This window comes from Sphaeramia orbicularis, chromosome 5 (assembly GCF_902148855.1).
Source record: "Sphaeramia orbicularis chromosome 5, fSphaOr1.1, whole genome shotgun sequence".
NCBI classification, from domain to species: domain Eukaryota; kingdom Metazoa; phylum Chordata; class Actinopteri; order Kurtiformes; family Apogonidae; genus Sphaeramia; species Sphaeramia orbicularis.
Window position 1 is genome coordinate 45633141 of NC_043961.1, and position 72089 is coordinate 45705229.

The 72089-nt window shown below is 40.1% G+C and overlaps 1 protein-coding gene across 1 annotated transcript; it reads left to right on the forward strand.

The window, feature by feature from the left end:
- The first annotated feature begins 21983 nt into the window (after window positions 1-21983).
- On the forward strand, window positions 21984-27933 carry mych (myelocytomatosis oncogene homolog). Its single transcript, XM_030135360.1, has 3 exons — window positions 21984-22212; window positions 23666-24221; window positions 25091-27933. Exons 2-3 carry the CDS (start codon window positions 23681-23683, stop codon window positions 25699-25701), a joined length of 1152 nt encoding a protein of 383 aa, XP_029991220.1. The 5' UTR covers window positions 21984-22212; window positions 23666-23680; the 3' UTR covers window positions 25702-27933.
- The last annotated feature ends 44156 nt before the right edge of the window (window positions 27934-72089 follow it).

Genomic DNA, 72089 nt, shown 5'->3' on the forward strand with positions numbered 1-72089 from the left:
GAGAGGGAACGTGAAGTTGGTTCCGTTCTCGGAACCAGTTCCGAGTTCTGAAAACAGAACTGGTTCCATTAACAGAACCAGTTCTGTTTTCGGGTTTTCAGAACCAGTTCTGTTTACAGAACCAGTTCCATTTAAGGATGCAGTTCCGTTAAAGGATCTAGTTCCGTTTAAGGATCCAGTTCCATTCAAGGATCTCGGAACCAGTTCCGTTTATGGATCTCAGAACCGGTTCCGTCTACGGAACCCTTTCTGTTTAAGGATCATGGAACTAAACCGTGCTCTGGCCTCCAAGCACCACTTAGCACCCTCAAAGCCCCGGCTCCTGTGGGGCTTGGAGCTGCTCTAACCTGCAGTGAACCAGGAGACCAAGCCGCACCTCCATGGACCTCGGACCTAGTTCTGAATAATGCTCTCCATCAGGTCCAACCCATAAATTAATACACATGTGCACTCTTCTGCTGTTTATATTTTCTTTAATGTTCGTGAATGTCCTTTCAGGGGCCGTTTACACGGCGTAGGATTCAGTCGACCCCGGGAAGATTTCATCACGGATTAGCCTTCTGTTAACTTGGAAACGGCGCGTAGAGTGCCTGAATCCAGAAACTTTTGATACCAGGGTCCAGGGTGGAATGTTATCGATACGCTCCGCATTTCAGCTCCGTGTTAACGGGAATCGGAGCGTTCCGGGGTTAAACATTACGTCACAGCATGCGCGCGCAGCTAATAACCGCCAGTTAACCCACTCCAGGCCAGTTGGTGGCGGTAATGTGCCTCCAAGATGGTTTGCCAGCCTCTATGACACAAACCTGCAGAAAAAGAAGGAACAACCACAACAACAATGGCCGGTTTCAGAACAACATACGTGCTGCTAACTGTGCTCAGCTCGTCTGTCCAGACAAAGAAGTCCTGCGTCTTTGTACGACCACTCGCCATTGTTGTTTGTAAATAGTGTTGTCCACCTCTTCTTCTTCTTCTCCTCATTTAAAGGCTGTCTAAACCGGAAATCGTTTGTGCGCAGGCGTGTGTTTTACCGCCACTGTTTCACTACAGCTCTACATCGCCAGCTACTGGTCTGGCATGGCCACTACAGCGTATTCAGCCGTCCTCGCGGACTCATGTTAACGCAGATCGTTATCATAGCGGCTTCGTCTTAACGCGGAATGATTTTATAACGCAAAGGAGAAATCTTTGCGGAGTGTTGCCGTGTAAACGTACCCTTAGTTTACTTCATTAATGCCAACCCAAACTTCCACATTGCCATGTTGTGCCCTGCAGGAAGCCGGCTCCTGCGGCTTGCAGACCGTAGCGCTAAGCCACTGTGACCCTGTACATCAAGCCGCAGAATGGACCTCCAACCTCCAGGCTTTTCATCAACTACCAGCTACGTTTAACTTAAACAGACCTCGGAAGTCCAGTTCCGTGCTGGTTATGAATAAGCTTTCTTGGATCTGCTTATTCAGAACCAGTTCCGTGTATGGAACCAGTTCCGTTTAAGGAACCAATTCCATTTAAGGATCTCGGAACCTGTTCTGTTTAAGGATCTCGGAACCAGCTCTGTTTAAGGATCATGGAACTAGTTTCGTTTACAGAACTCAGAACCAAGCCGTGCTCCGACCTCCAAGACCCGCTTCGCCCGCATCAAGCCCTCCAAGCCCGGCTTCTGTGGGGCTTGGAGGTGCTCCAAAACGTGGTGAACCGGGAGACCAAGCCGCACCTCCCTGGACCTTGGACGTCTTTCCAAATAATGCTCTCCTTCAGGTCTGAGACATAAAGTAATACACATTTGTACTCTTCTGCCGTTTATATTTTCTTTAATGCTGGCAAATGTCATTTATGACTTCCTTAATGTCAACCCCAATTCCCACATCGCCACATCGTGCCCTGCAGGATGCCATGCTACGGGCTCAGAGCACTGGCTTCTGCGGCTTGCAGAGCGGTGTGCTAAGCCGCTGTGACCCGAGGCGTGGATCCAGTTCCGAGAGCAGTTTTCGTTTACAGAACTCAGAACCAAGCTGGGCTCGAAGCTCCACTTTGACCATGAAAAGATGACAAACTGCATTTTACACCAATTATTTGCATTTGGTTAAGAATATATTAAATATTTTTGACCAGTAGATGATTTTGAACTGTGGTGCTCTGGGTCTTTATGGGTTGAATAGAGTTATTGTGTCATACTGTCATATTTTCCTTGAACAGTTGGTATGATTATAGAACTTTATGACATGTTTTAAATTGTATGCATGCATATTGTATTTTTTTTTTTCAAACTTTTTTTTATTTGGTTTTGCAGGTGTATACAAATGTCTCAGAAAAATTACAGAGATAATTATACATTTTACATTTTTCTTAAGAAAAACAAAAGACCAAGATAGTGATTACTGAAATATTAGTGTATACCCAAACAGCTCTTATAATACTAGAACCACAATAAAATAAATAAACAAATAAAATAAAATAAATAGAACAAATGAATAAGTAAACAAACAAAGGTAGGACTAGGACAGAATGAGCAACAAAAACAAACAAACAAAAAAGAAACACCATCACATCAGTCAGGTATTAATAGACTAAAATCAGCACATCGCAGGTCTGAGCAGTGACACATAATTCTCCTCACATCAGCAGTAGCATAAACAAAGACAATCTTTGTGTCAATCAGGGGTGAGTGAAAGATCTGTCTTCTTGACCAATCGAAGAAATGGGTCCCATAGTTTTCCAAATTTACTGGAGCAGCCAATTAAAGCGAGTCTGATTTTTTCCAGTTTAAGAAAATAAAGAGTGTCTCTAATCCAATGGGTATGATGGGGAGGTGTTGTTGATTTCCAATTAATTACAATTAATCTTCTAGCTAATAGAGTAGCAAAAGCAACTACTACCCTTTGAACTTAGAGAGGTAAGGGGGAGAAACTCCAAATAATGCGCACAGGGCATTTGGCTTTATTTTCTCCCCAACTACCTCTGACAAAGTATTGAAGATTTCAGTCCAATAATTGTACAGAGAAGGACAATGCCAGAGCATGTGCATTAAGTTTGCAGGAGATTGTTGACACCTATCACAGGTTGGAGATACACCATCATAAATCTTAGCCAATCGCTCCTTAGTATAATATGTACGGTGTACAATTTTGCACTGAATAAGACAATGTCTTGCACAAATAGAAGACTTATGTACCCGTCTTAAAATCTCTGCCCAGACTTCACCTGACAGTGCCACCTCCAGGTCCTCCTCCCAAAGCGATTTTATAAAGCCTAAGGGCTCTGGGCGTAAAAGATTAATTTGATTATAAATATACGAGATAGAGCCTTTAAAAGGAGGGATTGGTGTCAGGAAGCCATCCAAGGCTGAGTCAGGGGGAAGATATGGAAAGCTAGGAAATGTGTTATGAACAAAGCTGCGGACTTGTAAATATCTAAAGAAATGATGTTTTGGGAGTGAGAATTTATCTGAAAGTTGCTGAAAGGAGGCAAAGATGTTATCAATATATAGGTCTTTAAAGTTACAAATACCAAACTTTGTCCACTTTAAGAAAACACTGTCTATGAGGGAAGGGGCAAAAGCATGGTTAGCTGCTAGTGGTGCATAAATTGAAAATGTCTGTAGGCCAAAGTGGCGCCTAAACTGGATCCAGATTCTAAGTGAGGACTTAACAATCACATTTTTGGTATAAGGAGATGTGGAGGAGTGGATAGGGGAGTGCACTAAGGCTTTCAGAGAGACTGGATTAGCTGAACCTGCCTCTATGACCAGCCAAGCTGGGGGGGGGGGATCAATACTCTCGTATTGGAGCCAGTATTTAAGAATTCTAATATTGGTGGCCCAATAATAGAACCTAAAATTTGGCAGGGCCATTCCACCAGGTGGCTTTGGTCTTTGCAAGTACTGTTTATGCAGCCTGGGAACCTTCTTATTCCAAATAAATTCAGAAGTCAGGCTATCTAGTCTACAGAAAAAAGATCTGGGAAGGAAGAGTGGTATACACTGGAACAAGTAGGAGAGTCTTGGAAGTATATTCATTTTGACAGAATTGACACGTGCAACCAAAGACAAATTAAGCAGAGACCACCGTTCAAAGTCTTTCTGGATTTGGGTAAATAGGGGGCCAAAATTAGCTTTGTAAAGGTCGTCAAACTTATGAGTAATATGGATTCCAAGATATTCAAAATTATAATGTGCAACTTTAAAGGGGAAGTTTTCCAGAGGATACAGCTTAGCAGCGGAGTTAATGGGAAATATTTCACTTTTGTTTAAGTTTAATTTATATCCAGATATTTGACCAAATGAGAGCAGGGTGGCAAGAGCAGCAGGAATTGAGACAGGTAAGTTTGAAACATATAAAAGGAGGTCGTCTGCGTAAAGGGAAACTTTCAACTGTGTATCGTATCTAATTATACCTGTAATAAGGGGGTTAGTCTGAAGGGCTATCGAAAGAGGCTCAATAGCGATTGGAAATAACACGGGGCTCAAAGGGCAGCCCTGTCTAGTAGAGCAATAAAGGCGGAAATAATCTGACTGAATATTGTTTGTCCTGACCGAGGCTTGTGGAGCTGAATAAAGCAACTTAATCCATGAAATAAAATTATTCTTGAAACCAAATTTTTCCAAGGCATAAAAGAGGTAATCCCACTCAACCCTATCAAATGCTTTTTCTGCATCTAATGATATTATAGCTTCATGGGTGTTTGAAGAGGAGGGATTATAAAGTACATTGAACAAACGTCTAAGGTTATAGAAAGAGTGTCTGTTTTGAATGAACCCTGTTTGGTTCAAGGAAATGATAGAGGGGAGAAAAGATTCCAGGCGTAGTGCTAACAGTTTGGATCGTAATTTAAAATCAACATTCAGCAGACTTATCAGATGATACGAGGTGCAAGCTAACGGGTCCTTGCCTTTTTTTAGGAGAAGGGAAATGGAGGCTTGATTGAGAGTTTGGGGAAGACAGCCTTTTTCAAATGATTCATTGAACATATCCATTAGCAAAGGGGCAAGTTTGTGCCAAAACTTTTTGAAAAATTCTGAGGGAAAGCCATCTGGCCCAGGACTTTTACCATTTTGCAGAGAGGATGCAGCTGTATTAAGCTCAGCAATTGTGATTGGCCTCTCTAACTCTTCCGCAGCTAATTGGTCAAGTGAGGGAATGTCCAAATTTGCAAAAAAAATTGGCAAAATCAGGAGTGGAATCTTGATCAGAAGAATAGAGAGACATGTAGAATTCTTTGAACACATTATTAATTTCTAAGGGTTCAGTGGTATTATGTGAGTCAGTTTGGATTTGTGAGATAACATGGGATGTTGATGCCTTACGTAACTGATGTGATAACAACTTGCTAGCCTTATCTCCATGTTCATAGAACTGGGATCTTGTTTGCAGAAGAAGTTCAGTAGTACGTTGTGTCGTCAAAGCATCAAACTCTGCTTGTAGACAGAGGCGCTCTTTATATAGCTCAGGAGTTCTGTAGATAGCGTACAATCTATCAAGTTCATTTAAACACTGTGTCAGTTTAGTTAATTTGTCTCTTCTAAGTTTCTTCTCGTATCCAGTGTAGGAGATTATTTCCCCCCGATGTACGCCTTTAAGGCCTCCCATAGGACTGAGGCAGACACATCAGGTGTTTTATTTAAGCTCACAAATAAATCAATTTGTTGCGAGACAAAGTTTACAAAGTTCTCATTTGAAAGTAGACGTACATTAAGACGCCAAGGGCCATGCATAGCGTTAAAGTCCTTAAAGCATATATCCATAGAAATAGGGGCGTGATCAGAAATAACAATAGCGTCATATTTACAAGTAGATATCGATGAGAGCAGTCTATTGTCGACCAAAAAATAGTCAATGCGAGTAAAAGTGGGATGGACATGAGAAAAGAATGAATATTCCCTCTTGGAAGGGTTTAAAAAGCGCCAGATGTCAGTGACAGCAAATTCCTCTATAAAGGGTTGAATTACCCCAGCTGACTTAGATGGAGCGCACACTTTAGAGGAGGAACGGTCCAGCTGAGGGTCGACCCAGCACTTAAAGTCATGCATATTGTATATTAAAAGGTCGTTAAAAAAGAAATCTGTCAGTCTTTCTCTGCAATTTCTATGATTTAAAGAAACTGGAATATGAAATAATATTACAGATGCAGTGGCATCTACTCCTTCTAACCTTTTTGTTTCTGGAGTAAGTATGGTTACATCATAGTCCTAGTTGATTCTGATGTCAAAACCAGTTTTGGTAACAAAATTCAGAACCAAGCTGTGTAGTGCGCTAAGCCGCTGTGACTCGGGACACCAAGCTGCAGTACGGATCTCCAAGTTCCAGGCTCTCCATCAGCTCCCAGCTACATTTAACTTAAACAGACCTCTGATCCAGTTCCAAGTAAGGCTCCACCAGCTCCCAGCTATGTTTAATAGCAGGGGTTGTGCTGGGCCCACAGCCGGTTCTGTGCGGCTACAACCGGGGCTCTGTGAGTCCATTCATTTGCAGCTTAGGGTCTGAAAAAAAGCTGTCGAACATCACCAAAATTCATGTTGACATCTCTTATGCTGGGATAGGCTCCTGCATCCTTTCCTGGATAAAGTGGTTCAGAAGGTGAGTGAGTGAGTGAGTGTCTTTACCTGTATTTCCATAGCAGGGATTAAAGTTCTCCGTCACCACGACGGATTTCCGTCAAATGGAAAAACTGAGGGGGGGGGGGGGGGGGGGGGGGGGGGAGGAGTCATATTGAAGTAACTTCCCCACGTGTTTCTCGGAGTCCAGTCAGCACCGCAATCCTGTCCTGGGTCTGCCTGTCTGTCCTGGGTGTTTAACACAGGCACGCCACGCACAGGGGGCTGATAGGTTTAACAGTGATGATAATAAGATGACTTCTTTATTTTTACGTTGGGAGGGGAGATTGATGACTATTTATGTTTGGAAGGAAACGCTGCTCATTATGTGCCTCAGAAACACATGGACAAGTTCAGCTTTACCGAAGTTCAGCCTCCAGATGCTAACTTTAGTTTAGTGCTAACAAGTAGCTTTCATTATGAAAGAACCACAGCGAAAAGGGAAGAAGACAGAACTGATCTACATGGACCTTCATGTTTGGGTTCATAGCTTATCTCCTCTTGCCGGTATATGACTAGTGTGTGTGTTTGTGTGTATGTGCCCTTCCCGTGCGTGTGGCTGTGCGTGCCGCGGCCTTACGCGGTAATGCACCCAACTGCATAAGTGCTTTATTTTGACCCATTTAGCATCTTATTTCTATCTGTGTGGTACAGTACGAAGATAACATTGAATGAATGAGTAACACCCTTGGTATTTGCAAAGCCACTGTATTTTAAATACCCTCAGAGAGTATCTGTAACGGATTATAATTTCTGTTTCAGTTGACGTAATTTCTTCCAGTCAAAGGAGAACATGATATTGGTGGGAGGGGGTTGTGGATGCAGGTTTGACGACGTACAGATTATTTTGGCTAGCATATACAACATCATGGACACGTTTGTAGAGGAAGGTGCTGAAGTGGTAACTATTGAGAGATGCGTGAAAAATAGATGGAGGTGGGCATGGCTTGATGCGAAGGGAGATGATGGAACTCCAATTAGATCATGGTGCAAAAAAATGAAGCAGCCTGGTGTGTGCATGTGCGTAGTTTGCCACAAGAAAATTCTGTATGGTTCCAATGGTAAAAAAGTCCTGATCTGCCATCAATCTGAAACTTTTTCACTCATTTTTTGCAGTAAGGTTTTCTTCTAGTTATTATTTTCACTTGCTTCAAAAGTTTTCATACCCTTTAAAATTAACCAGAGAGCACCAAAATTGACCTGAAGCTTTGAAAATTTTCTGGGGGAGAACCCCCAGACCCCCCACCAATACCACTCATGACATTTTTTCTATCCATGTTACTAATCTTCTACACCTGTACACTCTCCCATTCAGTGTGTTTTACAGTATTGCCAAATTTGACTATATAAACTTGTACGCAATAGTAGTATTGTATTGCATCATTTTTAATAGTGGCCAATGATTTTGACCTGAACAAAATTTTCAGTCAGATGAAAATTTTTTTGCTTTAATCCCTGTTCTATAGGCACCTTGCTCCCACATATGTGCAATTCAGCACCATGGACAGCGCATGAGTCATTCCTTATATTTGGTTCCGTAAATGTTCCATTTTCGGTTCTCATAACCAGTTCTGTTTACGGAACCGGTTCTGTTTACAGAACCACTTCTGTTGAAGGATCTTGGAACCAGTCTTGTTTAAAAAAACTGTTTTTGTTTTTTTTTTGAGAAAAAAAGGGTTTGTTGTTGGCAGGTCAGCTAGGGACATGCATTTCTTCATCCCAGATTCAGTGATGTGATGTAAAAGTACTAGTTAAAAAAAAAGGGAAAAAAAGGGAAAACACTTAAACGCCCCTTTAAATTAATTAGAAAAGTGTCACATCTCTGTCTGTCTGCTCCCTCTCACCTGGTCAGTCACACCCATGTCATTAGGGGAGCGTGAAGTTGGTTCAGTTTACGGATCCAGTTCTGTTTATGGATCCAGTTCCGTTTAAGGATACAGTTCCGTTTATGGAACCAGTTCCATTTACGGAACCAGTTTCATTTAAGGATCTCTGAACCAGTTTCATGTACGGAACCAGTTCCATTTAAGGATCATGGAACTAGTTTGGCTTCTGTAGGGCTTGGAGCTGCTCCAAACCTCAGTGAACCGGGAGACCAAGCCGCACCTCCACAGACCTCGGATCTAGTTCTGAGTAATGCCCTCCATCAGGTCCGACCCATAAATTAATATACATGTGCACTCTTCTGCTGTTCATATTTTCTGTAATGCTGGCGAATGTCATTTTGTTTGACTTCATTAATGCCAACCCAAACTCCCACATCGCCGCGTCGTGCAATGTGGGAGTTGGGGTTGGCATTAATGAAGTCAAATAAAATAAACAGCAGAGGCTTGGACCTGATGGAGGACATTACTCAGATCTAGATCCGAGGTCTGTGGAGGTGCAGCTTGGTCTCCCACTTCACTGCGGTTTAGAACACCTCCCAGCCCCACAGGAGCCGGGGCATTGAGGGCGGTAAGTGGGGCTTGGAGGTCTGACCACGGTTTGGTTCTTAGTTCTCTAAACCAAACTAGTTCCATGATCCTTAAATGGAACTGGTTCCTTAAACGGAACTGGTTCCGAGATCCTTAAATGGAACTGGTTCCATAAATGGAACTGGTTGTGAGAACCGAAAATGGAACTGGTACCGTAAATGGAATTGGATCCTTAAACAGAACTGGATCCATAAACAGAACTGGATCCGTAAACTGAACCAACTTCACGCTCCCTTAATGAGATGGGTGTGACTGACCAGGTGAGAGCAGACAGACAGAGATGTGACACTTTTCTAATTATTTAAAGGGGCGTTTAATTGTTTTCCCTTTTTTTTTTCTTTTTTTTTAACTAGTACTATTACATCACATCACTGAATCTGGGATGAAGAAATGCATGTCCCTAGCTGACCTGCCAACAACAAACCCTTATTTTCTCAAAAAAAAAAAAACAAAAAAAAAACAACAGTCATGAAGGATTTGGGTAACTTATCATGCAAATTTTTGTGTTTCTACTTTGTTCTTGTCCACATTGACAATAATGTGGTTGCCTGGCAGTAAGGAGAGACCTCTGACTGCCAAAAACACACCAGTCTGTTGTACATCAGAGATTCATGCAGGCTTTGTGCTTGTGCATCGAATTCCAGGCGTCCAGACCTGTCGACACATGAGGCCAGGGCAGCTGCCATCTCAGTTGCTATGGTTACACTCTGCGTGTGTTGCCATACGGGGGTCAGACTCATTCGTTTTCTCTAGAAGTGGGTGTGTGTGTTGGATGGGGTGTTTCTGAGAAATAACCACATGTGTCCTCTTACAGAGAAGTCAGGGTGGGTGCAAGCAGGAGGAAGTGGATTGTGTGTGAGGGGTTAAGTGATCGTTTGTGTGTGTGTGTGCGGATGTGTGATCAGATTTACTATGTCGCACTATACCATCAGCTTTCTTATCAATGAGCTTGTGCAGATGTGTGTGTCTGTGTATAATCAGTTGCCTGCTGTGTCAGGACAGATAAGTGAATCCCAACTGGCAATCAATGAAAACAGCAATACAGTGTTCATCCTCCAGTGTGCTATCAGTAGTTAACATACTGCAGTCCTCACACACACACACACACACACACACACACACACACACACACACACAACTGATTTTCTCTCTGTTTAAACAACGGTGGCTTACAGTTGCACTGAGAATGTTTTCCTGCTGCAGGAGGATGAAAATCAAGCAATTAGCTCATGATGCCATTATTATAGTCTTCCTGTTTCCAGATACTTTTGTATAAACTGTAACTTGATGTAAGTCAGTGGTTGGTTTTGCCTCAGGCTCTAAAATTTTTTTCAGATATCAAAGCATAGCTAACGAAAGTGTGAAATCAAAGGAATCAACTTAATATATTAATTCAGTGTGTTTGCTGAACAGTGTTGTACAGTGTCTTTTGGAATAAACTGAAACCAAAGTGCATTAACCTATTGCCTTAAAGGTATTGCCACTTTCCCAGTGCTAGCATCAACTTGACTTGTCTTGGCTTGGCAGGGTTTGGCTCAGTTTGGCCCCCAGCATTTTGACTTTCTGCACTGTAGGTATACTACCTCAATGCAGCTGGTCAGAGCAACACAGTGTGAATTCTTGTCACGTGGTCTTCAGCTATGAGTGAGCAAAGAATGGCAGAGGATAAAAATTAAAACAGCAATAATTTCCATAATAAAACATCATATTAAGATTTTTTCATGTGGGAGCGTAACTGTTTACTCTTAAAATCTGTGGTCAATTTATGAAAATAGGGTTAACTTGAAATTTTGCTCTACAGAGAAAATTTCCCACTTGCTTGGGTTTGTGCCTTATGTTGCAACATGATGACATATAAAGGTATCCATACTATAGTGAAAACTCTGTAGTATCCTACCAAAAGACCATTTTTGTTAGGTACTAATCACTGCATACCAGGAATCCAACAAGATCTGCAAATTTGGAGATCAGCGCCAAGGAGCTGTTCTGTCTTCATGCTGAGGAATATTGCATGTTTACATTCTGTCAAATCTTGCATGTTCTGTCTTTAACAATATTTGTGTGTCTGAATGAAGCCAGGAAGACCATTCACAGAAACATCTAAAATGACAGACAGGCTTTTTACAGTTAAATGAAAAAGTGGAGCCAAACTATCATGGTTATAGGAGCTGTCATTATTGCTTCTGTGAGGGGCCACAAAGTACAACCGCTGACAGAATCTCAACAGTGATCAGTAATTAAAGCTGTCAATCTGTGATGTTACATATCCCACCTCTGTCATTGAATGAATCCCCTTCTGTGTCAGCACATTTGCCCACTAGATGTAAAGACAGTGAACACATTGCAGTGCGTATGACTTGCGTCCAAAAATCTGAAGATATTTTCTTCATTTTAGGAAACATTTTAGGAAACTGGGCCCACAGTGCACACAGCAGGAACACACACTGCCCAAAGAATGTGCAGCAGGATGCTTTTTTACATGTTCCTGGCAAAGTTGTGGTTGTTTCCTTTGAGGACTACCACATACACTCACCACATGAAGGCTGTTTATCCCAGGAGGAATGCTGCTCAGCCGCCTGCCTCTTTTCCTCGTCCTTTTCTTCTGCAGCAGCTGACTGAGGTTAGACTGCGCTCATTTTCATTAAAATCCTTGAAGGAATAACTCCACCCAAAACCACTTAAGCCATTTAAATCCTGTCTGCTGGTGGTCTGCTTCAAATTTTCAGTGGTGTTTGGTGTTTGTGTCATATTCCTCTCTTTCCTGGCTGTGACGCCAGACCCAGATATTTCTTCTACCACTGCATAAAATGTCTTTCAAAAAGAACACAGTGAATGCATTCACTGTGCTGAAATCTAAACTTTTCCCCCCTTATTTCTCTTGTTTAAAACAATGGGTGGGTATCAGGGGTGAAGCACTGGAGGGGTTCAGGTCATACTTGGGTGATCGAACCTTCTGTGTCAGCCTTGGTGACTCAGTGTCCTCCTCTGCCCACCTCTCATGTGGGGTCTCACAGGGCTCAGTCTTAGGCCCTCTTCTTTTCTCTCTCTACCTTCCTTCCACTTGGGTCCATACTTAGGAAGCATGGCATTGCCTTCCACTGCTATGCAGATGACAGTCAGATATATGTCCCTCTCAAAAAGACAATTTTCCATATGTAGGGTATTAAGACAGAAAGTCCTGTAAATCCTTAGTCATCAGAAAATAACAAGATAGGCTAGTTGGTGTTGTTAAGCAGGGAGGTGGTTTCAGAAGTTATGGTAGAACAGGAAAGTTTGTGGACCAGGGTTGGAGTCTATTTTTGTGTATGTGTATTTAGGCTCCTCTCTCTTTGTCTTTCTTATTTTAGTCCTTCCAAATTCTTTTTCCATAACTCTAACTCTGAGAGTTTTTTTTTTAATGTTTACCATGTTGGTTTTATTACCTTGGCATTACTTAGACCTGCTTTGCAAAAACCTATGGTTGGAACTCAAAATGGGTCACAGAGAGTAAAACACCTAACAGTAATAGGATGGATGAAGTCATTTTCTGACGAAAAAGTAAAAACATATAAAATCATGAAGATAATGTAAAACTAAAACATGGAACAAAATAAAAAATAATAAATAAGAGCTGGTAACAAAAAACAAAATGTAACAAAATGTAAAAGATGAAACAGGACAAAAACCGTGTAAAGGTAAAAGATACAATAAGATGAAATGATGTAAAAGTAAATGAAGCAACAGATTTAACAGGGGTAACAACAAAAAGAATGATAGCTGGACAGATCATCTTTCAGACTACCCTGTTCATCAAAAGGTAAACTGTGGGACCCTGTGCTAAGTTGGAAGTGAGATGAGTATCTGAATACATGAACATTTCTGCCACATTACTTGAATTTTAGCCACCAAAATATTTTCAGTTTATCCTTGAGTTAAATGAACATTACCCAAACATTAACAAATTCTGTCAAACCATTCCTAAGATATGGTGTTTTCAACATATTGCAGATAATGGAGGGATACAAGTCATTCCTCATTGAGTTAGGAAAAACTCCAGATTTTGTAAAGCCCAGTTCAGATCAGAGCTTTGAAATGAGATGATTACTGCAGTTCCTTCTATTTGTGTCAGATATACTATTCATTTTGGAGTATCTCATCCCTATATATTTTTTCAGCTTTACTTTTCTCTCCTCTTATGATGAAAACTATCACTTTAGTTACAGTTACAGTTAATCTCCTCTCTCATCTTTTTCAGTTCTGTATTATAGGGGGTTCTTAAGTCTTTGTTTCTTAGCTTTATTGAAAAAAACCTTGTATAATTAAATGCATCCCTTCCTGCAGCACTAAGGCCATGTCCACACAAAACTGCATCTTTTCCTATCCAATTTTTTTCTTCGTCGTTTTCAAAAAAGTGCTCCGTAAACACAGTCATTTCAGGAAATGTCTGCGTTCACACAAAACCACTGAAAACGACTGAAAATGATGTAGTACAAATGCCAGGCCTGTGTGTGGCATTGTAATGCTCTTGCAACAAATGGAGAAGACATAAAGCATGCACATAAAGCTTGCACACTGTATACAAACCATAGACTACACAAGAACAACAACAACTCTCCATGGCAGATCCAAGAGCATGTAGTGAATATTGTTAGCTATGGTTGTTTGTTGCTCATTGTAACAAAAGAGTAGCTGAAGATTTTGATTCAATATTTCCAATAAGCTCAATAGCCATTGTAGCACAAGCACTACTCTGTAGTCTGCCATTTTGTTGTTGTTGTTGTGAAGTGGTGTCTTGCTTCCAGGGTGAAAGGTTAGATAGGTGGGGCTTTGACATCATCATTTTAGAAAAGTTGTGGTTTGGTCGTACAGACGAAGACGCACAACTGGCGTTTTCAAATTGATGCACTCTGGGACCTGGTTTCAAAAAGTTGTGGTTTCAGTGACTGAAAACACTGGTTTTGTGTGGACGAAAGGACTATCCAATACAAAACTTTTGCAAATACGACCGAAACCATCTTCGTATGGACAGGGCCTAACATTTAGATGAACTGTGTGTGTATCTGTCATTAAATACTTTGGTGAGCTCCTGTGGTGAAGCTGTGAGAGGTGTGATTTTGGAGGATGGAGAGAAAATGAGGAAGAGCCACTTCACCTCTGTGAACTAGGTCTTTAACAAAGTCATATTTCTCCAAAAGAATCTGACTGCGGTTGGACAAATTACTCCACCAGAGACTGTTAGCAGATGACAGCTCAGTGTCACTGCTTCAGGCAGTTACTTGACAGAGCATTTTTTTTTTTTTTAAATTTCAGTCAGCCATCTCACACCAGAATATTTATAGCAGTAACAAGGCACATTTAGGGCATTTTCATTATGTATACCCAAGTCCTTATCCAAGTATGTTGGACCCCAATGTCCACTTAATTTTATCAATGTGAATGCAAACGTTATGTGTGCAAGTACCATACCCAGGTCCAGCTGAGAAGGTAGTCCTGGGTATGGACTGCGTGGACTCCAGTATGGTATGTTGCAGTGTGAAAGCGATCCATGCCCAAGAACGGATGTGACCTAATCACCACTCCAGCAACGAAAGTGACTTAATCACCATGAGACCATAGACGGGGCTCCTGTTGTCTCTTGAAAAAGCCTCGTATCCGCGTGGCACAGGCTCGCCTTACTAACCAAACCACTCTGTGATATATCAGGGACAATGAAGGTCACTCTTCTTTACTTTGCCTGCATACCCTGCAGGTATTTCACTTGTAGTTATAGGGGATTGCTGAATAAATATGCTTGATGCTGGAACTTGGCATAGAATATGACAATGGATCCTTGTTACCATGGCTTTATTGCTTGCATCTGCAGATGGGACTAAGGACAGCACAATTGATACCCTACAGAAATTAATTCTACTGTTGCAGCAATTGGCACAAACCTCATGGGGGCATAGTGGTTAGCACGTCTGCCTCACAGCTGGAAAAGTCTGGGTTCAGTTTTCAGTTGGATTCAAAAAAATTAACACAAAGTATCACTGCTTGCCTGTATATCAAGTCAAATGTGACTTAAATACTACATTAAAATAAAAGCTAGTCTAAGTGAAGTTTTTTTTTTTTTTTTTTTTTAAGTGAGCCCCAAGTGTAAAATGCATCTCAAGCCAAGTCACAAGACACAGGTCCCTAACAGGAGAGGAATAGAATAGAATAGAATAGAATAGAATAGAATAGAATAGAATAGAATAGAATAGAATAGAATAGAATGCTCTTTATTGTCATTATACATTATACATTGTACAACGAAATTGGGGGAGCTTCTTCATATCAGTGCAACAAATATTAAAAGGGCTTAGAAAGGAAGGGCTTAGATGCATCTTCACTGTATCAAAAATATACAGTACCTGTATATTGAAGTATATATGTACTTGGGAAATCAAAAATGAGATAATCACTTGAATATCCTAATCTGACTCAAGGAGTTTCACACCCAAGGAATTAAAAATGGAAAAGTAAAAGATTCATCACATTCCTGTTTAACTCCTAGAATAGAATAGAATAGAATAGAATAGAATAGAATAGAATAGAATAGAAGTAGGTTATTTACACTGGCTGTCTTAGGCTGTATTGTCTACAAACATGGACATTTTAGAGGGCCAGCATGGGGAAACTAATTTAACAATAATTTTAGGTCACTTTTTAACTTTTAAAAGTATAAATACTATAGCCTCTTTAAAACTGAAATAATCAGTGGAGTTAAAGGATGATGATGGTTATCTGACTATATAGCTGAAGAGAGGCCCCTGAAACATGCAGAGCATGGGTAGCTATCTCCACACCACACAACACACCTGCACAAACTTGAAATTAGAAAATTAAGAAACTATAGTAAACTATGGCCTGAGGGAAAGGATCCCTTGAAGGCTGCTCACAAGACTTAACTCTGGAGTTTGAACTGTGGCTTAAATTCGGCAGAACAGTTCTTGCAAAGCAATTAGGAGTAGTTGCATGGAGACTATACAAAGTATTTTACAAACTGCCAGAATGAGATGCAGCAGCCAAACTTGGTGTTCCTCGGGCTGAGATGTGTAACTGTCGTCTCAAACAACACAAAACATAGATGGAAGCTGTAGGGATGATGATAGAACGTGAATGTACCACACAGGGAAAGAATGTGGTCGAAGCTGCCCTCATGTTTACTAAAAATACCTGATCATATATAATGATATGCTCAATACACAGTGCTGTGCCGAGTCTTAGGCCATTAGGGTTGTTATTTTCCCAAAGTTAAAATGACCAAACATGCCATTCTACAATGCAATCATATATGGGAAATATGTACACCATTAAAAAGATTCAAGAAAAAAGCCTCTACAGACCAAAGTGTCAAGCATATCATAGTTGTATTAGTAGTTTCAGCAATCTCCTTAGATGTTTTCTTTGCTTGATACTGATGCATGTCAATAATTTGACCCTTCTGAAACAGATGGACATCTTCTATACAACCACAGGAGGTGTCTTCTGACACAGTTGTTTAAGGAATGAGAAACTACTCAGTGCATAAGTTAGGGTTAAGGAACTTGTTGCCAGCTGCAACATGACCACCCATGCAGTAATTATCCAATGGGAGGAATTTACCCATTTGCTTAGTTAAATCCAGGTAGTGACTTGTTTTTGGCCTGGCGTACATGCTGATGCAGTGAATATTCTGGATTGACCAATCCACATTCATCATGACTTCAGCCCATTTGGAACATTGGCGTAAGGTGGCTCAAGAAATAGTATCTGGTAGTGGTCCCTGCCAAGTTGACACTGATCCAGCTAATACCAGCAGTGGAAAAGGAGCATTAGATCTGATTTCATGTCTTTTAAATACTTTGCAAATATCTCCAGTAATTTTCCTATTGTATCTTATCAAAGAGACAAAAGAATACATTTGTAATCAATTACAACCCCGCAAAACCATAAAAAAAAGTGAACTGTTTTGCACAGGACTGTACATCAGGAACAAGTACAGAAAGTGCTTTTAAAAAGAGTAAAATAACAGCACCAAAACTGGCAGGCAGCTAATGAAAGGACATGAAACATAAAATGTTCTATATGTCACAGATTTCACTTTTGTAAAAAACCTACTCGAGACCAGTGTTGTATAAAGTACTGGAAGTCAAGCTTGAGTAGAAGTACAGGTACCCTACCAAAAAATGACATTGGTAGAAGTCCAAGTCACCAACTGAAATACTACTCAAGTTAAAGTCTTTAAGTATCTAGTATTTATTGTACTTAAATATATCAAGTAATCTACAATTAAATGTACTCAGGTAATGAAAGCAAAAGTACAAGTAGATGTTAATAACAACCAGTGGTGTAGTCTGGTTTATTCTAGTGGGTATACTCAGATTTTTCCCCTCCCAGCGTCGTACACCCCTGTCCTAGAGCAACAGCTACCCTGCAGCACCCCTCCCAGAGCAGCAGCTGCTCCAAAACAGCCCCATACAAGAACCACCACGCTCATTAACTCATAAAGTATGCATCCACACATAATTGAGATCATGAAAGACTGGTTATGTATTATCTAAATGTAGATGTATTGTAAGCAACATAAGATGTATAACAGTCATTAACAGCTGGACAAGACCAATAAGTTTCAAATAAAGAAGTATGCTCCTCAGATGTAGACACCCTTTTCTCTGTAAGGATGCCAGTTGATTTTGTTGCACTGTAGATAGCACAACCTGGAGGTAAACAAAAACATCAGTAATTAACATTATAATACAAGTGGTCCTTTTTGTGTCCATATTAGCATTAAAACCTGCTGAACAGGGCCAAAACCTGTTAACCCATAAAGACCCAGCGCTACTTTTATGTCAGTTCTCAAATGACATTTTCTCTATATCTAACCTTTCCTAAGTGATTTATCACCATTCATTTATAATATTATCTTCTGTATTTTGTATTTTATCAGTGTAAATCAGGTATTTTCCAATATTTGATTTACTGATCATGTAGATTTCATAAAAGTTCAGATTAAAGTTGGTTATTATATCAAAAACAGAGAAAACTGAAGAAAAATTGACTTTTTCAGTAAAATATATCATTAACTGAACATAAACCAAGTGTCTCCATCCAGTATCATGGTTTTACTAGTGAATCAATGTTGTAGAAGATGACAGTGTTTCCACAGTAACTTCGGAGCCTCTGAACGTCCAAATGGGTCATATCTGATGACCATGAAAAGATGAATAATTGTATTTTACACCAATTATTTACATGTATTGATAGGATTAATGTGTCAACAGTTATTAATCAGTAGATCAGTAGATGGTTTGGTTGGTGATGGATGTTTGGGTCTTTATAGGTTAATGAACTTTTTATAATATTCAGCCATGGCGAAGAAAATAGACAAATGGAGGCAAAAATTCCACTCTTTCAATAGCTCGAATTATGTGACTATATCTAACCTATCAGTTAGTCATTTAATGGTGTACATGGTGTCTTAATTAATGGCCCTTTAAGATGACAATGAATTGATTTCATTTTTTTGATTACCAATTTTATGAATGAATTATACTAACATTTGAATATAGCATTAACTTTGTACATTTAAATTGTTTCTATCAGTTTTAAATGATGTCTAGTATTTAGCTAACTTTCTGTTTCTCCACTCTAAGGATGCCTGCTTTTAAATTCCCTCGTCTGACTCTCCTCAAGGCTGGTCAGGTCCAATTCTCATCTACACACACACACACACACACACACACACACACACACACACACACACACACACATACAGAGCTGCAGCAGCCGTACCTCCTTCATTTCAACCAAACCACCAGTTAGCTAGATTTAGATATAATTCAATGTGCCTATCGCTTGCTGTTCCAATTGTGGTTACTGTACGAAGTAGTGTCAGCAGGCTCCCCTTCCCTACCATCAGGTAAAGCTGCTGTGCATGGCCTTATATTGGATTCTTTAGTAAAGAAAGCGCAGATACAGGAAACAAATGTGTAAAACACTGTTGGACCAATTCAAGTAGTTGACTCAAGCCCACCATACACATTCACTGATTCCTTATTAGTTAACATCGGGTCCATGTCACACCTGACAGAAGCCCCTATGGTCCAAAAGTTTCTGCTTTGTAACAGAGCAGGCACATTTATGAACAGGAAAGTGGAAGTATGACATAAAACTGTTCTGATACCTATCTTTGCGCAATTTTCAGTGGTTATACCGAAATTTGGGACCTATTCTACTGGCGTATACCTGCGTATCACATAGACTACACCACTGGTAACAACCAAAGGCAGTCAGAATTTGGAATATTGTGCTGCTGCTCACAACAACAGCTTGGCGACAGGTTGAGTGTGGACTGTCATTTGCACTTGAGCATTACGTGATTAGGCCCGATGACAAATCAGTTTCCTGACTTTGTTGCAGTTACCAGTAATCTCAGTGGTAAAAACACCAAATTTCCTTTGATTTACTTTTTGTAATGCATAACGATACTGTGCATTAAAAATGTATAGGAGCAGAAGTATGCAATGTAGATAGGAAAAGTAGTGAAGTAAACAGATTGAAATATAATCAGTTAAGTACAAATTCTCCCAAAACATACTTGAGTAGTGAAGTATTAGTACTTCCTTACTATACAACACTGCTCATCTGAGACTCATCTGAAACATGTAATGAAACCAGAAAATTTAGTTTTCTGGAAAGTTAAACCATTAAAACAATGAGACGTCTGATATAAATCATATTAAGGGAACCCCCCCCCCACCCCCCTTTCAGGCAATGTCTAATTTTGAGGCTAGAGCATTTAATTACCACGCTGAAATCAATTTATGGCCAGCTTTGATTTCACAGTGACCTGCATTGAGAGTTTCAGTGTTTTGATCACTTAAACTGGCTTATATAAGACCTGTTTGGGGTGAGGGATCGATGTGAAACACTTTGGGAATCCCACAGTCAGCCAGTTAGTCAGAAATTAAACCAGTGAGTCACTATGCCAGGCAGGAGGTTTAGTATTCAGAGCTGAAACCAGGCCAGTCAGTCAGTCTGCCAGTCGGCCTGTAGGTGGCATATTAACCCATTTATTCGCTTCCAGATCCTCTTGAGTCTGAGTGTGTGTTCACTGCTGCTATTACAGAATGTTCTTTCTGCTGTGATGCTGCGATCCACCCCACATCAGCTGCTACACACAAAAAAACCTTGTCCCAGAGATTTGCATAAAAAAAAAACAGGATTATGCTTTGCCATTTCTAATTCATCTCTTTTTTTTCAAATATGGAGTGAATTTACTACTTAAATGAGTCAATAGGGGTGCAATGCTGCAGAATAGATGCAAAAAAATGTCCATAAATACCAATAAACAAACAAACAAAAAAAGCTATTTATCTGAATGTATGAACATGCATGTGTAACAGCTAGTTTCTAAATAGACTCTGTGCATCTTAATGAAGAAGATTATTAAACAGGTGATGAATTATCTAAGAAATATTTTTTGATTAACCATGATTATGTCTATAGCGTACATACTGCATTTATTATTCACCACATGACAACTGGATGGATGTGCCCTTGTTAAATCTAGTGAATTATGCATTAAACCGGGCTGTGCATTCATCTAAAAATCACATGGACTGTATATGATAATGTTTATGGACGGTTTGAAGAACGAAGGCTCCAGTTACAAGATTTCTTCGGAGTACTGCTGAGAACTCACGTGAACAGAGGCTGCCTCGCCCCCTGATTGGCTGAGAAGCGTGCACGTGTACCGGCGAATCCGTCCATTATGTAACGTGCGGTGCATAGGAGGAACAACATGGGGTGTAGGACGGAGGGCTGCTGCAGCGTGAGTGGGGATGTTTAAAGTTCATTCATCTCAGTGCAGCATGTCACCCACTTCCACCCAGTGTGCATTTAAATATTTAAAATTAGTCTAAATCTACGTTGAGAGTCCCTGAATTCTTTAAAAGTTAGTGTCATTATAATGTATAAGACCAGAAAGATGTAGATGTAGATGATGCACCTGTGTGCCTTTTCTGCATGTTTGTGGTAGAAATTGTTTCATTAATTCAGCTTCCAGGTTCTTCTGTAGTGTTTTTTTAAATTAATGTTAGACATTTTCATGTAAAATCTACATCTCTTTCGTTCAGCATCTAAGAGAAATGCAAATGAGCAAATTATCAAAGTGCAGTTTAATTGGACGTGTGCACATATATAAAGACAGGTTGTAGTAGTCATAAGAGGAGGAGGGCATAAACATATAGTGAAACACCTTGGCAAGAGTTGGAATTCGAGTACAACGTGGCTCTGGAAATATTTGATCCGGTCTGTCTCCGTCAATGTTGTACACTGAAAGGTAGAGGTGAAGTATGCACCCATGGAGCTGAAGCATGCCATTAAAATACCAATCCAACATACTGTACCCACAACATTCCCCATTAATGACTGACAAAGTTTAGTTTCTGCCGCCATGACTCAGAAACGCATCAGATTAAACCGACCCTAAAGGCACCACGAGTGCTGCACTTTTACTTATTGCAAACATGCATTTAGATACGCTTGAGGGTTGTCGTCATTCTTCAGGGTTCGGAGAAACATTTCGGGGTGAGACAGGTAGACAGACAAGTAGCTAGACACCCGGCTTCTCCGCACAATCCACGTGTGTTTGTCCCAACTTTTACCCGCCACCATTTTCCTGGAATCCTATCCTGAATGGTATCATTCCGCGGCCGAGACAACATAGATCCGAACTTCACGGTGAAAATACTCCCAGTTGCGGTCACCGTCGGCTGTTCCGCTTGGACTCGATTGCATCGTCGACTGACAGCCGTTATATAGGCGGTATGTTCGGTCGTCGTTAACGACACTTAGTCGGTTTTAAAGTTTTGGCGCGATTTTGGCTGGTGCGGAGGGACACTGGCGAGACGTTGGTATATAATGTACGCGGCCTTAGTCGGCCACACCTACTCTGTCTGATAGTAGCGGAGAAGGAGAGACTAGACCGCACCATGCTGCCCTGCTCGAACTTAAATTACACACGCAGAAAATTAGTCTCCAACAGGCGTTTGTAGCTCGTTCTCTCTTTGTATGGACTTTGAATCGGATATCGGATATCTCTGACTTGTCGTGACATTTTCCCATACGTCTTGATTTGTTTTTCTTGCATAAGGACAGTTGAAGGTAAGTGAACCGCTGGTTACCGGTACAGCCGGGGTACCAAATGTTCCAAAACACATGGAGCCTTTAAACACTGTTTTCGTTTCACCCAGTTTATGGTTTGTGTCTCGTTAAGATGCTAAATGAAGTGTTTCAGAGTGGTTTTCACGTGGAGAGCCGGCATCGGTCTCATCCACGAGTGGTTTAAATGACCCCGAGAGTGCATTCACCTTTGGAGCATTTAAGGACTTTGAGCTTAGTTGCTGACTTGGGCCAGGGGTGGTTTGCACGTGTGTCGTTTTCAGAGCATTTATAGAAAACCAGATATATTCATTTGGCTGTTAAGTCCGTGTATATAAGTCTGAAGTCTATACCGAAGAATGAACATTTTCATTGACTCATATTTAACTCTTGTACAGTTTTTAGATTGTCGCAGTTGGGATAGTTCTAGTGAAAGCCTTGCATTCACTTGCATAAACAGTCTGCCAGTGTGTCGGATCCCACGAAAACCCCTTTAACGGCCCGTGTTTACTGTCTTGTCACGGCTCAGACTGGTTTGTATGTAGGTTTTTGGCTCAGGTTTCCCAGACTGATGGTAAAGAAAGGCAGCCTTTAAGTCCAGAACAGTGTCTACACCGCACACACTGCTGCTTTGTTCTCCAACAGAGGCTGCTATACACGCATACCATAAGAGCCCATAGAAGTCATATACATGTCTCTAATCAAATGGATGGATGCCCTCTGCCCAGTTTCAAACTTGAGACTGATTTTATTTTTGTTCTTTTGGAGCCTTGTCTGAGTAGCAGGCTCATTAAATTTAAGGTTTTCTATATGTTCTGACTAGTTTGTGTCTTTTAAGTGTGAAATCTCACTGATTGTTTGATATTACCCAGGCTTTGTGGTGAGCAAAGAAGACATGAAAAGTGTCTTGTATAATGTTGGGTCATTATGTGTTAAACAGCAGCAGAGGTTTTAGGTGTTGAGTGACAAAGAGGAGAGGGGGTAAAAAGTACTGTAGGAGCCATCCCTGCTTTTGATGCTTTGTTTTTTATGTCAGCAGGCAGCCGGTCTCTGTTATGTAGTGTGTTTTATTAACTTTCTCTGAAGGAGAAATGCAGGTCGTGGAAAGGGGTGTTGAATTTCTGGCCCCATCTTCCCCAGCTGTTTCTATGATGTCATGGAGTGAGGGGGGGGTGTCTTTGGGGTGATTTACGGACCTCTGGTGGAGCTGTAGGTGGGGCCACAGTGATGTAAACACAGATAAAAGGTGACATACTGCTGGTTGGGGCTCAGTTTAGTGAAACTGGTTGAGACTTTCACTACATGTGGTGGTGCTACTGATGGGATTTACCCTGTTGGGTCACTGTGACTTGATGCTGCTTTAAACACACTACGGGCTCAGCTTGTCTGGATTTAAGCTTTATATTCTTAACTACCTCTCTGATTTGTGTTATTTTTCTTCTGGTTTTCATCTCAGATTCTACAGGCAAACATGTTGCAAAGCTTCGCTCAGTCACAGGACTGGCTGTACTCTGAGCCACTGCTCTTTGATGATGAATTCTGTCAGAGTTTGATGAAGGACCTCCAGTCGTTGCCAACTCCTCCTCAGTCTCCTCCAATGAAGGCAGGGTTGGGCAGTAGCAAACCGCTGTCCAAGGAAGACCAGCTCAGTTATGTTTCAGACATCCTGCTAGAGGACCATGATATGCAGCTCAACTGGAACTGCGACTTCTTCCACTCAGATGGACCTGAGAAAGAGGGCGATGGAGGGCAGCCCTGCTCCCCTCTGGAGGAGAGTGGTGAGGACTGCCTGTGGAGGGTGTTGGCTGACAAGACCCTGGAGGAGAGACTGGTCTCGTCCATGCTCAGCTCCAGCCCGCTGTTGTCTGACATCGACACCAGCATCTTTGAGGAGATCGCTGGATCCACACTGGATTGTCAGAACCTGATGGACACACAGGAGCCCAGTGAGGCCACATCAGACTATGGTTCAACTGGAGGTGAACTGTCCACCTACTCATCCAGTGACTCTGGTGAGTTCAAACTCCATCTTCAAATTTTACTTTGAATTTTCATTGAAGTTTCAATCAAGTATTTTTAGATGTTTTTTTTTTTTTTTTTTTTGACAGTTAGAGATGTATTGGTGTCTGACTTTTAACAACTACTACTCTGTTATTGTGAAGCTTATCAGCACAAACTCTCCTCACCCTCAATGGTATTTCATTGATAATTCACTGTTAATATTTAGCAGCACTATGCCCAAACTGTTTTTTACACTTGGCTTATCAGGAAGGCAGCCACCTTCCTGTGAACCGCCAAAGCTTTATGACTGGAAGCCATGTGGGTGGGTTTTGAGCTACTGACTGACATGAGCAGAAAGGTTTTAAGAGGGATAATTGACTCTTAGGGTGTGTGTTTGTGTATCTCTTTATGTGTGTGAATGACTCATGTGTTCAGATCCATTAGCCCTTAATGAGTCATTTAGCTGACTCCAGCCCTCGGGCAGCTAACTGTAAACTAGACAGGAAGTGGCAGACCAATTCATGCTTTGCCTGCTGCTGAAATATGATGGAAGTTTAAAGTATTGCGTTTTTTGTAAATATTTTACTTAATTTAAGTGTATTATAGTTTCTCGGCCTCTATTTGGACGTAAAACACTGTAAAGCTCTCAAGTGAACAATTTAGCTGTAACTACTGTTTATAAATTGAATTGTTACTGTAATCTAAAGTGGCTTCACATGTTTACAGAGCTGTAGTTTGCAAACAGTTTTAAGCTTCTGTACCTTGATGTCTGTGTGTCCACATGACATATCGTGTGCAGTGTCCACACTTGTGTTTATGTTGTAACTCCTTCACAGTGCGTCCAGAGGGTCTCTAACATTTCTCTTCTTCTCTTAAACAGAAGAGGAGATTGATGTGGTAACAGTGGTGCGTTGCCCCTCCAGCCCCTCCACCCTGCTCTCACTGTCTGACCTGTCAGCCCGTCAGAAGAAGCAGCAGCAGGAGGAGGAAGAGGAGCAGCAGCGTACTCTTCAGCGGCATCACTTTGAGATCCAGCTGCAGCACAACTACGCCGCGCCGTGCCCTGCCTCACCCCCACCTTCGTCTGCTTCATCCACCTCCTCATCCTCATCTAACAAACGGTCGAGGGGCAGCGATGGCTACTCGCGCTTCCATCACTCGTCTCGTGGCTTGTCATCATCGTCCTCACGATATAGCCAGCACTCATCCCGGAACTTGACAGAGACCGAGGATGAGGAGGAACGACGGCGGACGCACAACGTAATGGAGCGGCAACGACGCAATGAGCTGAAGAACTGCTTCATGCGCCTGCGAGACAATGTGCCCGAGCTGTCACATAATGACAAGGCCTCAAAAGTCGTGATCTTGAAGAAGGCTAGGGACTGCATCTACAGCCTGGAGGAGGATGGCCACAGACTGCAAGCCAAGAGGGACAAACTCAGAGTGAGACAGGAGGAGCTAAAAGCCCGACTTGCTCAGCTCCGCAGCTAATAGGTAGATGAGGACGCTGAAGCTTCAGGTGGGGGGGGGGGGTGCAAGGGAGGACACTTTGTACAAAGACAGAGGGATGGGCAGGGTTTAAAGATGGTGTGTCATGCTGAAAACAGCGCACAAAGTAGATATTTCAAATACTATTTGGTAACTGCAGGTTAACTGTCACAAAGCTGCATCTGTTGCCATGGACATACACACACACACACACACACACACTCATTGCCTCAGTCGATCATTCTCATGCCTTGACTGCTGACTGTTGTAGAGTGTGGGAAGCTGGTTTTTAAGGGACAGAATAAGGAGATAGCTTTTTGTTTTTCTTTTGGCTGAATGCACACATGATGATGTGTTCTTGTTTGTTTTAGAGTTAAGGATGCAAGTAACTGGAAACCGGCAGCTCAGTAGTCACATGAAACTTGAATAATGTGGATTCAGGATGTCTTTGAGCCATACTAACCAACCAGTGATCCCTCTGCTCTGAAGTGATTTGATCACCCTTGACTCAGAACTGGCCCAGTCCTCATGTACTTTAGTTCCAGTTCTGATAGTTTTATATAATCAGGATGAGGTCGTTCAGTGTGCATTCTGGCCTTAGGCACACCCTTAGGCCCAACACCACTCTGTTATCAGCCAACATGTGTTAATAACGATACAGTAGCGACCAAGTTTAATATTGTAGCGTTAAAAAGGCTCAGGTCACCACCAGCTCACTTGCCTCATAGTATGTATGGGTGTCTGAAACACTTTTATCTTTGATAATAAATGTCAAATGCCAAATGGAGCCATATTAAACAGCATTCAGGGTTGGAGGAAACTGAACTGGAAGGTGAACTGGGCCACCAGCCGAGCTGCCGTAGCAAATTAGCCAAAGTCTTTCTGTGCTCACACAATGGCATTGAGGCTATAAAAAACCTCTGGATATTATTAAAACCTCTCTGTCTGAACATGTTAAGGTTAAAGGTTCTGATTGGAGGAGACTGCTACCAGCAGCAGTACTGTGACCTTTAGTTCTGTCACTCAGTGATGACTGCTGTGCTTTGTGTAAAACTGTATCATCAGACCATTACTCCTGTGGACATACTCGTTCATCAGTGGCCCTCAAAAAGTCAAGACCGAGACGGAAATGAAAACAATATTGTTCTTGGTGTCTGTGAAACATTAACTAATGGAAATTGAGAACATTGTTTAGTTTTCTGAGATGGAAAAGAAGATAAATTTGCTATGGACACAACTTTTTGCAGGATAAATCTAAATTAAATTATGTATTAACATAAATTAGAGCCACTGACTCTAACATTCCCCTGTTTTTTTTTTTTTTTCCCAAGCTGAACAGCCTTCATTTGTGCTTATTTGGGGCAAGCTATAATTCCTCATAAGGGGCATTCAATGGCTTCAAAAAAAGTTCTGTAGGACAGTAAAAACTGGCTGCATGTCTTAAGGAGTAACCTGTTTCATGTCAGTCAGGGTATTCTTGGACCTTGCAGGTGACTTTGGGCTGGATCTGAAGTTTGAAATATCACTGGGGTTTGATGATAAATTGAAATGCCATTTTTATTCTAAATGTTGTTATCCAATACTGTTCACCATTAATGTGCTGTTTATATTGAAAGGCACAAGTGGCAAATGTTGTTTGTGTCTGATGTCTTAAGTGCAACCTGTTTTGTATAAGATAAGTTCTTCCTCCTCCAGGCTGATGTACTTGAACAGACCCTGGTTTGTAGGAATTGAGTTTTTTTGTTTGTTTTTTTTTTTACTGTAAAAAAAAAAAAAAAAAAAAACCTGCTCTGCCTTGAAATGAATTCTGTTCAGGACTCCTTTCCTTAACTGTTCGACCGCCGTCTGGTTAAAACCTCATATTACTCTACTTTTTTCAGGGAAGCACCAGCCATGTGTATTTCTTTTCTCTCCAGCTTCTCACTTTTTTAAATTTTCCTCTCATAAAACAAATTACAGCCTTTTACAGTAAAGACTTGTGGTTTGAACCAGGCGGCAGGAATGACATGTCATTTGTTTCTTCACATGATGAAACCTACCTCCACCTGGCTGCAGTCTGGCCTATAATGTTTGTTTCTTTTGGGGTTTGATATTGTACAGTTTTTTATGTAAATATTTTTGTTATTGTATCATAAATTATTTTAGTCATTTTTTTCTTTGTTTATTTGAGTTTAAGGATTATGAATTTTGCCAAGCAGCACTTTTTTAAAAATGCAATTAAAAAAATTATTGCGAGCTGGGAATTGTCTAGTTTTAATTAGAAATATACACAACACATGACTTATATGGGAACATATGAAAAGTACAGCAAGATTATAAGTAATGCAGGAAATGAAGTACTTAGGGGTTTTTTTTTTTTTGTTTTTTTTTTTTATAAATGTCCATATTGATCAACCAGGAAACAAGTGTAAGTCAAATAATGAGAACTGAACATTTTTAGAACAGTTAAAATATCTATCTATCTGTCTATCTAATCTACAGACCAGTGGACAACAGCAAAGTTTAATATGACTCCCATGGTGCATTCCATCACAAAATATCCAATAACAAAGTTTAAATGAAGATGAAACTGTGAAAACTGTTTTTCAGTTCTACTGAATAACTGGTGACATGCTTTTTTAAAAAAAAAATAAGGATACATGTCTGAATGCCCTTTATTACTGTTTTCCTTAATCATGCCAAAGCAGAGGCAGAAATTAATTTTTTAGCATCAGTTATCAGTTATCCCTGGGGTAAGGGGAAGAGGAGAAAGAGCAATGAAACAACAACGAGGAGTAATTTGGGAACATCCATATGTGTACCTGTCTACCAGGTTCTATTTGGATTGTATCATGAGGTGTTGTCAGTGAGAAACATGGAGGCAGGCTGAATACAAGCATCCCAGAAAACATGGTCAATGTATACAGGCTTCTAGGAACTTGAAGAATCAAGTGCTTTGCACAACTTGGGATTTGAATTTGTTCAAAGAAAAAACACAGCACAGTGAAAGCGACAGCTGATCAGTGTCTGAGGTCATCACTGTAACATTCAGTATGTAAAAGTGGACGTGCTTCATCCTGTTGCTGTGATACATCACCACCATATTGGATCAAGACTGGCCCTTTAAATGTGTGGAAGCAGCATTTTTCCTATATTTACATTTCTGAACCAACTTCAAGAGTCATTTTTACATTGAGGTTTAGGATCTATGTGATGTCAAAGAGTTTGTCAAAATTTTACCGACAACCCGGGTCTGGATAAGTGGACGAAGAAAAGTACGAGTACGAGACAAATATTACAAAACACAATACAGATTCTTTAAGAACATGGGAAACTAAACTAAAAACAAAAAAGAGCAGCTTGATTTAAAAGTCCTGGTGCATTTGCATATAAAATGTATACGCGTTTCCATGTATCTGTGTATCAGCAGCTAGTCATGGAGGTAGATGTGGGAAGCAGCATTTGGAGAAAGTTCAGATTTCAGATGGCTTTAGTAAAAAAATGTATTGTGGTTTTTGCCTGGATGCTCTTGAATCTCCTTCTAAATGGCAGGAATATGAAGAGATAAGAAAAGATAGTATGAGAAAGGTGTGGGGAAATATGTCAGACCATCTACGAGGTAGCAACGATGGACCAGTAGCTGAGCTCAGTTGCTCATCTCTGTGGTCATATACAGTAGTCTTCAGTTAGAACTCCATTAGTATTGATAATTGTAAGTTTTCATGCATTCCTACCATTCAGACCTGCAAGACAGCCAATAAAAACATTGGACAACTCAAGACTATTATTAAGTGAAATACTGAACTGATGATGTGATTTGAAACATCTAATGTTTCAAATAGTTTCCAACATTTCAGTAGTTAGTAAAGTAGTCGTGGTACTTAAACGTATGTGTGCTTGAAAGTGAAATAAAAATAAGGTGAAAAGGCTTATGTCAATGTGATGTTCATTCTTAACTACCTTCATATAAGATTGTGCTAAGAAATTAACAAGATTTACACAGACTTGATCAATCAAGGTGTGTTGCCCACCCTCTGTGTTGCTTTTGATTAACAAACAACAACGGTAAAATACAACATCAGCTCAAGTGAACTTTACAGGTCAGACAATCGGCCCATGGAGTCATTATTTAAACAAACAAAAACTTTTGTTTTTACCATTGTGAAAGAGCTGAGAGCAAACAAACAGAAGAAGATATCCTGTTGAAAGTGATGTCCTTGCGTCTCACTACAGAAACCCAGGCAATCCGACGTCTCTTTGTTATGTCCTCCATCTGCTGCCCATAACTCGTTTTCAAGGTGAGAAAACCGAAAAAATCGTATCCCACGGTTGAATTTTTGACAGTTCAAATTACTGGTATGGAGCCTTTCACACAACACCAGTGACCCATTTTTCAAGCAAGAAGGAAAGATCCAAGCTAAGGTATGTTTAGTCCACGCTGAAGTGTTTTAACCCACCAAAATGGTGGAATGATCCCAAAATGCATTGCAGTTTTGCGGATGTGACATCACCTGTCACCTCAAATTCATGAGAAAATCATTCAAAGGTGTAAAAATAACATTCCTCAGAAACTGGATATTACAGCCTATATTTCTGTGTAATGGACAAAAGCCTAAGCTGAGGAGCCATTATATCTGATTAGTCAGACATCATTGCAATGTAATTTATCTAGAGATAGAGCTGTATAAGCTTAGGATCACAGTGGTAAACCTTCATCAAACATTGCAATGTGTATTTGCAGGGTGCAATTTGTAAAAAAAAAAAAAAAATCGGGGGTGGGGTGGTGGTTATTACCTCCGCCAAGGAGGTTATGTTTTTGCCAGGGTTTGTTTGTTTGTTTGTCTGTCCGTTAGTGTGCAGCATAACTCAAAAAGTTATGGACAGATTTGGATGAAATTTTCAGGGTTTGTTGGAAATGGGATAAGGAAGAAATGATTAAATTTTGGTGGTGATCGGGGGTGGGGGGGCCCACGGGGGGGGGCACTGATCAGCCTTGGCGGAGGTCTGCACTCTCCGAGTGCTTCTAGTTTAATCATAAAAACAACAAGCAATCAGCAGGCCTAATTCTTTTTTAAGTTAACAGTTGGCCATACTACATGTCCAACAGTTGAACATTCATCTTTAATGCAAACTAAAAATACATACAACATTCAATTTCCTGGAACAGCCACACCTGCAATGTGGGAAGTGGCCTAACAAAGTTTCAAGACCATGGATAAGGGCCGATCACACAAATTTGGTAGAGGATTTATGGCAAACGGGCAGCTCATTCAGACTGTAAAACGAAACATAAAACCTAATAAGTTGCAGTTGAACAACTACACTGGCGCCTGCAGGTGTATGTCTGTATTAGTGATGCACAGATCAGCAGGTTATCTGCGGGTCGAGATGGGGCTAATCAAAAAAATTTCACTTTCAGACACAGAGAGAGACACTGACATATACAGAAAGAAATAGGTAAGGTATACAATGTATTTATGTTTACAGGGATGTTCACAAATTCCGAGACTGCTGAAAGTTTGGTTCAGGTTACAGTTAAGGCTCCCACAGAGTCGGGTGCACTGTGTGCATATTGTGAACGGCGCAGACTCTGCATCTGCCTCGAGTAGGTGTGAACGTCCACGGAGTCAAGTACGTTCGACTCTGTGGGGCCTTTAGTGCCAGTAATGTACGCTATACGTGTAAGAAAACTCCGTCCCAACCTGCCTGTTATTACCTCTGCCAAGGAGGTTATGTTTTTGCCAGGGTTTGTTTGTTTGTTTGTTTGTCTGTCTGTCTGTCCGTTAGTGTGCAACATAACTCAAAAAGTTATGGACAGATTTGGATGAAATTTTCAGGGTTTGTTGGAAATGGGATACGGAAGAAATGATTAAATTTTGGTGGTGATCGGGGGTGGGGGGGGCCACGGGAGGGCCCATGTCCAACAAACCCTGAAAATTTCATCAAAATCTGTCCATAACTTTTTGAGTTATGTTGCACACTAACGGACAGACAAACAGAACAGACAGACAGACAAACAAACAAACAAACCATGGCAAAAACATAACCTCCATGGCGTGGGGGGGCCCACAGGGGCGGCCACTGATCAGCGGCGGCGGAGGTCTGCGCTCTCCGAGTGCTTCTAGTTACCTCCGCCAAGGAGGTTATGTTTTTGCCAGGGTTTGTTTGTTTGTCTGTTTGTTTGTTTGTTTGTTTGTCTGTCCGTTAGTGTGCAACATAACTCAAAAAGTTATGGACAGATTTGGATGAAATTTTCAGGGTTTGTTGGAAATGGGATGAGGAAGAAATGATTAAATTTCGGTGGTGATCGGGGGTGGGGGGGCCCACGAGGGGGGGCCACTGATCGTTAGTGTGCAACATAACTCAAAAAGTTATGGACAGATTTGGATGAAATTTTCAGGGTTTGTTGGAAATGGGATAAGGAAGAAATGATTAAATTTTGGTGGTGATCGGGGGTGGGGGGGCCCACGGGGGGGCCACTGATCAGCCTTGGCGGAGGTCTGCGCACTCCGAGTGCTTCTAGTTTCAGTTGGTTTTTAATCATTGATGGGGTTGATCCCCCTGAGGATGAAATTCCTTCAGCAGAAGTAGGGATATAAAAACCAGAGGGGGGGTTGTTTTTCCCCCCAACAAATCGCACCCTGTGTATTTGCATCCTAACACACCCTCACCTGTCTGGATGGACCTCCCCAGTCTCATCTGACTAGATGGACCCCCTCATGTGCCCCCACCCTGCTGCGTCTTTATAGACTGGAACTACATTCGCAAATGGATGTCCATCAGTCCTGGGTTCACCTTCAGCCTGCCCGTCCATGGGAGTGGATCTCTCCTTCACTGTGGTCCTCCCCAAGGTTTCTCTTTTCCCACTAGGTTTTTGGAGTTTTTCCTTGCCGAGAAGGAAGGTCTAAGGATGGGGGATGCCCGGGACATTAATCCATTTTTTTCATCTACGGTTTATTTGACTGTTGTTTATTTTTATATTCAACTAATTATGTAAAGCCCTGTGAGGCAACTGTGTTGTGATATAGGACTCTACAAATAAAATTGAATTGAACTGAATTTACAAATGCCAGATAAAACTTTCCTTCACAAGAAGCAAGCCTTATATTGATGGTCTTCAGAAATATCATTAATTTCTTCAACAATTACACATACTAGCATTAAACTTGAGGATCGGACATAATTTCTGTGGATTCAGCCAGTATTTTACCAAAATGTTAAGTCTGCAAATATGGTAAGAAGATACAGCTTTTATTAGGCTTTAGAGCTGTTTTCTTGTTTATTAAAAAGAAAGATGTCATTCAGTTTGTAGGATGAATTCATTGCAGATGTTAAACTTTCCATGGGATTTGCTAGTAAAAACAAGACACACTAGAAGCACTCGGAGAGCGCAGACCTCCACCAAGGCTGATCAGTGGGCCCCCCCACCCCCGATCACCCCCAAAAGTTAATCATTTCTTCCTTATCCCATTTCCAACAAACCCTGAAAATTTCATCAAAATCTGTCCATAACTTTTTGAGTTATGTTGCACACTAACGGACAGACAAACAAACAGACAAACAAACCCTGGCAAAAACATAACCTCCTTGGCGGAGGTAATTAAATACCCTGAGTGATCTTTTAACTTAAGGTTTTTTCTTGCGACATTGGAATAACACACACATACACAAATGCATACACACACACCTGTCAGCCTTGCGGCCTCTCCCATGTGTAGAGATATGGGAATGTTGTCTCAGGGCAAAGTGTGAGGCTGCAGCAGGTAGATGTGTTGTGCAACCCAGAGCTCAGTCCATGTGTCCTGGTGTGCATGTGCAGCAGGTGGACATGTGCCAGACAGGTGTGTTTCTGTGTTATCTCTGTACCTGTGTGTACACTGTAGCGTGGGTGTTTCATCTGAATTCCTGTTTCTCTTATTTGTTGTATTTCAAGTCAGTTTGTCCTTCAAAGCAGACTTTTAGTCACCAAAATTACAAAAATCATTCTTTACTTACAGCTCATTAACACAAAAACATTTGTAGAGCAGGTTTGTATAACTATAGAAGACCTGACTACTTGTTAGTGGTATAAATATTCACATTTTGTGTAACAAAATCAACTTTAGTCATGTCTATAGGTTGCACTTAAAGAAAAAGTGGGGTGAGTCTGAAAGAGCTGCAAAAATTATTTAAAACATATGAATTATAATGTAAAACAAGAAAAGGACTTGGAGAGTGCAGACCTCCGCCAAGACAGATCTGCCCCCCCCCCCCACACACACACAATCACAATACCTCCTGGTGGAGGTAATATACTGGAACAATATGAGCATTAAACAGTACAATGTTCAATATTGTGATCATGATATAAATTTCTCTTGAATAAACAAATGGCTTCACCTGATTATCAAATGGCTGATAAAAAAAAAGTGTAAAAAAAAAAAAAAAGTTTTTTTCTTATTTATGACTGATTGGCATGTTTATTGCTCATGTTCAGAGTGCAACTAAAATGCATATTGTATCACTCAGCACTAATATGTAATAACAATCCGAATTAACATAAAATAGAATAAATACTGGGAATAATAAGAGAAAAGATGAAGAAAAAAAGGCAGAATCATCTTTCAGTGGAAAAATATTGGCAGTGTAATTCTGGAGTTTTTTTCAGCATTTTATTTTGGAATGACATGAGTAAATGGCGTTGGTGCATGTGCACGTTGTTATGTAGGTCAAGGTGATGGCAGATAGCATCTGATAGGTTCACCTGTCATAAAAGCCTTCTCATTACTAAATGATCAGTGAGATTAGGTTTGTTGTTTTATGGAAGCGGAAAGGGAGAGGCCTTAACAGAAAACACACAGTCACTTTTCACATTCACAAAAGTGTGTAGTTAGTGGGTGGATGCTAGAAGGTGGAGTTTGTCTGTGTTTATGGTCTTTCATCTCTTATCGTTTTGTGGTACTTAATAACTGCATGGCACAGGTATATGTTATAGATGTTGTAAATATTTCACCTACATATCAGAGAAAAATCCCATAAAAATACCAGAACTATGACTGAACTGATTCTACAAACTATCTACAATGTAATGTCTGTTTGTCCTCTGTATCACAGCAATAAATAAATAAATAAATGAATGGATCAAGTAGATGTGGTCCATTTCCATGACCCATATACTGTATATACATGGCGGATAATGCCTCCGTGGTGCCACCCTTTGATTTGAAATGTTGTGTTTGGCCTAAAATAATGCAGCATACACTGTGCCAAGGGTAGATCATGCTGTGTACCGGAAGCCCAGATGTCAAATATACTTAAATAAAATTTAATAGAATGCACTTGATAATATAAGTTTGATGACATTACTAGAAAATATTAAGTATAGCCAACTCATTTGTAGATATAGTCGAATAAGTGAATAAATTTAAGTTAAATGGATTTAAATTATTACGTTTTAGTTATGACCGCACCTCTTTTTCTTTTGACCACGTAAATTGTCATCTGCTCGTGCCTGTCTGGACATGCCAGTCTCAGTGCTTTCGGTCAAGGAGTAGCTGCTATAGGAGTTTTTGGTGCTTTTCATACAGGATACAACGCAAAAAGTTCTAAGTGGCTGTTGGTTATCAACAATTGTTTGTTTTAACTGTGAGAGAAGTGTTTTGTTTTATAGTCCAAAATTTTTTGTTTTATTGTCCACCAGTTCAATTGACCTGTTCCACGGAAATTTTCTCTTAGCTAGGTGTCCGCTAGCTGACTTGCTACTTTTCTCGGGGGGGGCTGTATTTTTTTTTGCAGCCAGCGCTACCAGTTCCATGAACTTTCATCTGTTAGCTAGCTACAACATAGCACTACACTGTAAGCCCAGATAAGTCGAGTTTACCTGGAAAAAAAATTGAGAAAAGTGGTTGCCTTAAAAAATTAATCAATGATTAACGAACTTTTTAAGTACATTTAACTTAAAATCTTTTGTAATATCAAATGCTTTGCATAGTTATTACACTTAAATCATTAAGTTCAATGCACTAAATTCCAAGGTGATCAAACTAAAAATATTTATTAATTTCTGAACCCGCTTTATCTTCACTAGGGTCACAGGGGTTGCTTGGACTTACTACTTATGGGTGAAGGCAGGGTACATGTCGCCAGTTCATCGCAGGAGTGACATATACACTGTAATACCGGAAAAGTTGAGTTTACTTAAAAAATTTGAGTAAACCGGTTACCTTAAAAAGTTTAAGTAATGAGTAATGAAAACTTGAGTGTATTAAACTTAAATGCTTCATTTGAATGGAAATGCTATTTTAAGTACAACACACTAAATGCCAAATTAATTTAACTTAAAATCTGTTGCAATGTCAATTGCTTTGGATAATCACTAACTTAATATCATCAGTGCATTGGACTCATTCTGAGTTGACTTAAATTAAAATCTTTTGCAGTATAAATTGCTTTATGAAATTATTCAACTTAATATATTGCAGCGTAGATGGAAGTTAAGCAGGAAGATAGCTCAGTGTAATTTACCAGTACAGGAAGTGCTTTTATTTTGGCGAGGCATAAAGATTTTCATTAAACAAAATCTATTCTAGATGAACAGTAAATCCATAGTTCTTCCTATGGCTCTGTCTCATGGTGCAGCTCTACAAAAATACAAAAACAAACACAAAAAGGCCAATAAACACTGACATACACACATTAAGTCCAAATTAATGCTAACACTACAACCCCGCTGAACCCCTGCACAGAAAAAGACAACATTTTCAACAACATGCCCAACACCCACAATGTAATACGGAGATAAAAAGGTGTTGTCATGACTAAAACTTAGTGATTTAAATCCATTCAGCTTAAACTTTTTCGTACTTCCGACTATGTCTACAAATTAGTAGAATATACTTAACATTTTATAGTAATGGAATAAAACTTAAATCATTTAAGTACAGGGGTTGGACAAAATAATGGAAACACCTTCACCTCAAGGTGATAATGCCCCAATCCATACAGCTAGAATTGTTAAAGAATGGCATGAGGAACATTCTAATGAAGTTTAGCATCTCGTATGGCCGGCACAGTCCCCAGACCTCAACATTATTGAGCATTTATGGTCAGTTTTAGAGATTCAAGTAAGACGTCAATTTCCACCGCCATCGTCTCTAAAAGAGTTGGAGGGTATTCTAACTGAAGAATGGCTTAAAATTCCTTTGGAAACAATTCACAAGTTGTATGAATCAATACCTCGGAGAATTGAGGCTGTAATTGCCGCAAAAGGCGGACCTACACCATATTAAATTATATTTTGTTGATTTTTTAAGGTGTTTCCATTATTTTGTCCAACCCCTGTACATTGTAATTAAAGCATTTTAGTAAATACAAAGTCCAGGCTTACAGTGTAGAGACAAACAATCACTGTCACATTCACACCTATGGGCAAATTAGATTAACCAATTAACCTATAAGTGCATGTTTTTGGATGGTGGGAGGAAGCCAGGGTACCCGGAGAAGAACCCACGCAGACATGGGGAGAACAATCAAACACCACACAGAAAGATCCCACCCCTGTTGACTTGTGTTGGAATTGTACCCAGAACCTTCTTGCTGTGAGGCATGAGCACTATCCACTGCACCACTGTGTCGCTCCTAAAAAATATTTAAATATCTATATAAATATATATTTTGCAAGGTTCATTAATCATTACTTAATTTTTATCTTAGATATTTACTTTGGTGATTTGTGGCAAAAGAATTGGTTTAAGTCTGTAAACCACATTCACATCTCTGATTGAAGTAAATGGGACTGGACCTGCCATGAAGGGTTACGGTGGACAAACGATGTGATACTGAAACAGGAAATCATTCTAGGCATGTTGACTTCTATCATCTTATTATTTATCTTATTACCATCTTATTGACCTTCTGGAACAAGGTTGAGCTGACCTTGACCTTTTCTCATGAAACACAGCCCAATCTTAATGTTCTCTATCAAACTAATGGCTGTTTAAGAAATGAGAAACTACTCACTGCATCATTTAAGGTTAAAGAAGTTGTTGCAGCTGAAACATATTAATCACTGTAGTAATTATGTAATGGAAGAATCTCAACTATTGCTGATTTGAATCTGGGTGGGTACTTTTGTCCTTAAGTTTTTGGTTGAGCTGTGTATAATATAATATGGTCAATACAATCTGAGGTCAGTTTCCTCTTGTCTCTTGGACAAAATTACAGCACCCAGGTGTTGTGGACTCCTTTCTTTGTTAATGTTACCATCAACAAATTCTACTGAGACACAAAAACCAGCTATAAAATCATCCTAAAAACAGGTTTGTGTATACATATGCAAGACAGTATTGCTTATTCACCCATGCTGTAGAACTCCGCTGTCATCTGAAAATGGTTAGAGCCTCTCTGAGCTTCATTGTTACATTGGGTGACAAAGGAAAAACAAAAGACAACAGTACTTTTAGAATTTCTCCAAAGTATCATCACAAATGTCACTTTTTACAACAGCTATTTGTTTTGAATTAATTTCTCAATAACAATGCTCTCAATGAAGTTCTGTGCTTAGATAGTAAACTGCTTATGGTTTTAGCTGGATTAGATGAATGTGCTAAATTAGTCCTAAAGATTGTGATTTAGGTGAACCATTCCACATAATTTAGTCTATTCTTTTAAAATACAGTTATCAGGTATTAAACCTCCAGACATATCATATAAAGCATAATTATTTTTGTTTTCCTGTTCTAACTGTATAAAAATGTATTGTTAAACACAACATAGCAGGAGTCTTTCAACAATGGTCAAATTCCACACATTTACACAGATGCCTGGTTTGGTATTTAAAAAAGGGGAAAAAACTGACATTAAAGTCAAACCAGGCTGACAGAGTGTGCTTACGTGTGGCTGTGTAGGCGTTTTGTACAGCAAACCCAAATTCTCTGAGTCATTCATTCATGTGAATGGGCCAAATCATGTTAGAGACTAATGGAGGACTCAGAGGATAGAGATGGGCAAAGCAAGAGTAAGGAGAAAAGGTGACAAAAGATGAAGAGAAAAAATATGAAAGGGGGGTGTCTGGGCCTGACTATTTTAGTCTCCAACAGTGTAGGAAATGATGGTAGCCCTCAGAGTGAGACACAGCTTTTTCCACACCATATTATGGACACACACTGAGCTACAATACATCATGCACATCAGGTTTTCATCACTTTGAGGACTTAAACTAATTTCCTAGAGATCTTAACCCAACCCGAACCTTAAAACACATCATAACCTTTTTTTATACCCTCCATGTTGATTTTTCTTTTCATTTGACATTCAATTAAGAGTTAACATGTCAACCAGTGAAACAGTGAGATTCAGTAATGTGTGTCTAAAGGCAAAGACACACCAACCTGACTGCCGGCCATCACCAGAAAAGGTAGCCCGACTATCAGTTGGCTCCCGTCTCCCCGGCACAATGAAAAAAGTGTGAAGAACACACCAAATCGACTTCCGACTTCAGCGTATGTTCTGCGCTTACACGAGAAGTAAAACTGGAAAATGGCGGAACATCTCTCTAAACACAGAGTTCACTGTCATCAGTCATTGTTGTCAGCAGAGAGTGTTGAGTAGTCAAAAAGGGTTGTTGTTGTTGTACTTGTTCAATGGATGGCTAGTAATAAGAAGATACTGGCGTTGTCAGCTCGTGGGCTTCTTCTTGTGGAAGAAGAAAGATGTTGCAGGTGAAAACTAAGGAGAAATCGCAGTATGCTAACAATGCTAACTGTTCACTTCATGAAATGAATCAAGTCCATAGGCAACACTGACCGGCCCTTATTCAGATACGATATGAGCAGTGAATGGTAGAAGACAATAATAGTGTGAAGTACCTTGGCATAGCTGTATTCACATGTAAACTTCTCATTCACTGATTCTCTAGTCAAGGGCTTTCCCTCCACCAATCAGATTGGTCTGACTGAACGATGAGTAGTGGCCGATTACACATTTTGAACTGGCCAAAAAGACTGGCGACAGCATGCTTTGGGAGTTCTCGCAGGTTGTTCTTGACACACCATCCAGGCAGAACTTTTTTCTCGTGCAGTGTCCGTGAACTATTGTGTGATTGGTAAGAAATTCAATGTGAGTGTGGTTAATGTGGAAAAGCAGAGGACTTCCTACAAGTTCTGTACTTGTGTTTCTTATGAAGTCTGAAGTGTCTTGGCCAGAATGAACTTTGCTGTTGTTCTTACCACCTCAAAAAAATGAACAAATTGCTCATGGAGTTTGTAGCAGGCATGAACCTCCCCCACTTCAAATATCTGGCCAATCACACAATAGTTTTCAGACACCACATGAGAAAAAGAATGACGTCACACTTTTCTTGAAGCCTAGGGAGAGAGAACTCTTTCTCTGCTCTTGCGAAATATGTAGATCCCATTTAAATTGTGTCACTATTTACTCATACAGTTTTTGTCAATTTAAAAGATAATTTTTATGAATCATTTACCTTTGCATATTTCACCTCCATTCTTTAAAAGCAAAGTGAAAACGTATCAGAACAAGTAGAAATTGCTACAAATCTCACCAGTTCCCAAACCAATGGGTGACACTGGGAAGTTTCTTCCATTATCTACATGTAGTCTGTTTTTTAATTGTTTCTAATGGTTTTCAGTCAGCAGTAAAGGTCTATTGTTCAGTTACATTAGCTATATGAAGTTATAAATACATAGAGAATTCTGTGCTAGGATGAATTCATTTGTGTTTGTCTGCATAAACAGAGGTAGAGAATATTAATGGATTGATCCATCAAATCCACTTTATTTTTTAGCATACTTGTGAAACGCATGAGTTTCCTGCTGGACAGTTCAGTTTGAAGATAAACGAGAAGCACAGTTGTATGAGGGCTAATATTAACCTGTTTCCTCTACTGGCAGTAAATTATTTTGTCTCACACTGGATTTATTGTGAGACTTTTGATAGTCATGTAATAAAAATCCCACTGTTGTCCTGTCAGGCAGCTGTTGTCAGTCATCCTCTTCATCATGTTTTCACGCTGCAACCTTAAGTCCACATTTAGCCAGGATATGACTCAACAGCCGGCAAGTCAATGGTCCTTCTAGCTTATTCTAAGGCTGATGCAGCTGGCCCACATTCCCCTTCATCTGTAACCCATTACCCAGAACCCTTTGCTCTGGTGCATGGCCAGGAGCTCCCTCAAGGGCTGGCAGCCAGCTCTGATGATGTGTTTCCTGTCTGTACGTCACTGGCTGTGAGACTCATGTTAAAATAACAAGGCTATTATATCAGAGCTGTGTCACAAGTACTAGATTGTTTGTGTTTTGTTTGTGCGTGTCATAGACAGTGAGGATGCCAAGAGGTTGTAAATGTGTGCCTGTTTGTATGCATTTGTGTGTGTTTTTTCAATTTTGTGTGGGTATTTGTCCTTGTTAAACTAGTTTCATGCAGAGAAAATTAACTTCATTTGCTGCCAGACAAAGCACATGTTCTTGCATTTCAGTTTGTAGAGGGTTCATTGCCTTGAAGACAGAACAAAGAGACTAAGGGTGGCTAAGTGTGAAAAACACAATAGGTGTGTGTAATGAATTTCAGATACTCATTTTCCAGAATGGGGTGTTGCCATTACAATCTGAATGATCTGCCAATAAGTTTGTATCCCAACTTCTTTTACATTTTATAACAAATATTTAGCTTTATGCAGTTAAAGTGCTTTAATTAAGAAAAGGAAAATACCATGGTTTTGTTTTAATGTGAAAAAATATTCTGAGACTTTTTTTTATGTTTTATCTTTAACTTTTTGCTGTATTATCAATTCATGGTATTTTTTCTTGTGCTGTCAGTGCATAAACAAAACTATAGGAAGTTTGATACTACGGTTGTCACAGTCATTCACTTACTGACATTAAAACTAAGAATAATAAGAATGTTTTTATTTTTTAACAAGTAAGTCATATTGACCCACTTAGAGGTGATGCTTTCTTCTTATTGTTGTTGAAAACCAATGGTGTACATGAATCATTGTCCAGAGCTACAAGTAGACCTATCGACAAATGTTAATATGAAATGCATTTTGCTACCATCTTGTTTTGCCTCTGTTTCTTTTTTGCCCTCCCACCCCCCATGTGTCAGTGGTATCTGGCATCACAGCCTTCTGCAAGTATTGACACATTGTCACATGTAAATATTAGCACTTTGTAATTAAAAAGAGGAAGAAGAAGAACAAAGAACAAATATTCCCGATTACCCAAACATATACCCTCCCTCTTCACCGGTTCCATAGTGAGGAAGAAAGGGGTGGGAGGTGACTGTTGGGCTCCTCTGTGACAGGGTGTGGAGAGGTGTGTGAGGGGCAGAGATGACGGTGGTGTCAGCAGAAGGGAGGCTGCTGTTCCAGAGGGGTGAGAGGAGGGACATGAAAGGGTGGGAGTGGAAAAGTGAAAAAGAAGAGGTTAAATTTTCATGTGTGTTGCATGAGGATTCTGTTAGGTGTCTGTCAACTGGCTTAAGAGTCTGGTCTTGATCATCTCTAAATGTAAAATGTCATGAGACAGTTTGCTATGATTTGGCGCTCTATAAATAAAATTTGATTGATTGATTGATGTCAGCATGTACATGTTCTTTTTCTTCTTCATTAGTTTCTTCATGCGTGAAGAATGTTGTTGGGATGTTATCCCAAGTGTGTTGATCAAGGTGTGCCCAGTTGAGTGACGATCTGCTCTGAAGCTGTTTTTTGGAACAACTTTGCTTTTCACACCTCTGAAAGCAGTGACAGATATAATAAGACCGATTGTATCTATGCCATAACCCAAATTCAGTTGTCTTTTAGCTCCAATAAAGTAAAAAAAATATAAGAATTTGAATTTAAAATTGCAAGTGGTAAAAACAAACAAACAAAAATATTACCTCTGGTCTGACAAAACAGCCATACCTCAAGGTCCTGCAGCAGGATGATTTATTGCAAAAAATAAGTGTAAAATTTGTGTGTAAAAAACATAGAAATAAGAGCTAATGAGGCAAAGAGTCAGAGCAGACTCAACTTATTATACTAGCGCCAGCTGTTTTAGTTTTTACCCTTGGTTATGTTTAACAGTTGTAGTGCAGTTTGCCATGCATCTATGTGCCCCCCCATCTCTCTCTCTCTCTCTCTCTCTCTCTCTCTCTCTCCCTCTCTCTTCCTTTAACCCTCTCCCTTTAACCTCAACTGGTCCAGGCAGATGACCATCCTCCAGAATTGGGGTCTGCTCTAGGTTTCTGCCTGTTAAAAGGAAGTTTTTCCTTCCACTGTCACCAAGTGTTTGGTTCTGGAGGATTCTACTGGGTTTACATAAATTGGTTTAAGTCTGGTTTAGACCAGCTATAACTGTAAAGTGTCATGAGATAACTTTTGTTATGATGTAACACTATATAAATAAAATCTGATTGAAAAGTAAAGTAGTTCCAACTGTTAGGATGCAGTGTCTAGCAAAGTAGTCACTGTGGATGATGTTACCCTGGAGCCTTAAACCACTGTGAGGAATCTAGTTGTTATTTTCAATCAGGATTTATCATTTAACTCACACGTAAAACAGATTTTTAGAACTGCCTTTCTTCATCTGCGTAACATTGCTAAAATCAGACATATTTTAACAAAATATAATGCAGAAAAATTAATCCATGCTTTAATTACATCCAGATTAGATTATTGTAATTCACTCTTCTCAGGCTGTCCCAAAAAGTCTTTAAAAACCCTTCAGCTAATCCAGAATGCTGCTGCTTGTGTACTGACCAGAACCAGTATCAGAGACGATATTTCTCCTGTGTTGGCTTCTCTGCACTGGCTCCCTGTAAAAGCTAGGACTGACTTTAAAATACTCCTCTTCACTTACAAAGCCCTTCATGGCCAGTCACCTACTTATCTGAAAGAGCTTTTAGTTCCATACAATCCATCTAGAGCACTACGCACTTAACATGCAGGTTTACTGGTGGTTCCTAGAATCTTGAAAAGTTCAACAGGGGCTAGAGCCTTCAGCTATCAAGCTCTTCTATTGTGGAACCACATCCCTGCCTCAGTACGGGAGGCAAACACCCTCTCTATGTTTGAGAGTAGGCTAAAAACTTTCCTTTTTGATGAAGGTTATAGTTAGGGTGTTTGTTACACTTAAAATGTAACAAATGGTGAAACCCTTTTAATTTTATGGGTCAGGAGAATGTTAAACCTAAAGCAAAACATAGATGATCTTTCAACTAGCGTGTGCCCCCATAAATATTATACAATGTTGTCACTGTCCTGATGTCAAGGTGCCAATTACAGACAGCAAATGTGACTTTTACAGGGTGTTTGGCCCAAAGCACTAGCTTTGACTTGAGCAATACGTTGATGTGTTCCATTCAACAACAAATTTAAAAGCCTGTTTTTGGCTACATTTACATGTAGCCGGGTATTTTAGAAAACGGATATTTCCCCCTCTGTATTTAAAAAAAAAAAAAAAAACCTTACGCACACATGACCGTTTTCAGAAAAATCTTTGTTGACACAGCCCTCATACATTTAAACGTCTACACCTCAAACTGCTTTTCTGTTGAGCCAAAGCGGATGAAAAGGGGTTCGAGCTCTGTTGAGTTGAACCATGTTAGCTCTGTATTCATCAACAGCTGCGGTCTGTTTTTCAATCATGTTTTGTCCTTAGTTCATGAAGTTCATGGAGAATTATTGCTTCACTTAGCTTCCACTGAACTGGACAGAACAGATAAAGGACTGAGAAATAAAATATAGAGTAGGAAGATGTGGAAACGCCTCATAAACACCTCATTCTAGATCAAGTAAATACACAAAGATCCTGTTAATCATATGCAGTGGGTGATAATTAGCTAGGATGCTAACATTCACTAGCACCAAACTTCCTTATTTTCTCATTTAATACTTGTAACTTCATATGTCACCCCCAGCCCCTTCCTCTATATTGCAACATCACATGTTAAGTGGTAGACTATGTTTGTTGAAAACTGTGATGTCTGTCCGGGATCTCTGTTTCCCTGTTTACACACAAACATGAAAACAGAGATTTGCCGAAATCTACACTTTGGCTGGAGTTTTTAGAATCCATCATTTATGGTGCGTGTGCCCATCATTGTCATGCAAATGATAAGCACAAAGACAGAGAAAAATCTGTCTTTTGCCAGATGCCAGATGCCTAGCTACATGTAAACATAGCTTCTGACTATGCTCACACACTTTCTTATACATTTTCTGCATCACCAACTGCATCACCACTGCATCGTCATCATACGCATGATGTGAAAGTGCTCTGAGTACTCCAATCAACATGTTATTAACATACTTAAGGAAGCAGCTACGTGAGTGTCTCACACTTTGTGATGTGTGTCATTGGATCGTAGCTGTGAGGGGGGGAGGTCTCCGCTGTGTCTACTTCCTACAAGTCTGAACTGACTTGCATTTCCATTCATGCAGCAGCAGCAGCAGCAGGGTTTATGTTACTGCAGGTATGTTGACTGTCACATAAACACAGCAGCAGGTCATCTGTCTCAAATTAAGCCGCATGCAACTGTACATTCATACATATATACTTAAAAGCTAGCAGCCTGCTAATATAACTTGGATGGAGGCCGCTGTGTTTCTTTTATGTGAATGAACTTGTGTTGAGTTGATTTGTGATGAGCTATGAGCAAGCAAAGTGCACTGGCTCAGCTTGATTTTTGAATTACAATGGGGGCACGAGGATGTATAAAGAGGAGGTGAGGTGAGATGAGGTGAGATAAGATCAGCGGTGGGCTGTCAGGGCAGGCAAGGCCTTCTCTGCAGGCGTAAACATCATCAGAAACACTGACCTACTTTTACAACCTAAATTCATATATTTGTTCCATGAAATTGTATAAATGTTTTCCTAATAGACTGTTCTCTTCATTTCTTAGTGTTTCTCGTGGCTGCACTGCTTCCGGTGCGTGTATGTGGATGTAGGACATTTTGTCCAATCAGATTTCAGCCTCTTTGTGCTCCCAGGGTTAATATAATCTGTGCTGGGCCTTCAGAATGAGTAGTGAAGGCCAATGTAACTTAAACTTTATTGAATCAGGATTGTTTCTTTAACCAATCAGATTTCAATTTCACCTCACATGGCCAGTGGGCTGGTCCCCAATGTCATCAGCATTTATTCTCCATCTGACTGGATGGTAAGAGCAAAACTTATTTGATATAACTTTGGCAATATTCTATTTTATTCATGGCAGTAAAGCTCATTTAATTGAATTTAACTGAACTATTAATACATTTGAGGTAGATTGTTTTATGCCCACAATGGCTGACGGAGGTGAGGAAAATGATTTGGTCTCAGACATACAGTGGCTTGCAAAAGTATTCATACCCCTTGACATTTTCCACATTTTGTCAAGTTACAACCACAAACATAAATATATTTTATTAGAATTTTATTTCAAAGACCAACAACAAGTGGCATACAATTGTGAAGTAGAAAGAAAATGATACATGATTTAATTTTTTTTTTACAAATAAAAAACTGAAAAGTGTGGTGTGCAAAAGTATTCAGCCCCCCTAAGTCAATACTTTGTGGAACCACCTTTTGCTGCAATTACAGCTGCAAGTCTTTTGGGGTATGTCTTTTCCAGCTTTGCACATCTAGAGACTGAAATTTTTGCCCATTCTTCTTTGCAAGACAGTTCAAGATCAATCAGATTAGATGGAGAGCATTTGTGAACAGCAGTTTTCAGATCTTGCCACAGATTCTCGATTGGATTTAGGTCAGGACTTTGACTGGGCCATTCTAACACATGAATATGTTTTGTTTTAAACCATTCCACTGTAGCCCTGGCTTTATGTTTAGGGTTGTTTTCCTGCTGGAAGGTGAACCTCCGCCCCAGTCTTAAGTCTTTTGCAGACTGCAAGAGGTGTTCTTCCAAGATTGCCCTGTATTTGGCTCCATCCATCTTCCCATCAACTCTGACCATCTTCCCTGTCCCTGCTGAAGAGAAGCACCCCCAGAGCATGATGCTGCCACCACCATGTTTTACAGTGGGGATGGAGTGTTCAGAGTGATGTGCAGTGTTAGTTTTCCGTCACACATAGCGTTTTGCATTTAGGCCAGAAAGTTAAATTTTGGTCTCATCTGACCAGAACACCTTCTTCCACGTTTGCTGTGTCCCCCACATGGCTTCTGGCAAACTGCAAACAGGACTTCTTGTGGTTTTCTTTTAACAATGGCTTTCTTCTTGCCACATAAAGGCCAGATTTGTGCAGTGCATGACTAATAGTTGTTCTGTGAACAGATTCCCCCACCTGAGCTGTGGATCTCTGCAGTTTGTCCAGAGTCTCCAAGGGCCTCTTGGCATCTCTGATCAGTGCTCTCCTTATTCAGGCTCTTAAGTTTAGGTGGATGGCCTTGTCTTGGCAGATTTGCAGTTGTGCCATACTCTTTCCATTTCTGGATGATGGATTGAACAGTGCTCCGTGAGATGTTCAAAGCTTGGGAAATCTTTTTATAGCCTAACTCTGCTTTAAACTTCTCCACAACTTTATCCCTGACCTGTCTGGTGTGTTCCTTGGACTTCATGATGCTGTTTGCTTCCCAATATTCTTTTAACAAACATCTGAGTCCATCACAGAAAAGCTGTATTTGTACTGAGATTAGATTACATACAGGTGGACTCTATTTAGTCATTTGGTCAACATTAGATCATTCAGCAATCATCAGGCAACTTCTGAAGGCAATTGGTTGCACTCAGAGAAAATACTTTTGCACACTGCACTTTTCAGTTTTCTATTTGTAAAACAATATTAAAATCATGTATAATTTTCATTCTACTTCACAATTGTATACCACTTTGTGTTGGTCTTTCACATAAAATTCCAATAAAATATATTTTTGTTTGTGACCGTAGTGTGACAAAATGTGGAAAAGTTCAAGGGGTATGAATACTTTTGCAAGCTATTGTACTTAAAAATCCATTTTCAACGTGGACTTTTCCAGAAAAGCTGGACATCGGGAGGAGAGGTCGGCTACCTTATTGAACAGACATTCTTTGCCCTCAACAGAAGAGAAGTTTGTCAGGAATATGACTGGACAGAGGAGACTTGCAGCCTTGGCCTCCATGGACATAAAAAAAAAAGACTTATTGGTGGAACTGAAATGCACAGATCACCTCTATGACAGAGTCAGTGAAGTTTTCCTGCACAAAGAAAGGAGGTTGAATTTTGTACATACAGTGAATAATGAGCATCTCTGGTGAGTAGGCTGTGATGTTTTTTTATTAAAATTTTGTATGTTTTATCAGATAGATATTGATTCTGAACTGCTCCATATGATGTACATGGCACAGCTACGGTTTATCATAGAGATTTGGTGTTGTCTTCACTGGGTTTCTTGCTTTACTAATAATGGTATTCACCCTCAATACATGAAATTCCCACACTTATTATTTTGCTTTTTTTGTGTAGTATTGATGGTTTCTATAGTTTTGACATCATAGTGGTGGTATTAAGGTTCAAGGTGACTTTATTTATACCCGTGGGTAGATTTGTTTTGCAGCAAGCTCTTGCTAAGAGGTGGATTAAATTGAGTAAGACCCCACTGAAAGCCCAGGTACCCAATGCAAGGCCCTCCAATGCATAAGATAAGTCTTTATTGATCCCACAGTGGGAAAATTCAAGTGTCACAGCAGCATTTACAGTAAAGTGAGCATGCAGGAACGACACTAAAAAAAATGAAGAGTATGAAAATTAAAAAATATATTAATATAAAAATGTAATTATCAAATATACAAATATTTACAGATTAGATACTGATATTTACAGACTAGTGAAGGCGAATGTACAGTGAAAACAATTACAAATGACTCTGATTGCACATGAAACAGTGAAAGCTCACTGTCGAAATATGTGCTCCCTTCTGCACTGAGGGTGCAAGAGTCTGCTGCTGAAGGAGCTACTCAGGGCCTCTACAGTGTGAAAGCCTCCACAGTGAGAGGTGTCCTGTCTGCCATCTCCTCAATAAAGTCCAGTGGGGAGTTCAGGGCAGAACTAGCTTTCTTAACTCTCTTAACTTTAAAGGATGTATTCACACAATTTGTTTATTCTAGTTGGAATCAGTTGATGAGTTTGCAAGAGTGAAGCATTTTCTGATTGGTTTGATTTCTTTTCACACAGACAGAGCCAAGTGACCCAAAATGCATCACTGAAACACATCGGTGTTCAGTCTGCTTAATGGTTAGATGCGTCTCACTGTGAAGTAAATACAAGATGGAGGTCAGCTGTTCTAGAGCAGGGTTTAGAAGTATCAGAGAAACACCAGTCTGCAATTTAAGTGTTCACTTTAAACAAAGAGAAAAATGCTTTGCGAAGTGGCCAAGGTATTTGGTCTTTAGTTGTCTGTCTATGTTAAAACTTTGTTAAAAAAAAAAAAAAAATTATAAATGTATTTTAAGTCCATCATATTTACTGGTCTACATCTGGTGGAATGACTTTACTCATTACAGTCTCCGGTCCCAGGATCTGTTTTCACTACATATTCCAAAAGTCAGAGCAGAACTGGGAAACTAACCTTTTAAATGTTCTGGTTCTACTGCCTGGAACAACCTACAGAAGGAGCAAAATCTGAAAGAGCTGGTCTCTGTAAATACATTCAAAGTCATTTTAAATGAATGGAAAAAGGATCAATCTGGATGTAGATGTTTTTCTGATTGATTGAATCAGGTTCTGCTTTGAGATACATTTAAGGAACATATTTGTATACTTTTAGTACCTTTTAACCCTTTACAGGGCAGTCATAGAAACACTCTGAAATTCAAGTTTTCAGCCTTAGTGTGTTATTGCAGGACATAACAAGACTTTATTACTTTTTGTGAAATTTAAAAAAAATAAAAAATAAAAATTGACAAAGCAGTTACACTCATTGTTCAAGCAGAGGTGAACCTTGCAGACCCTGTAGACCACATTGGACTTGAGATTGTTGCCTCACTTTCCTCACTCTAACTGTTGCTGTGACTGCCTTGTAATTTGTGGAAATTACCAAAAATAGTCAGTTTCCCGATAAAAGGTTAATTCATTGATGGTGTTTTATATGTATATTTTTAGTATAGTGTTTTATGTTGGATTTTAGAACTGAGATTTACTATGTGTTTTACTATATGCACTTTTAGCATGGATGTATGGCTAAAATTTCTATTTTCTGTAACTTCTGCTGCTGCTGTGACCAGGACACTCTTACAAAAAAGATCTTTAATCTCAAGGAGTCATTTTCTAGGTCAAACAAAGGTTAATAATAATAATAGTAATAATAATAATAATAATAATAATAATAATAATAATAATAATAATAATAATAATAAAAAACAAAACACACCGACTCTTGCCAGTGGAAACACTCAAATAGATTAAAACATGATTCAGGAGAGAGTTGAAAGGATGGTCATTATATAACCAAAAATTGCAAATGTTTTAAATTTAAGCAAAAAAGAAAGTACAGACAAAAAGCACACCATATAGTATTGTAAAAAGTGAACAATTAAATCAGAAAATATAATTAATAGATATTAGTGTCAAACCTGCTTAGCTTAGTTGATGCTAACTAATCATCAATAAGACAAAGCAATAATAATGTCTCTGTATTTTTTTCTGCCCTGTTTACTGACACTCTTTCAGGTGTTACTGTGATGATCACAAACCACCAAACCTCAGGTGCCTGATGTCAGGTTGCTGCTGAGTGTGCACTTTAATCAGCTTGATATCTTCTTGTGCCTCTTGACGACATTGGGGTAGCTGAGTGCATGCAAATGAGAGTGAAGAGGGGAGGTCCCACTCTACGTATCACTGTGAGTGGAAAAACAAACGTACAGTGGTGAGAAAATCCCCCATCTCATTTTAACAGTCTGTTTCCTCTGTGATTCAAATGAAGAAAGGAAGAAGAAGAAAAAGAAAGACAAGAGGCTTTGTTGTACTACTGTTATCTCTGAGATTCAGGTTGATGTCAATGGAGAGTTTAGTGGAAGATTTAGTCACGGATTGGACTTTTTTTTTTACCAGCATCAGAGAAAATTCTAAACACTCTTTCCCATCAGTTATTTTGATTCATTCCTCTATTTTGCATAAACTGCATAAAGAAATTAACATTTGGGCCATTCAAGCATTGAAGATGGAAAATAAAGCTAAACTTTTACTTATATGCTCAAGTCCAAGTCTGTTTCTTCATTAAGTCTGTCTGATCTTAAGGTATGTAATCATTAAAAAAAAAAAAAAAAAAAGCAACAGTGTTGTACATAAAGATCTATCCAATTCAACAACATTTCTACTTCAACTGTTTCTTAGAGATTTTAATGTATTTGTGCCTCTTCCCTCATTCAAGCTCATCAAAGCAGCACATTATCACAAAAGATATCTTTGCTGGATCACAAAGGAAGAACTCTGAGATGTAAAATTGTCAAGCAGCAGGTGATATACAGTATCTCAATCAAGAAATTCTGCACGGCCGCATCCAACAGAAAAAGGAAAATACAAATGTAAATGTAACAAGATAAAAAAAATTTTATTAAAAACTGTATGTACAACATACAGCGTACAGCTGATGTCAGATGCACGGTCATCTACAAACCATTCAGTGCAAAGTATGAATGATGATGACTGTTGTACTTTGCTCCCAACATTACAATGTGAAAAACAAATAGATTGTATGTGGATGTATGTTTGCTTTTTTTTAAAAGAAAGAGAGAGAGAGAGAGAGAGAGAGAGAGAGAGAGAGAGAGAGAGAGAGAGAGAGAGAGAGAGATACACTCTCACAGCCCTCTCACAAGCAAACCTCAATCTATTTACTACAGATATACAATGGTAAATAAAGTAATTAAACTGGGAAGCAGCAGTGGTAATGTGTTATGAATAATCTCTATTGTGTAGGGTTTTTTTTTTATTGTGTGCCTCACAGTGGGGAAAAAAACAGGAGAAGGAAATCTGAAAGGGCACCCAGATAATCATGTTGTTAATGTCAGTACATACAGAGGCTATCACATTAAACCACCTTAACCATTGTCTTTATGAGAAAGAGGACAAATAGGACAGTAAAATGTTTGAGGGGAAATCCCAGCATAAAATGAGAGGGCTGACTCAGAGATAAAAAAAAATCTGCATGAATCTGCAATACAGAAGAGGATATCAACTCTCATATCTGAATTATTGATTACAAATGTCCGATGATTCATTTTCAGTTGCCACACAGTTATCAGTAGGTTACACCTTTACATGTATGGAATGAATGTCGCATTTTTGCGACATTTGCAAATGTGAATTATAGCTGTTCTTTTACAGCTAAGCTTGAAAAAAACAGTACACCACATGCCTAAAAGTATAAGAATATCTGAAAAAAACAACAACCAAACAAACAAACAAAAAAAATCCCACGTCTGATCACTGAACATTCAACATTGCAAGAATTATTTATCTGCTGTCGAAGTCTTCTCATTTCTGGTGGCTGCTTTTCAGCAGGTTTTGAACCTACAGGGATTTGCTCCCATTCAACCACAAAACCTGGTTGATGGGTGATAAGGCCTGGCTCCCAGTCAGCATTTCAGTTCATGCCAGAGGTGCTGGAGGGGGATGACATCCACACTAAACTGGGGAAAAAAGAGGTTAAGAGAGGAGAGATCTATGGAGCACACCCAAAAGGTGCGGTTAGACATTTAATGCAATTCACAAACAGTCAAACCACAGAATCGACAAGAGGAGCAGCACAGAAGCAAAGTTGGTTTATGTTTATAGTAATAAATCAGATGAGGGAAAACTGTCATTTCCCTGTCCAACTCAATGACACAAAAATGAAAGCTTATGGCCAAAATATGATTTTCAGGGCCAAAAACAGTCAGATTTACAAGTAGTGGCTTTGATGTTTGATTGTTATCTAAGGATAGGTATAGTAAGACACAAAGTTACATAGATAAAGCAGCTGAAATAGAGTGTTTATTTTGTTATGACATGTTAAAAGTATTTTCAGTTTATTATGCAACCATTGCATTGTTTGAACCATTATCATTACAGTTACACATGTACAAAAAATGGATGAACATGAGTGCCCGTATACTTTTGGCCTCATAGTTAATTTCTGAACTGCAGGGATGGATGGTCTTGGAGCTATGCAGACAGAGTGGGATTCAGAAAACACAATGCACAAAATACGAAGTGTCTCTGAATGAAGGTAGAATGTTAAATTTGTAGAAATATAAGATCTGACCTCTGGTTAGTGTTTTGGTGAGCTCACTTGTGAGCTTGATTTTCAAGCTGGGCTGATTTTGGTCTGCGTTAGAGGTGGAAAAAGTAGAGAAAAATTGTAATTAATATTCAGATTCAAGTTTATTTGTCATTTCAGCATATAAAAATACACAGAAGCGAAATATTGTACTCAGGTCCCCGACTGTCAGCAGCATTTAGTTAAAAATAGTATAAGTTACTAAAATAATAAAAATAATAAAATACTGATATAAAAAAAATAACAATAACACCCCCCCCTAAAAATTACTTATAAATAACTAAAAAAAAAAAGTTTTATTTATAAAGCGCACAGCAGTAAAGTGCCAATTTAAAAGTGCATTCTGGGCTCAAAGTTCAGCAGGAGTTCAGCATTCTAACTACCTCTGGATAAAAACTGTTTCGGAGTCTGGTGGTCCGGGCTTGGATGTGCCGTAGTCTCCTGCCTGATAGGAGAAGGGTAAAAAATCCATGTGCAGGGTGGGTGGTATCATCCATGATGCTTTGGGCTTTTTTCCTGCACCTGCTGGTGTACAGGTGACGAAAAAGTATCTTTACTTTGCTTAAATTCTACTCAAGGAAAAGTACCTATCTAAATGAGTATAAGTTAAAAAAAGTACTTAATTTAAAATGTACTTTGAGTAAAAGTTACTTAGTTACTTTCAATTACTTAATATAAAAATGGACAATGACTCATAAATACACTCCAGCACTAGTTATTTTTAATCAACTTTTAGTCCTCATAATAATTACGACCTTTCAGGTGGTATAATGCACAAACTTTGTTCGGACCACCCCTTAAAAAATTTTCAAGTACAAGTGGCACAAGTTGTGAATTCTATGATGCATTTTTACCCTCAGCCACACTGGTCTACAGGGTATTGTCATCAGTTAGTTGTCCGTCTGTCCAGTATGTGCAAAAACTTTGGCATGCACTAGTGGTTCTCAACCACAGGGGGCAGCAGATAGTCAACAACAATAAGGTGAGGGGAGTGCACTTTCACTGTCTCACAGCTTTATTGAAAAATCGTCCACAAACAGGTCTAGGGCTGGGTAAAAAAATCAATCTTAGATCAATTTTATTTTAACCCATAAAGACCCAAACAGTCACCAGTGACCAAGACCATCTACTGATGTAAACTGTTTAATACCTGTTGATCCACTAATCCTATCAACACATGAAAATAATTGGTGTAAAATGCAGTTTGTCATCTTTTCATGATCATCAGATATGACCCATTTGGACATTCAGAGGTTCTGTAGTGAACGTGGAAACATCATCATTTACTACAACATTGATTCACCACTAAAACTCATGGAGTTGGATTGGTAGCAGTGGATGGAGACACTGGGGTTATGTTCAATTAATGATCGATTTGCTGAAAAAGTCACTTTGTTAGCTTTCTCTTTTTCTGATATAATAACCCTTAACTTTACTCTGAGCTTTTATGAACATCTACATGATCAGTGAATTAAATAGAGGAAAATGCATGATTTACACTGAAAAAAAATTCAAAATACAGAGAATACTATTATAATAAATGGTGGTAAATCACTTAAGAAAGGTTTAATATAGAGAAAAATTCATTCGGGAACTGCCATAAAAGTAACACAGGGTCTTTATGGGTTAATTTTGTGTAATCCATTAATAATGGATGACATCAATTTTTCTATTCAGTTCAATTCAATTTTATTTGTAGGGCCCAGTATCACAACAAGGTTGCTTCACAGGGCTTTACAGAATTTTTTGAATATAAAAATAAACAACAGTCAAATAAACAGTTGATGAAGGAAATGGATTAATGCTCCGGGCATCCTCCATCCTTAGACCCTCCTTCTTGGCAAGGAAAAGAGATCCACTCCCATGGATGGACAGGCTGTAGATGTAACCAGGACTGACTGATATCCACTTGCGGATGTAATTCCAGTCTATAAAGATGCAGTAGGGTGGGGGCACATGAGGAGGTACATCCAGGCAGGTGAGGGTGAGGAGGTCCATCCAGACAGGTGAGGTTGAGGGGGGAGGTCTGTGGTCACAGGACAGGGCACAGATGAGTCACCTCAGGTCCCGTTGTCATTGGGCCCCAGGCAACTACATCTAAAACAGTAGCCACTCCCCAAGAGGGGAGTGGGGAAAGGGGACACCAGATGAATAGCGATGAAATTGAAAATTCTAAGTACAGACAAAAGTGGCACATAATATCAGAAACAGGTGATAGGACTCAGTGTGCTGTCCTTCCCCCAGTATTATTGCTCCTAGGGCAGTTTAGACCAAACTGTGGGGTTCAGTCTGTTTTTAACAAGCCTGACCATAAGCTTTTTCAAAGAAGAATGTTTTTAGTCTAATCTTAAATGTAGAGATTGTGGGGGCTGCTTTAATATTACCTGGAAGGTGATTCCGTAAGACAGGAGCTTGGTAAATAAATGCTGTAGCTCCTACTGTACTTTTAGAGACCCTAGGAACTACCAGTAGACCTGCATTCTGAGAGCGAAATGCTCATTTGGATGGTATGCGCAAGAGCATCTTTGAGATAAGGAGGGCCCATACCATTAATGGTTTTGTATGTAAGAAGGAGGATTTTGAATTTAATTCAAAAGTCGAGTGGAAGCCAGTGAAGGGCTTGTAGCACAGGGGTGATGTGCTCTCTTCTATTAGTTCCTGTTAATAGTCTTGCCGCTACATTCTGAACCAGTTGAAAATTTTTTAGAGAAGTTTTAGGATAAGCTGCAAGGAGGGAGTTACAGTAATCTACTCTAGATGTAAAAAACACATGGATCAATTTTTCAGCATCAGTTTTGGACAGAATATTTCTAATTTTGGCTATGTTACGCAGGTGGAAGAAACCTGTTCTGCAGGCTTGGTTAATATGAGCTTTAAATTGGAGATCTGGGTCAAATAAAACTCCTAGTTTTTTTTTTTTTTTTTTTTAACTTGTCTTGTCCAGCATCATAACAGCAGAATGGTAGTCTGGCTGCCTTTTGGAGCTGAACAAATTTGCTTTGCCAAGGGAAACTTCATAAAGTATATGAAGCACCCCTTGACATTCTGCTGTCTTTATTTTGAGTTTTGTTGAACCACATTTCGATGCTGGACCTGACATGAAGTAACAGGGGGAAGAAGGAGAAAGGGGGAGAAGAGAAGAAAAGAGTGAAGGAGGGAGAAGGTGGCAAAGACCCTCACAAGAAAATGCCAACAATGCTAACATGGTGATAATTATAATGGTAACAATAACTAGAACAAGAACTGAGTAAACTGGGTAGAAAGACGAAGAGAAAAAAATACATTACAATAAAATAAAAATAAGACCTATTAGATGAGAAATATAAGAAAACATGAACAGAATATCACAAACGACAGCCCAAATAATACCAGCAACAAATCCACACAACATGAGTTGTTCACATTAATCTCCTGCAATAGAGTGACTGTATTAGACTAAAGCAAAGAGAATAAGGCTAAGAGACTGAGGTGCACTCAGTGATGCACATAGCCATGGAACTGTAGCCCCACAGGGGCCCACTGATCTGCCTTGGCGGAGGTCTGCGCTGTCTTTTCTAGAAAAGCACTCGTAGAGTGCAGACCTCCGCCAAGGCAGATCAGTGACCCCCCGTGCCCCCCCTCCCAATCACCACCAACATTTAATCATTTGTTCCTTGTGCCGGTATCAACATTTCCTAAAATTTTCATCTAAATCCGTCCATAACTTTTTGAGTTATCTTACACACACACACAGACAGACAGACAAACACACAAACCAACGCTGACAAAAACATAACCTCCTTGGCAGAGGTAATTACAAATGATCACAAAGACTACTCAATTACAGTAACGTGAGTAATTGTAAAGGCGAAGCCACACCAACCCCATTTTTGGTGGTTGGATGTCGTCGGGTAGTCTGGTGAGGTCGGTGACATGAGTCTGTTTGGTGTGTTTCGTTCGATTGGCCGTTGTTAATGCCGTTGCCAGTCTTTTTGGCTGATTCAACATGTGTAATTGGCCACTACTTGTCATTCAGTCGGACTAATCTGATTGGTGGAAGGATAGGCCTCGACTGGTGAATCAGTGAAGGAGCAGTTTACATGTGAATACAGCTATGCCAAGGTACTTCACACTATTACTGTCTTCTATAAATAGGCCATTAACTCCTCATATCGTATCTGAATGAGTGCCAGTCAGTGTTGACTATGGACTTCATTCTTTCCATGAAGTGAGCAATTAGCATTGTTAGCATAGTGCGATTCTCCTTAGTTTTCACCTGGGACATCTTTGTTCTTCCACAGGAAGAAGCCCGAGAGCTGACAACGCCAGTATCTTCTTATTACTTGCTGTCCGTTCAACGAGTACAACAACAACCCTTCTTGACAACTCAAAATACTCTGCTGACAACGACTGATGACAGCGAGCGCTGGGTTTTGGTCTACAGGGATGCCCCTTCATTTCTGGGTTTACATCTTGCACAAGCGCAGAACATACGTTCAAGTCGGTAGTCGATTTGGTGTGCTCCTCACACTTTTTTGGCCGTGTCGGGGAGACTAGCACCAACTGATCAATTGGGCTACCTTTTCTGGCGACGGTCGGCAGTTGGTTTGGTGTGTCTTCGCTTTAATTAATTACTTTCCACCTCTGGTCTGCGTATACTGTCAGGATCTGTGCCTGTGTGACTCTCAGCTCCTCCCTCTTGGTCATGGATCTGTGCCTGTGTGACTCTCAGCTCCTCCCTTTTGGTCATGGTCTGTGCCTATGTGACCCTCAGCTCCTTCTCCTAATCATTATCATCAGACTCACCTGCTGGCGCTGCGTGGCTGCAGCCAATTACCTCTGGCCTATTTAAGGCTTTGGTTTGCAGCCATGCAGCGCTGGTCCATTTCTCTTCACTCCTTTCCATAGCCCGGACATTTATCCATATTCATCTACGGACTCTGATTCAGGTTTTGTATGATGTTTTTTTATGGACTCTGCTTTAGTTTTTTGTTAGGTTTTTTTGTTGTTTGGTTTTCATTTTTTGTTAAATAAATTGGTATTTTTTTTCTCTTCAGTACCGTGCATTTGAGTCCTCTCTTTTCCTCCCCGTTGTGACAGAATGGACCAGCCATACCTGGACTCAGCCGGTACTGAAGGGACCCGTTTTTTCGTATCTTCGTGTTGTAGTTGTTTTTCCCTGGTTTCGTTCGTCCTTCTTAGTTCTCCTTAGTACCGTCGCTTTGCGCCTCCTAGCCCCATATCCGGCTTTTCTGAGACTTACCTTTGTCTCCACCCTTGTCCTCAGCGCCGGCGGCTCGGTCTCCTCTGTGCCAGTTGGTTCGGGAGGTCCCGGAGCTGTCGGGTGCACACCCCGGTTTTTCCTTTTGGTGTATCTCTCTCCCCTGTTGTTTCCTGCCTTGTATTACCAGCGTTCCCATGTCATGTGGGACCCCGGACGATGTTGAGTCCGGGCTCTCCTCCCGTGTTGTTTTTTCCGGTGCGTTTCTGTCTCTCGTCTGTTTCCTGCCTCGTGTTTCCAGTGTCCTATTCCTTGTGGGGACCTGGGCCTTCGTGGGGTCCGGGTTCTTGTGTCTTTTAATTAATTACTTTCCGCCTCTGGTCTGCGTATACTGTCAGGATCTGTGCCTGATGTGTCTAATGGTTTGAGTGAGTTTATTAGCTCTGTTCTGCCTGTTTTATTCGTTCCTCCCTGTCTCTTTCTGTCCCTGTGTGCCGTTTTCGAGTGTGTTCCTCAGTCTGTGTGTATTTGTCTTTCTGTGTATTTTTCAGTCTGTTTCTTAGTCTATGTGTGAATTTTCTAGTTTATGTGTGCTTTTTTGTTTCATTTCTCCTTTCCCTCGTTCTATTTAGTTCTCTGTCGTGAAACTTTTGTTTTTTTATTTTTCCAATCAGTCATTCCTTTTTGTCCTTCAATTCTGTTAGATTTTTTTTTCCTGTATTTCTGCTAGATCCGGTTTGTCTTTTCCCTGTTTGTCCTTTAGCTTTGTTTCTTCACAGTTCATGTTCTTCAGTTCCATTTTATCATTCTCATCAGTTCAGTACTGTAGATTGTCCCTCTACCTGTCCATGTCTCTGTGCCTGTCTGTCCGTGTCCCACTGCTTGGCCTTAGTTCCCTTTTCCTTAGTACTACCCGGAGACTAGTATGCCGTCTGGTAGTTTCCCCTCCTTGAAGTCCGGTTCCGGCCGCGCAGCGTTCTTTGAAGTCTGATTCAGTTTGTCCGCGCAGCGTTCCTGAAATCTGTTTTCGTCTGTTCGCGCAGCGTTTTATAAAGTCTGTTCGCGCAGCGTTCCTGAAGTCCGGTTCCATCCGGCAGCGTTCCTGAAGTCCGGTTCCGTCCATCCGTGCAGCGTTCCTGTTTCCCTGTCTCGGCCTCGCTCTTTGTGTTTCCCGTCTCGGTCTCCCTGTCCATAGTCCTGTCTGCCCGGTCTCCCTGTCCGTAGTCCTGTCTGTCTGGTCTCCCTGTCCGTAGTCCTGTCTGTCCGGTCTCAGAGTCCGTAGTCCTGTCTGTCCGGTCTCAGAGTCCGTAGTCCTGTCTGTCCGGTCTCAGAGTCCGTAGCCCTGTCTGTCCGGTCTCAGAGTCCGTAGCCCTGTCTGTCCGGTCTCAGAGTCCGTAGTCCTGTCTGTCCGGTCTCAGAGTCCGTAGCCCTGTCTGCCCGGTCTCAGAGTCCGTAGCACTGTCTGTCCAGTCTCAGAGTCCGTAGCCCTGTCTGTCCAGTCTCAGAGTCCGTAGTCCTGTCAGCTCAGTCTCAGTTAGCCCGAGTCATGGGTCCAGCCATAGTCCAATTCCAGTCGATGTCTGTAGTCCAGTCATTGTCCGGTCTGTCTTGTCTCAGTTAGAGTCACTAGTCCAGCCATATTCAGTTCCAGTCAATGTCCTAAATCCAGCTAGAGTCCTGTCTGCCACAGCCCTGGAGGTCCACGAACCAGGGGATTTTTCTATGTCCTGTTTCGGAGGGTTTCTCACGTCCTGGTTGGGAGGTTTCTCCATGGTCTGGTCCGGAGGGGTTACATCATCCTGGTCTGGAGGTTTTCCACATCCTGGTCTGGAGGTCTGCCCTGAGGTGCTTCGGCCGTCTTCCCGGAGGCTCTTCACGCCGTTTCACCGGGAGGTGCTTCAGCCTGTTCGCCCTGAGGTTCTTCAGCCAGTGTACCCGGAGGCTCTTCACGCCGTCCCACCGGGAGGTGTTTCAGCCTGTCTGCCCTGTGGTTCTTCATGCCCCTTTTGCCAGGATCCCCTCTACATTCCAGGATGCCCTGGTCTCCGTGGGGCTTTTTCGCATCTCTGGGGATGTCAGGATGCCGTCCCTTGAGGGGGGGGTCCTGTCAGGATCTGTGCCTGTGTGACTCTCAGCTCCTCCCTTTTGGTCATGGTCTGTGCCTATGTGACCCTCAGCTCCTTCTCCTAATCATTATTATCAGACTCACCTGCTGGCCAATTACCAATTGCCAATTACCTCTGGCCTATTTAAGGCTTTGGTTTGCAGCCATGCAGCGTTGGTCCATTTCTCTTCACTCCTTTCCATAGCCCGGACATTTATCCATATTCATCTACGGACTCTGATTCAGGTTTTGTATGTTGTTTTTTTATGGACTCTGCTTTAGTTTTTGTGTTAGGTTTTTTCGTTGTTTGGTTTTCATTTTTTGTTAAATAAATTGGTATTTTTTTTCTCTTCAGTACCGTGCATTTGAGTCCTCTCTTTTCCTCTCCGTTGTGACATATACAATATTTGGATTTTTTGCTTATTTGTTTTTGGATTTCTGTGTGGAGTTTGCATGGTCTCCACGTGTCTGCGTGGGTTCTCTCCGGGTACTCCGGCTTCCTCCCACAATCCAAAGACATGCACTGATAGGTTAATTGGTTCATCTAAATTGCCCATAGGTGTGAATATGAGAGTAATTGTTTGTCTCTATATGTCAGCCCTGCGATGAACCGGTGACTTGTCCAGGGTGTACCCTGCCTTCGCCCATAAGTAGCTGGGATAGGCTCCAAGCGACCCCCGTGACCCTAGTGAGGATAAAGCGGGTTCAGATAATGAATGAAGGAATGTTTTTGGATTTGCTGACAATAAGAAACACACAGAGTAGTTCAGACCATTCTATGTGCATGTGGGTCGAGACGTTCTCCTTCACGTGCTGATGTTTGGTGTCAGACCATGTATTTACTCTGCATACACTGGGCCTCAGCTGTCAAACACTCATGTGGCTCCAGCAGCTGAAACATGTAGGTGAAATGTTTTGGCTTCAAGGAGACATTAAGTCCATTGATCATATCCAGATTGCAGAGACGTCCTGTTCCTCAGACCGCCCTGCTGGATGCTTGTCTAATGGCCCGTTTCCACTGCGTGGTATCGGCTCGACTCGACTCGGTCTTTTTGCATTTCCATTACAAAAAAGGACCTGGAATCTGGTACCCGGTACTACTTTTTTGGTATCACCTCCGCCGAGGTTCCAGGACTGGGGACCAGATACTAAAACGTGACGTGTAAACACTGCAGACCACTGATTGGTCAGACAGTTTTCTCTGTGACCCGCCATTTTACAAAAAACAGATGCGGAAGTGGACAGTAAATATAGCAGTACATTAATCCACATGATAACAGCCCAAAACTACACCATGGTCAGTCAAGGAGATTCAGTCTTTGGTGGCTGACGTAAAAATTCAGATGAGACAACACGCAACGAGTGAAGTTTATCAGCAACTCTCTGAACAGACGACACAGAAGTAATGCACCACATCGCTATGACGACCAGGTACTGTAAAGTTGGTAGTATCTTGGAATGGAAACGGTCTCCAGGAATGCCGAGTCGAGCTGAGCCTAGCCGAGCTGGTTCCACGTAGTGGAAACGCGGCATAATTAGCACTCTAGCTAACAACCTATAATGAACAATAGCCCTGCAGTAACAGGGTCCTCATTCATCTCAGTAAGACTATGAGGGGTCTCAGCACTCTGAGTTATAGCTGAATGAGCTGCTCAGAGTTTCTTCTAATGATCTCCTAACTCTTTGTGCATGCACAAGTGCCATTACCTTCTGAATAATGTTAGCAGAGCACAGACATTAGTCCTGTTTTCTCTGCATGTTTAGTATGATGGACCGCTTTAAAATACTAATAAGTCCTAATGAGGTTCAACACAAGATAAATAATCTAAAAATGTATAAATCAGAGCTAAAAGGAGTTAATAGATACTTATGTGAAACCAAAGATGACTAAAATCCTACTAATCTGCTTACTTCAACAATGTATGTCACATCTCTACCTGCTCTGCTCTGCTCTCTCTCTCTCTCTCTCAATCACATCTCCTCATCTCCTCATCTCTCTGACCTTTCCTCTAATTACTCAACTCTGTTCACCTGTTGTTCCCAGCTGCTGTCATTAGGCCTGGGCCTATTTAACATGTGTATGTTGCCAGATTGTCAACCTTGTGTTACTATCCAGCATACCAGTTTGAATCGCCATTCCTGTACCTGTTTACCTCGACCTGACCCACCTGTACGGAATCCCTGAACCCCACTTGTCCAGCTATGCCTGCCTGTCTTCTGCCCTCGGTACTGACCCACCTTCGTATGACCAAGCCTGTTTGTCTCAGCCCTGGATACCGAACCTCCTTCCGACCACGGCTCTGTCTGTCCCCACTGGATTCGTCTGGATTCCCTGGTTCTCGACCCCCGCCTGCCCTGACCATCCCATTGTCTGCCCTTTGTTAGAATTTTGTTTGCTTGTTAATAAACCAGTTAAAAGACTTGATCCTGTGGTGCTGCGTTTGGGTTCTCCATGTGCTTGTGTCAGTATCATATTGCACTAAAAATGTTCAAGCACTTGTTGTGAAGCATTTCCTTTTAGTCACTTATTAAAGGAATGTCATTTTTATCATAAGTACTTTTACTATCACCAATGGCTGCATGAATACATGGAGAATATTATTGAATTACATTGACTGATATTATTGAATTACATTGACTACTGATTTATTAAATTTCAGTTGTAGTTACAGACAGGGAAACAGATGGCCTTAGATGGAGTGGATTATTAACATTCCAATATCCAAGCTTTGTGTTTTGTCAAATTGTATTCTTCAGCATTGGATTTTTATATAATTGTGAGAGATTTATCATGAAAATAAGCACATGAATATGCCAGTTTTTGGATATTTCCATTTACTTCTGAATATGGATGTGGTTCTTCATCATGCATATCATAAATCTGCAACTTACATAGTATGTTATACAATGACCTACCTGAGCTGTTGATGGAGGAGCTTATAGCAATTAAGTAAGTGATTAAAGGATAAGAATGTTTGCAAGTAATCATAAAATGGCCCTGATACATCACCAGACATTAAAGGTCCTCAACAGAGAATTCATTTAAAGTGGATTGCAGCGACACCTTCGGCCAGAATCGGTGGAATTGGAATCCGCTTCCCATGAGTACTAGCACCTACTGTTGTAAGGGCATAACTCTGGCCAAGGCATGTGTTTGAAGCTAATGAATGAGGAGCTGATCCTCTTTACAACTATGCATTTCTTTTTTCAAGACAGCAACTTACAGGGTGCAAAGTGACGTTTGAAACGAGACAACAAGCAAACTTCATGAAGTCCATTTGTAGCATAGTTTAATAACTAGTGTGAAAACGAAAGTGAAACCAAACTGGAAGTCTGACTCCTGCTTCTATGTCTCTTTCCTCCGGAGCACCTAAGTGTTTCTCACAGATGGTGTTTAAGACATGTCCCAATAATTAAATAAATATACTATTTTGTTTTGTTCAGACAAGGTATACTTTTTAGATGTTACCTGCATGTCCCAATAATATATATATATATATATATATATATGTATATATTTGCACTAGCTTTTCCACAAAGTATTCTTAGCCCTGTGGCTAACACAGAGGCATTTACTAAGTGTTTGACTGAGCTACCAACAGCCACTACAGTAGAATACAATGTTCCAATGCATATGTATAAAGAAAAGAAGAATTTTATACCTGTGTAGAAGGAAGAGGGCCAACTCCAGCTCTGTTTTCGTTCCTTTTAACTCCCTTAGTTCTATCCATCGGTTCAATGCAGGTGCTTACCGGTGTTGTAACCGGTGTTCTATCACTGTACCGTTTAGTTTTATTTTTTCTTTCTTTAGGAAAATGGACTGATTTTACTCATCACTCGTTCAGCTTACTTTTCACTTCTTAGCCTAACTCTCCCAGTCGGTGTGTTGTTGTTATAGTGACATAACTTTGCCGTAAAGCAGTCTAGTCTTGTCCGAACTGGCCAGGGATACTGGAAATAGCATTTGGAAATAACCTATTTTGGTGCTGTCTCATTTTAAATTGCAGACTACGATCAGGCATATATATAAAAATAGGACCAATGGCCCTGTAGCTTACCGGCCAAATTAAAAGCTTTGGGAAATGTATCCAGGTGCCATTTATTATCACCCAGTTATATGTATTTATTATATTACAGAAATAGCCCATGTTTTGGTCATATTCCAATCAGATCTGTAAAAAATTCAAATTCCAACTTGATATCATTGATACTTATTGATTTATTGGATCAATCCACTTCCTATCTGTTATAATGGGACAATTTTTCAAAGTGACACCAAATCCAGAATCAGATCCGGATGGAAATAATTGCCATACCTTGTGTTGACATCACCATAAAGAAACTGTATACCAAGTTTGAAGTCAATCAGAACTGTAGTTTTGGAGAAGAAGACGACTGAAATTTTTTCCCCATAAGAGCCCATGTTAAATTTTCTGTAAGTTCCCGGATCCAGAAGAAGATCCTGATCAGCATGTGGCCGTTATGTTTTGGTCATCTCTCCATCAGGGCTGTACTGTAGAAATTTCAACTTGATATCATTTATATTTCACTGAGTTATTGCGTCGATCCACTTCCTATCTCTTATAATGGGGAAATTTTTCAAAGTCGCACCAAATCCAGAATCAGATCCAGATCCCACTAATTTCACTAACTTTTGTTGATATCATCATAAAGAAGCTATATACCAAGTTTGAAGTCAATTGGAATTGTAGTTTCGGAGAAGAAGACGATTGAAATTTTTGTAATAGATGACAGACGACGATGACAGACAACGACAGACGCTGATGCCGGACGCCGCATGACAACAATAGCTTGGCTGGTAAGCTAAAAATGAGACTTTTTCAAGATCACGCAGAAAGTCTGTTCAGCACGTTTAAGGAATCATGTTCATTTCAAATACTGATATCACTGACAGTAGTTGTCCAGCCAGAATATTCACATTTGAAAAGCTAAGTGGCAGCCCACATGTAATGTTTATGTTGTCATTTTGTGTTTGGCCTGATGCGCCACCCATCGCCTATCTCCCAATCACAAAGTCAGTAGTGTTTCGGCTTCCAGGTTGCCAGTTCCCACTGAGCTACAGCTAAGAACATTTCTGATCACAAATGTCTGAAATTACTTAACATAAAAGGCCTTGTTATGATTCCCAAATATGTTGTGACAAAGTGAGAAACAGAACAAGGATATGTACTGGAGAAGCTTTTGAAAGATGGAGACAGCTGAAAGCAGAAAAGAATTTGAAGATCAACGCTGAAGTTGCTATTTTTCTCCTGGACAGGTACCATTCAGCTAAGTTTGGCTAACTTAATTCTACTTATTGTAAGCATGGACATTTAAAAATATTCTCTACAGTCGAATAATGTTATGCATGTTCGTTCATAGTATGTTAGCCTGTAGGCAGATGGGTCATCGAATATACCAGGTAATAAATTGTTTGAGAAACAAAAACGGTAACTCATTATTGCTGACATTAGGAATGCATTATGCATTGAGACATTCCATCTGTCAAATGAGTCCTCTTTCAGTCTTTACACATAGTATAATAGCCTGTAGAATTTGGTGAACTATTCACGTGAAAGAGTGAAGAGCAAGTTGACCAATATGACCAGGGTGCAATTTGTTGGTGGGGGTGGGAGGGATGAACCCCCCCCCCCCCCTCTGGTTTTTACATCCCTACTTCTGCTTAATGAATTTCATCCTCGGGGGGGGACAACCAACCAATTGAAATAACGAGCAGGTTGTGACTCTGTACCCCATGGTACAAAGCTTGGTGGTGGGAACATGAAGGAGGAGGCTGTCGGATGACCTGTGGGTGCGGATGGAGGTTTGCCACCTATGACCTACAGTAATTCTAAAACACTTACAGTAGCTCTCTCTCTCTCTCTCTCTCTCTCTCTCTCTCTCTCTCTCTCTCTCTCTCTCTCTCTCTCTCTCTCTCTCTCTCTCTCTCTCTCTCTCTCTCTCTCTCTCTCTCTCTCTCTCTCTCTCTCTCTCTCTCTCTCTCTCTCTCTCTCTCTCTCTCTCTCTCTCTCTCTCTCTCTCTCTCTCATATGCTTTATAATAGAGTAATAGAACCCGGGAGTTGGAGGTTGAAAGTATGTAAAGTTTCACTTTCGTTTCACGCCAGTGTTTGTTACATTACAAAAAAAGAAAAAAAAAAAAACACATCCCCCCCTCTGTGTTTTTGACAAATCACACACACACGTACACACACACGTACACAAAGTGGCCTAAACAGTTTGTTAGTCCTAAAATAAATAATTTGGTTAATCTAGTTGTCATTGTTGCTCTTCAGTTTGTTAAAACAGAATACCAGTTTGCCCTCTTGTTAATGTTGCACTTCATGTGGAATTTTTTTTGCTATTTTTATGCAGAATGTGAACTGACAGAACTGTGATTTGATTTTTGTTGTTTGTTCAAAACTACCTGTCAGGGAAAAGTGCAATACTAATGTTTTGAAATACATTTAGTAATATTGATAATTTATTTTATTTTCTATTTGACTTATAGCAGCAGAATTATATTATTCCTGTTTTTCTATATTCTGTTGTCTCCAAAAATTGGGGGAAAATGTTTAAAAATTCATAAATGCATTAAAGACATTTTGAGGGGTTTTCTTTCTTCCTGTACCGAACCGAAAAAAACTGAACCGTGGCTTTCAAAACCGAAAACGTGCCGAACTGAAAATTTTGTGTACCGTTACAGGCCTAATAATTATAGTAATTTTGTCCTGTTGGTTTATATGTATATAGTTCTACTGACATTTGAGTGTAAAGTTCAGGGTTTTAGATGGAAAAAGAAAGATTTATTGTTTTCTTTGTCATTTGTCACTTCTCAGATTGAATTTGAATTAAGACTTTTGGTTTGTGAAATATAAAAAAATATATAATTTAGTTATTTTATTTTTTATTTTTGGCCAAGTTTAAGTTGTTTGTTCAGCTGTTCTATTGTGCCACTTTTCAGTCTGAGTTTGAACAAGAGTAGACTGCCCTCTTTTTGTATAAATTCTGGCCACAATCAGAATAATTTATTTTATTAGTATTTATTCATTCATTCATTTTCTGAACCCACTTTATCCTCACTAGGGTCACGGGGGTCGCTTGGAGCCTATCCCAGCTACATAGGGGCGAAGGCGGGGTACACCCTGGACAAGTTGCCAGTTCAACGCAGGGCTGACATAGAGACAAACAATCACTCTCACATTCACACCTATGGGCAATTTCGATTAACCAATTAACCTATTAGTGCATGTCTTTGGATGGTGGGAGGAAGCCGGAGTACCCGGAGAGAACCCATGCAAACACAGGGAGAACATGCAAACTCCACACAGAAAGGTCCCACCCCCCGTCGACTGGTGTTGGAATCGAACCCAGGACCTTCTTGATGTGAGGCACGAGTATTAGTAGTATTAGTATTTAGTATTCATTATTTTATTTTTCAAGCTAATCTAATGAAAAGAAAAATGCATGAAGGACATTTAAAATAATTTTTATTTTAGATTAAAGAATAAATGAACACAGACGAGCTGCTGGACACCTGAATTTCTCTTTGGGGATTAATAAAGTAATTGTTATTCTTAAATAAACCCCAGAACCAATTCTTTTCAGTGCCGTCAGGACTGCAATTAAAATTGTCAGCTTTCAGGCCACTATTTGGCTTCGCTATCATGTATACATACAAACCAAGTTGCCCACCTGGTATTTCAACTAGCCTACCCTAATATGACAGGCTAGAACTGGCACTGGTTAAAACATCCTCATTATTCTACACAAGCACACACGAAATCTGCTTCCATCACACTTTTTCATTTTTATTGATACATCATCTTTCTGCATCTTCTAAGTTTAACCGTTCTGCTGCCTTCCACATTCACATCCCATAGACAAAGGCAGTGGAATGGGGTCAAATTGACCGCAAGGAATACATGAATAATTTGAAATTTTTTTTTCTCCACATTTTATGCCTTTCCACTAGGGTTACACACCTCATGAGATGCAGATTTCATTTTCCAGTATAATTTTTCAAAATTTTCTTTAATATTTGTCAACTGATTTGCAAGTACATACATATTAGTTCAGTGAGCAATGTCAATTGTTTGCACACAAATAAAATTCTTGATGAATGAACTGAACTCTTACACCCTCTCCAGCTTTGATATTCTGCTGATACACACTGAACAAAATTTAAGAGACAGGATACCTTTGCTGAGACTTCTATGTCTCTACCTTGCAGTTTTCTTACCTTTGTCTTATTGTTGTGACAACAGCTGAAAGCTGCTGATGGAGATAGTGAGGTGGCCCTCATGGATCATCCAGTAGGATTCTCTTCACATTCACACAAACAATGTAACAAGGGATAAAATGCCACAGGTTGTTCCTGTAATTACCGAAACTTTAGAAATTGCTGTGGTTTCTGAAAATACTTTATAAACGTAATAGTTGATAAGTAAAATATTTGATGGTTTTCTTATTTTATTGATTTTTAACCCTGTAAGTACTTCTTACACTACTTTTTTTTTTTTTTTTTAACTATGCATTGCATATTTGGCCAATTCTGTCAAACCAATATTTCAAAAAAGACTGATATGAGTAAAGCATGTCAACAGCATAACCAAGAAGTACAATGTATAAAGTTATTGGACATTTCCCTGATTGGCCATTACTTGTAAATAAAGTTGGATTGTTCTTGAGTTGATTTCATGGTTGTCGGATGCAGCTGTTGCTCCTGACTGACGAGGCCTGTTGCTGCATGTCTGTTCCTGATGATCCTGATTGGAGTTTCACTTTAAATACCGCAGCCGGTTGCTTCCAAACATTAAGAGACACTCTCACCGGTTTAATCTGGATGTGAATATTGAGTATGGAAACTTAGATTTAAACTTTATATCTGAACCACTTCACTCTGGTCAATATTAGAGAGAGTAGGTTTTTTCTCATTTTGGTGGCATTTTAAAGCCTTTTTCAATAGAAATCTACATAGACTACTTCTTATCTGAGTCCAGTCAAACATTGGCACTTTTAAAGCTGTTCACTACAGTATTTGTAGACATGAGTAGCTGTTATCAATATGTCTCCTAAAACAGATCCTCTGATCGCAATATGGGGCCTGTATCACAAAGCAGGATAAATGAAGAAAATACTGTCAGAGCTCCAAGGGTATTTTTGCCATTTCTTAAATTCACGTTTTACGGTACTTGCAAGTAACACACACAATTCCCAAATGTTTTATCAAAATGTTCAGGACACTCTCAGCTCTCAGTATGTTAAGGCCTGTTTTTTTTTTCCTAGTGTACTGTAGAAAGAGACAATTCAGCCAGAGGTAAGTCAGATTTGTGAAAACTTCCAAATATTTTGTGAAAACAGACCTTCACTCATTTGGATGACATGTTTTGCAGCTTGATATAAGTTTTCCAAAGTCTTAGCTACACAAAGTTATGGAATATATGAATAAAATAGGTGAGTGTAGAAAACAAATTCAATTTTGCAATACTGTCATTTTAGAATAAAGGTTGTCTGACTATTTACACCAAATGCCTCAAATGTGAGATAAATGAGGCTGAATTACTTCATATTATAGATCAAGCTTAATTAGATGTGTGAAAATGCGAAAGTCAAATTACATCATATATGTTTACTAAGCACACAATATTTACATATTGTATATTCATTTCTTTTTTCTTCTTCTTTGTTTTTCTTTTCTTATTCATGCTGCGCAGTAAAACAGTTCTTTTCCGGCTGTACACAGAGGGTGACATTGCATTTTTGACAGTTGTACACGATTTCTCTCCTGTTTCTTCCCATACCTCTCTAACTAAAACTGTAATAGGGAGTAGTAGCCCCTTTTACACAGCACTTCTGTTCTGGGAATATTTTACCTTTATTCTGGAATGGCGTCTGTGTAAATGAAATGGTGGAATCATTTGGTCCTACCTCTGTCATGGCTCTGAAACACCTCTGGTGGTAGTAATAGAGCCATGATAAAAGTGGAATCATGATTCCAGCACAGTACATAAAAGGAACACCTCTCATTCCGCAACCAAGATGCGACGTTTTGATGACATATTGCATGTGCAACTCCCGCACCAGTGGGATTTAAAAATGAGCATGGGCCGTATACAGAAAACAAACTTATCAACATGACCAGAAAGATGTCAAACTAGGGAGACGCCGAGATCCGCGAGCTGTTGTTACTTTGGGTGGAGGTCTCTATCCATGCTAACATTTATGGAATAGTGAAAGACAGGTTGACTCTGTTCAGGGTATTTCTGACGTGCAAGTTATATGTCACACTATACGCTGCACTGCATCTCTGCCTCTTTCATTCCGGAAAACAGGTCCGCTGTGTAAACGTCCAGCCTGCCTCACCTCTGTTACTCCTTTGGCTTGGCTGTGTAAATCAGTCAAAGGTGGGATCACCATGTCACCTTTTTTCCCAGATCTCTGTGTAAAAGAGGCTAGTGATTCCAGAGTGCCTACTGATTTGTAAAGGTTGACAAATGCAGGATTGAACCAATTATGCTGCTCGTGGAGTATGTAGTAGGCTTGACTCTCTATTACCCCTTTTTCCACCAAAAAGAACCTGGTGCTAGGTCGATGCTGGTGGTAGGGCCAGTGCTTAACTGGTTCCAACCTGATGCCTCCAAAGAAGAAGTTTGCTTGTCCATAGGCCAAGAGCCAAGTCAGAGCCACATCATTATGACAGTGTAAAACGTGATCACGTGACTGTGGGTCTGATGTGGGAGACGCTCGCTCGGAAACAAGTGCTGCTCTTGTCTTTACAAGCCTACATTGCAATCCTGAGGCGAAAAACACAAATATTCACTCAGTGGTATTTGTGATAAACATATATATCTGGGTTTCTATATTACATACATAGACACATAATGCAAGGATCGTCTGTAAACAGATAATTAGTAAGGTCAGCAGAACAATATTGTCACTCAAATTTATGTGAGGCACAGGAAAACACGGACAAGGTGAACTTTTTGCTTGTCAAATGGGTTTATTCACACTGAAGTAAAAAAAAAATGAACAAGCAAAAAATTTTTAAGAATGTTTTAAAAACTTTACAAAAGGCAAGAAAAATCAAGGTGCTGTTGCTGTGTGAATCTGCCTCCTTGTCGATGGGCAACAACTCTGTAAAGCACAAAACAAAGAAACTGTGCTTTAATTTCACATGTTCTCTCCAGTGTGGACAATAACTCTGTCTACTGGAACATGATTAAGTTAACTGCTTGGTTCAGTTCTGCCTTTTATGAACCCACTGAGGAAACATCTTGTCGGAGAACTTTGTTTGACAAACAAAACTTACCAGTATCATTTGCTGCTGTTTGAACAATGAACTCATCCACAATCGAAAGCCACAAGTCCATGGCTGCTGTGTTCGAGTTCAGTGCACTGGTAGTCTGATTCACCAGCATGTCCCCAAAAACTGAGCCCAGCAAGGTTGAAATGCGGGATTCTTTTCAGCCAAGCTGTCTTTTCTGGTTCATAACTACAGTCAGAAAGCCTGGGTTGGCAGAACAAGGTGATAACCACAATCATGATACTTTGAAATGGCTTAATGGTACATGACTCTGGCCTTAAAACTGTTTATATGATATCACACTGTGTTAAATACAAGGTGGACATCCACCAACCAACAGTATTAGCTTGCCTTGAGTCATGTCTAAGTGTTAGCATCACGATTAATTGATCAGACTGTGCTTTGTGTAAATGTATGATATAGAATGCACTAGAATCATACATTCTGCTTCTGATTCTATACCACAAAAAGAAGCAGATCAGAGCATCTTAGAGTCTTAGTTACAAATAGCTGCTGCTGTGAAATGTCAGTTGTCTTCTTTTAGACTGGGTGGAATCAGCAAGAACATGCAGAGAAAACAGGAAGACTTTGAGACCCC

Bases quoted from the DNA above. Each gene is read 5' to 3' on its own strand.
- mych (XM_030135360.1), top strand. From the start codon at position 23,681: ATGTTGCAAAGCTTCGCTCAGTCACAGGACTGGCTGTACTCTGAGCCA. The intron at 24,222-25,090 runs GTGAGTTCAAAC...TCTCTTAAACAG, and splicing joins CTACTCATCCAGTGACTCTG to AAGAGGAGATTGATGTGGTA.